General features: G+C 38.0%; 1 protein-coding gene across 2 annotated transcripts; it reads left to right on the top strand.

Annotated features, from left to right (window-relative positions):
- Positions 1-12,666: 12,666 nt before the first annotated feature.
- Positions 12,667-66,589, top strand: LOC141443336 (LIM domain only protein 3-like). Of its 2 annotated transcripts, XM_074108578.1 has the most exons (8): positions 12,670-13,108; positions 29,869-29,899; positions 49,957-50,045; positions 62,626-62,863; positions 62,997-63,122; positions 63,480-63,621; positions 64,918-65,088; positions 65,185-66,589. In XM_074108578.1, the coding sequence occupies exons 3-7, from the start codon at positions 50,000-50,002 to the stop codon at positions 65,056-65,058; spliced, it is 693 nt and encodes a 230-aa protein (XP_073964679.1). In that variant the 5' UTR covers positions 12,670-13,108; positions 29,869-29,899; positions 49,957-49,999; the 3' UTR covers positions 65,059-65,088; positions 65,185-66,589. The 2 variants fall into 2 exon arrangements, with proteins under 2 accessions (XP_073964686.1, XP_073964679.1); XM_074108585.1 differs by lacking the exon at positions 29,869-29,899 and having other exon boundaries at positions 12,667-13,108.
- Positions 66,590-72,089: the final 5,500 nt, after the last annotated feature.

Raw genomic sequence — 72,089 nt, 5'->3', positions numbered from 1 at the left:
GCGATCAAACTAAATCTAACGGATTAAGCGACAAGAACTGGATATATTATACGTTGTAATTAATCTTTAAGATTCGTTAAATAAGAGTTCCAGTTAACTGCGTGTACCAAGTAATTTGTTACTAAACATTCTAAAAATTGACATTGCCTACTCCATCCATCCATCCCAGCCTATATACGTCCCACTGCTGGGCACAGGTCTCCTCTCAGAACAAGAGGGCTTGGGCCATAGTTCCCACGCGGGCCCAGTGCGGATTGGGAACTTCACACGCACCATTGAATTGCTTACTACCAATGTTTAAAATTTCTCTTGTGATATACATATACAAGGGTGTTTTTAATTCATGCGAAAGAACTAATTCGGGAAAGCAGTATTGGTCTAATGATTTGACCTATGGCCCCTCAAGCAGAGGATCATGGATTCAAATCCGGCGCCGCATCTCTGAGTTTTGAAATTACATTTTTAATTTACTACACACTTTACGGTGAAGGATGACATCGTGAGGAAACCATGTGTGTGAAGTTCGTAATTCACCCTGGGCCCACGTGGGAATTACGGCTCAAGCTCTTTCATTCTGAAAGGAGGCATGTGCCCAGCAGTGGGACGTATATAGGCTTGGCTGTGATGATTACCAATGTTTTACACAGCAACGTGGCATTCCAATTTTCGCTTTAAACATCATCTAATTACTCTTGAAAGCTAAAACTTAAATTAATTCCTGAAGTCTGTACCCTCGCATGTAGGTTCCAATTGAAATGTGGCGTGTTCGCGGATCACAATGGCGTACAGTGGGTTTCTTGTTAACTGATTAGAGGCAGCTGAGTGGTGTCATCTCGGAACGTTCCAATTACGGCGACGGGGGTAGGGGGGCGCTCTGGGGTGCGAATGATCCATTTCGAAAACTAATTTAGAGTTGGCAACTAAACAAAGAGCACTCCTCGCAGATAATAATTAACGCTTGCGGTAAACTTCCACTTAGTCCGTGTTGGTTGAACCTCACTATTCCATCGACGTAGTTAATTAAAGGTTTTTCCGGTATGACAGCGCTGTCACGATGTGACCTGGACTGGCTACACTCGATACATAGGAAAGCCATTACCATTACCATTAGCCGTTTTCATCCTAACGTGTTTTTTCTGTGTATCGAATATGTGTAAATAAATCTCTCTCTCTCTCTCTCTCTCACACTCTCTCATTACTGTCATTAGGTACTTAGGCTTTTTTATGTACCTAATCCAAATTCTAATCATACGACGCAAGTAAATTTATGCACCGCTGGACCACTTTAGATGAAAATTGGTACGGAGATAGTTGGAGAGTTCCGCTGTAAACGAATACTTCGCTGATGGAGTCGCTGGCAACGGATAAGTTCTGTCATGGCAAACATGGCAATTGTTACGTGCATTGACTGCGTGGTGTTGCATACGAAGATATATATATGTAACTCACTCTTTCTTTCTTTCACGGTTAGCAGAGTCCCTCTTCTAAGCAAAATGAACGCAGTGTGGGGTCATTTTAGGTGGTTACTGACATAGACAGACAGACATTAAAAACTGAGATTTTGATTTTTTGGTTGAGCTACGAGTTGAGTTGAGTTGAGTTGAGGTTGAGCAAGCGCCAACAGCATTCTACAGGCAATAGCGTCAAAATTTGACTGTCCGATTCTATGTGTAGGGTTGGACAGATCAAGAGCATTGGGCAATTTAGGTAATACTTATAAAAATATATTTTGATAGTCGATAGGTAAGTACTTAAGTGTTACTAATTTAGTCTTAAGTCAATTGTTAATAACATAATATGGATTATCCGGTCTGAAATAAAGTTTTTTTTCTTATTATTTATAAGAGCTACCTTCATACCAAACTTCAAGTTTCAAGGACAACTCGGTTTCTTCGTACACAGAAATTTGGGTGGAAACACCCAACAGAAAAATAGGGGGCAGCCTAAGGTATAAAATGTACCTAAACTTAGAAGATTCCGTACACAATACAAAATCCTTAGAAAAATATTACTTGATTTTTTAAACCGTTTAGCCTGTCTGATATTTTAGGTTAAGTAAGATACAAGAAGCGTTTAAAGTAAATTCATTGATAAATTAAATCTTCTCAGTAACAAATCGGTCTTCACTATTATAAACGACACGTCAGATTTCCGCGCTAAGTCACTTAAAACTTGCCTCTCATTCTAAAAGCAAACAATTCTTAAAGGCTTTTATTAGTGAAGAGGGCAAACGCAAACAAGTAAATTTTGCCCTAAATAGATAATGTGGGTGGAGTGAGGTGGGTAAGGATTGCGTTTTGTTAAAGTCTAAGTGAATGTCTCTGTTCTTGGACTGTTTGTGCTGCCATCCGGCCCATGTCCAGATAAAAGCTTCTCCATTGCACGAAAAAGCACTCACTCCAAATATTGATTTGTTACTTCGCCGCTCCTAAAATAAGAGAGATATATGTATTGGCTTTTCGCAGCCGTGTGTTTTAAAATAATTACGTCGAACAGTAGGTATCTATACAAAATATTAGCAGCAATGTGCTAAAAAGGGTAGGGCGGAGTGTTGATTGTTTTAATAGCGCAGCTATTAATTTAATTGTTTATTTATTTAACACGGATATCCAGTTTTTTCATGTTTTATAATTTATTTTATATTCATTATAAAAGTTGTTTTTAGACTGCAATCTTCAAATGGATGACCTACACAAAATGATTACTTTCATGCAATAAAAATCGTAAAACAAGTCCGGAAGAAATTAAATTGTCACTGGTGTATTGCCGGAGAAGTAGATTTTATAGGTAATTTAACACGGTAATAATTTAGTTATGAATAAATTATTGTCAATCTCGACGGCTGATTAAACCGGTTCCAGTCTGAGTCTTATTCTTGTTCTGGCTGCGTGAGATCAAATCACATTCACATTTATACACACACAAGCTTATTTTAAGGTTAATAAAAACCAACGCTTGTTTCTTTTAAGCCAACAATAACATAGTAATATGATAATATTAATCCTCATTTATCTTTCATTTCTTTATTTATCTCACAATATAGTTAATCTGAAGCATATGGCATATGGTATGGTTTGTTTATGTTTTCATGCAATATAGTATTCCGAACTTCGAAGCACTTTATAAGACCGTGGGACATATTTTTGTGGGCTTCAAACTTGAAAACATAATATAATTTAGCAGTTCACTACATTTACGGATGATTTAATTGTTAACATAAAACAAACCGGTTAAAAGTAAGTAATTCAATACGGTTACAGGTCAGCTCCGGCCCATTTGAGCAGGGATTTCCGAATCCGCCAGCCGGCATCGCTTAAATCCTAATTAACTGCTTGATTAGAACTGGAATAAAAAGCTCGTAATCTTAATTGGTATTTTTAATCAAGGCCCGAGACAGCCCGCCACATTAAATGCAATAAAACTCTTAATCAAAATAAGTGTAATAATACAACACGCTTTAAGGGTCTTCGTCATTAAAATTGTATTGTGCGCGTAGTGAATAGTGAACGTTACTAGGAAAGATGAATAATTTCTCTATTTATGAAAGACGGGTTCTTTATCAATTATGTGGAGCACTAATTGCAGGGTAGGTAACCTTCGCGTTCGTGACGCCCCGCGTCCAGGGCCGCATTCGACCGGTCACATGCTTGTAAAGCAAACTGCCGCAGTAAAGTGTAGAAATTAAATGACGCCCTTTCTACGTTACTGCCACATTTTTTTAAGAACAATGTTTTAAAACGACAACATTTTTATATGTTAACATTAAGCTTTTTTTCATTCGTTTTCTATTATTTATCGTTCAACCCTATCAGGCGCCTTCTATTCTCGCCAATCAAACGGGCGCTCTCGCCATCCCACATGATGGGTATCTAGTTAGGTCGTCCCGGCACCTCCGCTTGGATCTGCTTCTATTACGTACTAATATCCTTCGCTAGGGACCCATTCTATGGCAACATTGGCCAAACGTTCTCAGCTCATTCGGCAGTCTCGTCCAGCCCACTCTCATTTCAATTTGGCCGTCTTTACACCCACGTCATCAACACAAGTTTTTGAGCACAGCTGAGTGTTTTTACTCCAGTTCATTTTCGGGACACCAAGGATACTTCGTTTCATTGGCAAACCTTAAATTTAGACGATCTAAAATACAAAATGCAAATATAAAATACAGCGCACCTGCCGAATCCGTCCCTGGCAGGCAATTACCGTATTACTTATTAACTTTCAGCCGCCCTTAATGGTTTCCGTATTACGGCTTAGGCTGATTGTTGCTTCGGAAATTTGCAGTTCTTTATAATTACTCGGCTACATAATAAATTAAATCTGTGAGCATGGTGAACCAGATATTGAGAAATTAATAACAATTTCGCATTTGTGGGGGAGCGTTTATTGGTTTCTTTCTTCGGGAAAAGATTAATTTAATTAAGTAGAGGATTACCAATTTGATTTAATAGCCTACATCTGCTGTACGAACGTCAAATTTAATCATCTGTCTCCACTAAATTATTCTTGCGTTCACAGAATTTGAAATTAATTTTCATTAATAACTCATTTGAGTTAAATTGTCTTGAAATTTAAACGCCGTTAATTCTTAAGTGGGTATAATTATTTTGCCTTAAATTCCCTGAGACATTTTCATGAGTATACAGTCCAGGCGATTCTTTTATGTCTTACAATAATCGGTTAGTAAATAAGAAGTGGTGTTGTAAATCAGGACGTAATATCTGCACAGGCTTGCCGCTCGAGTCGCGGGTCGTTACGAAGACCGCTTATTTATAACAAGTCCGCAGTTAGGGGCTGTGGGCACGTGCCCACGAGCACACGTCACGATATCGACTCAATTTAAATTTGAAATTTTATTACACCAACATATTTAAATAATGAAGTATTCATGGATTTCATCGTATAAAATCTTGGCAACATTTTTTAAATGTCTGTAATTTCAATGATATGACGCAAAGTTCTTGCGGGACATAAACACTACAAACTAGGAAAAGATGCATCCACTTTACTTAAGGTTCCGTACCCCAAAATAAAACAAAACGGATTCATATAAATCAGGGTCGCTTTTTGTCCTTCATTCTGTCCATTAAGTTGGGATGGCCGCAATTAAAATCTTGGGAGCCCGGTTGACCCATAATTAAAATTACCTAGTCAAGAAGTAAGTAAGGTCACATCACACCACACGCAGTATAAATAGATAAAGGAAAAAATCCTTGTTGTCTGTACAAAACCAAGTTACATTATGAGCATCGGTAGTGGAAATAATACTATTGCTACAACGCTAGTAATGTACAAGGAATGTTTGTTCAAATTATAGAACTATAAAATATGACTGACTGATATCTACTGATAATTTACTGAAAAAAAAACAACCATTACTACGTTGATTTTCTATGAGTAAGTAGTAATGCTTGTTCCCCTAGTCTAGCATGACAGTAATGCAGTAATGAGTAGATAGATAGCGCCACGAGAGTTGAAGTTAATGATTACACACACAGTTACAAAAAGAACTGATTGCACAAAAAGGAGAATGAATAAATAAATAAATATCATGGAACACTTGAGACCAATCGTCCTAGTTCCAAACTAAGCAAAGCTTGTACTATGGATACTAGGCAACGGATAATAAATAAAATATAAACATACTTATATAGATAAATACGTATTAAACATTCAAGACCCGAAAACAAACATTCGTATTATTCATACAAATATCTGCCTCGGCCGGGAATTGAACTCGGGACCTCAAGCTTCGTAGTCAGGTTCTCTAACCACTTGGCCATCCGGTCGTTAACTCCGAATGAAATAAATGATTAAATGTTAAAATCCTGCTGTCATTATACGACATGTCGTAGCTGTGTATCTAATCATTCACTTCAACTCTTGTGGCACTATCTATATCACATAAAAAAAGAGTGTTTAATAATTATATTTCCTATACGAGAATAAGAGACGTGGACATGTACGTGATGTGAAAGGGACTGGACTTTTTCAAAAGCAAAAGTCTATCTTATTTTTGACAATGTTGCAGATGTTTATGAGCGGTGGTAATCTCTTACCATCCGGAGATCCTCTTGCTCGTTTTCCATCCAGTCAAATAAAAAAAAACGTTTTGTTCGGTTCAATATATATCACGAGGAGTGCATGAGTTACATTCGCATTTGGGCGTTTTTAAAATAGCTTTTGGGGTTTCGTACAGAAAAAGTGCCTACAGAATTCTATTAGATATCATAAAGCCTCTAACCATAATCATCTATAACAGAATTTGAATCTTTGTAGGTAAATGTTTAAAAATTTCACAGGTCATCCGAAGGCATTTAAGATCCATCAACAGTGCTATAATATTAAAAAAACGAGATCGAATCCTTAAAATTTAATTATTCATGTCTAGTAAAAAGTAATGTACGATAAACGATATTAGTGACATTTGGAGTAGGTACAATACCTATTAAAAGCTGCTCTCCAAAACGGGTGTATTATCTGACATTTACTATTTATCTTTTTATGCCGTCCTCGAGCTAACAATGGCAACGCGCAGCAACTCTTGTCCCACAACTCGTTAACGCCCTAACTATTATACCTACTGCGACCAGCCCCTATTTCAGCGAGAAAACGTACAGTCAAGCACTCATAGTGTGGAAATAATAGTCTCATTATCATTAACCAAATTGGACTTAGGTACTGCGAACCCTTACTCGCACTACGCGCGTAAGTAAAAAGGAAAAGCTTAGCCAGCGATGTTATCTACGCTTGTACCAAGGATAACGTACTTATGGATATTACATTTTTTCGAGACTCCACAAAACTAACTTTTTTGATTTTGTTAAATTATTTTGCGTTATATTATTGATTTTTATCAGCAGTACAGTCAGCAGCAGAAGTAGATAGCCACCAACTGCACCACATCGCCCTCGATCAACCGACTCGATAATTTTGATCGCTTCCATAATGCTGCTAGAATATTGGTGCACACATTTGAAGCCTATAGCTAGGATTCGGGTTGGATTCCGTATGGCCGTAACCGCAAAACGTTTCGTTTAAAAAAATGTCTTTATCAGTACAAAAGACCAAGACTACCTACAGAAGAATGAGGAGAGGTTACTATTTAAATTTATAATAAGGTCAGTAGTGATGTAACGAATATTCGCATTCACATTCGTGGATATTCGCATTATTTCGCATATTTTTGGATATTCGCATTCGCATTTGCAAAATTTCTGCGAATGTTTTGCGAATATGAATATCAGGAAAAAAATACAATTATCAGATAATAGTAGGTTAATAAAATCAAAATCCATTCATCTTTTATGTTTTTTAATACAAATAAGTAACTTAAACCTCAAAATTAACTTGTTTTGTTGACGAAAAGACCGGCGCGAGCGGAATGACACTACAATCGGATGCGTTCGTATGTTGTTCGTTTATAAACTCGGTAATTCTCGGAACAAAATACAAACGGAACGCACTTCGTTTGAACGAGACTGCCATAGACAATTGGCGCCAGAACGAAAAAAAAATAGAATATTCGCATTCGCATTCGCTCATGCCAAAAAATGGCATTCGTTAAATCACTAGGTCAAAGTTAAGTCACACAATCCCAGCAATAGACAAATGAATGCATTTGATATTGTATCCACAAGACACAATTAATATGAAACTTTCTCCATCAACGAAAATGTTAGACGCTGTACCTACAAGTCGTTCGGTAGCTGCAACTCGTAAGTGGCTACAATAAAGCTCTCGCTACATTAAGCTTCCGCTAGTACGCCGTTAGCTAGATAACGAGACCCACTGCCCGGCGCGAACATAATTTATACCGTCCGAGCTCGTTAAAAACTTATAAAGACGCACATTGTTAGTGCGGCCAATATTCGCAGCCGAGGATATACGAGCGGGCTAACGACTGCCTGTTTCGCGCGAACCATTGCGCAAATGATGGCGCCCGCGCCGCGCCTTGCGGAGTTAAGAGCTGACTACAGACACGTCGGTCTGGGACTGGGACGCATCATTATGCGCATCATATTTTTATGGGCCTGTGTAACATGGCAAACCTCCGCGGTGCGTAACTGGCCGCTTACAGAAAAACAAAATTCAAAATTCCAAATTATTGAGTCTCTTTTGTTTTTTCCTGTCTTTTGCTGTACAATTTGCAAGGGTTGGAACTTGGTTGGAATTTTGAATATTGTTCTTCTGTATGCGGCCAATGCGCATCTCGGAGGTTTGCCATGTTACAACTGAATATAAACTTTACAAGTATAACCCTAAACTTGGCAAGGTGAGACAAGTGTACTGAATTCAAGCCTCGTTGGATTCTTATAGAGCTAACAAAAATAACTTTAAAAAAAAATACAAAAACATGATCTTAAATTATGTATCTTATTAGATACGCTGCCAATTTTAGAGATTACGTTTTTTGCACGGATCTGAATCCAGTATTTACCAGTGGCGTAGAGTAAAAAATTTTGGTGAACTGATGATAAAGTCGAAATCATAATATATTATATACTCAGCGACACAAAATTTGGCCACAACAAAATACAAAACATACAAAATTACCTATTACTGCATAAATTTGAGGGCCAGATTTTTTTCCACTCAGTATATTATGTATTCTATATATTCCATTTGCAATAGCTAGCTATTATTAGTGTTGGGTGAGTTGATTTTTGGTCTACATAGGTACTTATAGGTACAAACTGACTGAATGGTGAATTAAAAAATAGAATTTGCACAAAACAAGCAGCGAAACGTCGAGATAAAACGAGTTAGTGTGTTATTTCAAGTTTTAGCGCGCCCCGTTCCAATGCGCCTGACCCGTCACGCGTCACAGTAAAGAACCGCGTAGGTAATGGAAAATCCGTGTGCTGATCCAATCTGCCGCGAAGCTTTTAGGCCGTTGGCTGAGCGAGCTTCGTTTTCACTTAGCCGTTATGCGCGCAATTAGTGGCCTAAGCTTTGCACGAAATGCACCGCTGACGTGGTAGGCTTTTAACTAATTTAACGGTTGAAAATACTTTAGGGTACACGCGGGGCCTTTGAAAAATCCGTTCGATTGGACGATGGAAAATGGTGAACTTTATTAAATGTGCGTTAAACTTAAGTAGAGCAAAGATTAATAAAACCATCGCTGTCATCTTTGTCGTATCAGCCAAAGACCCACAGTCGAGGAACTAAAATCTGGACCGAAGTCCATTGGTCTCGTTACCTTCTTGTTGACGGTAACCACAAGTTAAGTCTACTTAACGAAGAGGGCATCCCAAAAAGAAGACTGGTGTGGTGTGGGTCACCTTTAGTTGACGTCAAATAAGCTTCAAAAGGTCCATAACCTCCCAGCGTTTTACATCAACAATAATGCTTCCTTCGTTATTTATTGTTAACAGCAGCATAATGAATGGTAAAGTTGTCATGAAGGCCGAGCCACATAGCGCGGCCGCGCGGGCTCGGATCATGGACTCGGCTAAACACAAATCAACACCGATTCTCCATTTGTTAGACACGGGAATGTAATTACGGCCGGAACACTTGGCGGGAGGAGCGAGGGGGGCTCCACGCGAGGTGGCTCCGCATCATTCAGGCTTTTAGTTCGAACCTCGACAACGATTGTTACTTTAGATTCATAACGTATATTAAGAAGACATCCGATGTAATGGAATTGAAATGGACAATAACAGCTTAACTTAAATTAGCTTTCAGATATTATGTCAGACAGCGAAAATCACACATTACGATTAAAGCATTTTGATTGCATCTAACTGTTCATGTAGTAGAGTTACACAGAAACATTCCAAGCAGCGAACAGCGGGCGAACTCGGGGCGGTGCCGTGACACGAGTTAAACTAAATTAATAAACTTGCTGCAGTCCGGCTTTATTAAAAAACACTCATTAAAGCAGAGGAAAAGTAGGTGAAGTCGCCGGTGGGGACAGCGCCGCTAATTGCGCCGCCTTTATTGCTTAAATAAAGTTTTAGTGGGGGAACAAGTTTTAATTAAAAATGTGAGAATAGTTTTTAATAAAGGACCGGCTCGGTGCGCGTATATTGCGAAACTTTGAGCAATACGCTTAGCTTACAGGAAGTGCTGATACTGCACTGCGCGCGGGTCTGCTTGCGGGCAGAAACCTAAGCTTGCGCACGGCATAAGGGAACATGACACTCTGACTTGCCGTGAAATCAAAATTTTAAACAAAAAACCATGAAAATAATTTTCTACCAGTCTGAAGTCGGTGCCTCAGCACGAAAAAATATTTTCATGGTTTTTCGTAGTCGGTTTTATTTTTTGATTAAATTTTTTTTTCACGCTTTGTAATGTAAATAATCTAAGATACAAAAGTTTAATGTCAACTGCTCGTCACCTTTTACGAAAAATTGTTTTTTCCGATGCAGAGACGTTCATTATTGAGGAATCCTGGTGCTTCACTTCACTTTATTAGCATTACGAGGAGCATAAATTGCATAGCAACTGTGTTAAAGTAATTGAAATTCAACCCGTGAAATACTTGTTATTGAGTAGTAACTCCGATGGTCAACTGTGGTCTTCATCATTAGTCCCAATTCATCAAATGATGATTTTCAAGAGCAAATGTACTACAAAATATATCCAATTTACCATAGGTGTCCCTACAATATTTGAAGAGTTTCCTCGATTTCCTTAAAAATTATCAATTGTCAATCATCAGATCCTGATTTGGTGCTTATGGGACCTAACTGAAGGCATTCCTAGACGAACGCAAAAAAAAAGTTTCAAATCGGTTCATAAATGACGGCGTTCTGAGGTAACAAACATAAAAAAAAACAGACAACCGAATTGATAACCTCTTCCTTTTTTGAACTCGGTTAAAAAAGAGACTCCACCAAGAATAAACAAGTAACTCTTAATGCTTAAGCAAAGAGGACTAAGGCATGCAAAGTGTAAGAGCCGTCTAGACTGGGTGATAACTACTGTAATGTGTCACAAAGTAGATGCGAAGGAATGAAAGTCAAACTAGACAACTATATTTACTTGAACTTGCTTGAACATACACTTTACAAAATCAATAACAGTGTGACAAATGGTGTAGGTAACACGGAAAACTAATAATGGTCCTGATTTACGCCCGCCCTTGTTATTACGACTCATGTGAAATGTAATTTCGGCATACTGCGTGTAGAGTCGCACACATGTAGCCGAGCGAGTGTGCAATACGTTTAATAAAGGAGGGACGAGAGTAAATCCTTCAATTTCGCCGGCACACAGCGGCGTATTCTCGTTAACCGTGGCAATAAGTTAAACGGGCGGGCTGCCCGGGCCCTGCGCCGGCCGCTCCAGGAAATTAAAAAGGTCTTGCTGTAGCCTGGAGCGCGCGCCCGGCCCGCCGCGGCTTCCGCCGCTTACAGGCGCTAGTTGCACCTGTAAGGTGCACACGATGCCTTGCAAAAGATTAAGGGTGGCACTTATCAATGAAACGTTTTAATGTACGTTAAATAATAGCAAACGATCTTTATAAGGCAAGAGATTACTGTGATTCACCAGATTATATTTTTATTACGTGGGTCTCAATCTCGTTCATAATCAAACTCAGCTGAGGCTAAATATTGTACAAACATAGATTATTCACATTTTGTAGTTATTTGTAATGTATAATGACATAGTTTAAAGTGGCACTGCAAGCGGTCGATTTTAATCAAAGTTCCTTCATTTCAAACTTAGCTCCGGAGGCAGTGCGCGGTGTAATATGGGGCGAATGTAACTCTCGAACAAAGAATACAGCTCACGTTCCCGCTTTGGCTGTACTCCTAATTAGATGTTCGATGAAAGTGTAATCAGACGTTGGTCGGATCCGGGACGTAATTAAACGGCGCAGGCGAAGAGTGATTTATTAATAGAAAAGCTCGAGCCGTAATGAAATACTGGGCGGACAATGGTGGCGAGGGCGGCCGCTTGGTGGAAATTAAATTCTCAGCGACGATGCACGGCACCGGGCGGCGTCGCGGCCGGACACTGCCGTGTCTTCGCCGCCGCTGACCGACACTTGCTAAATAATTCACGCGGCGGTGACCACCGCCGCCGCGCCCCGGCCGGCTCCTATTAGGGAGAACGTATGGAGGAGTATAAATTTGTCGGCGAGGGAATGTAAAGAAGATTGGTTTCCTGCTGGAACGGGTGCGGAGAAAAGGGGTGGAATTGAATTTAGGCCCGAATCCACTAGCTCGGTTGAGTGATATTACTTAACTATGTATGTGGTGTGGTAGTACGTGACGCTTTTACATCCGATCACGCACTTACTTTTGATTGTAGCAGTTTAAAACTGTCTGTCATACTTTCACAGTTACCCGGAAAGCATTTTTTTGAATAATTTATTGATTCACATGTTACTTTATACGTAAAGCAACCTTAAAGTAACATGTGAATCAATCTATGTCAAAGAACTACGTTGTTAAAGTATTTTATTTCCTTAAATAATATTTTACAAGCAACATTTACTACAAGAGTTATGTTAAGCGAACATGTCGGAGATTACACTTAAGTAAGGTTGCGTTCTTTGTTCGTAGCTTAGCTGTAACGCTTTTAAGCTGTGTTGTCAGAGTATACTTTTTCAATTAGAGTATTGAAGCGTTCCGACCCCGTCATTATATTAGAGTGTTGTTCCATTCCACCCCGTATTCCGGCGCCCGCCCGGGGCTGCGCAAGTGCATTCGCCGGCTCGGCCGCCGCTCGCGGAGTCGCCGGCCTTCGGCTCAGTCGGCTCACTCCGCCGCGAACCCTCCTCGAGAGTACATGTGCCGCCTGTCTGCACCTACGAGCAAACTTTACACGACCTCAGACGCCGCTCGCCGGCAACAACAACTCGCGAACGATATTCAAAACAACAAAAATTTTATACTTCGCGCGGACTCCGGACGCTTGATTTAATTGTTTATTCTTCCTTTATCTCCCGAGTTTCATTAGATCGGTATCAATAAATCTCGCTGAAAGTGGCAATTGGAGTGGACAAATACAAATAAGTGCTCCATTATCGTGACTGTGAAATTGTTCGCTGTGGATTATTGAGGCCAAGTTATCGGAGAGGACCGCTTAGTTTACAGTGTTTTCCTGATTTTCATTGAATTACCATTTAAAGAAACGTTATAAGGTATGTTATTAACAATAATGTGTATGTAAATATATATTTTATAATTTATAACTGAAATCTACAAGCCATGGTCTGCTTAATTCGTTGCTTAACTAGGTATAGATAACGTATCCAGTCAAAATTGTTTCCTGAAATTATTTTGACTAAGGAAGGAGATAATTTTTTAATTTGCATTTGAAATTCAGCACAATTTTTCACCATCTTCAATTGGTATATTTCCACAGATATAATTTCTCTCAGATACTGACTGATTAATTATATGGCGATTTCCTTTTAAAAAAATATTTTTTGAAAGAGCTTAGTTGACTTAAGGGTTCATTGATTGTAAAAGTTTAGTACATAACGTTTTCTAGTTTGTTTTGATATCTATCTAACTAATATGTCAGACTCAGAAACGTCAAAACGACATATTGTGCAGTTGTGACCTGTTTCAATTGTTTGTCCCGATATTCTACCTACGTAATTAGGTATATATACAGTACCTAATTAGACCGGTAAACCAATGTTTACTTAGAATTAAAGCAAAACTTATCTTTATAGGTACCTACCACAATTCACGTGATCTGAAATATCAGGAAATAAACTTGAGCCTGGTATGTCAAAGGTCGCCAAAAATAATGTGCACGTGTCTGTTTTCTGCTTTCTATATACCTATCTGTAACAAAACAACGGAGTTTGTAGAGTCATTTTCTGTAATTATTCAACACTTGACCAATTATGAAATCATAACTGGGACAATATGTGAACATTTGACCTATGATACTGATAGTAGTTACCGTAGCGAAATGTGAATTATTCAAAGTGACACCGAGTGTGTGCTTTGTAATAAGCACGTTGCTACCGGTATAAACAAATATTTTAGTGAAAATATCAAGTTTGATAAATTGTATTTATTTAAAAATCCTACCCTGACATAACGAAAGAAAAGTAGAAATGAGAAAAGATAGTTTAACCCCAAACATTTCAAAGAAAAAAAATAGGGGTATTTTTTAAGCTCACGTTTCTAAATCATTGATAGAGTTGAACAAGACCTATAGTAGAATCACTACTCAAAATCACCAAAAAACTTAAGTTAGGTAAGCAATAATGTTAACGAGATTAGGATATTGTCGAATAAGATTTAGTTTTTACTTTTATACAAGTATCTAATCTAGTACAGTCAAACAAACGAGACTGCAGTTACGACCCGGAAGGAATGTCTGCCTAAATATAGTGTGACGAAAATAATTTCATACTAGGAATAAGAAACACATACATAATTAAGTAACAGAATGGGAATGAAAGAATTCATGATTAAATAAAGGTTGTTATAAGAATTACTAATTTATAATTAAAATCTGGTTTTCAAGATAAGCAGTTTAAAAGTAGGCCAGCACCATTATTAAGTCGTTACCTTCATAAAAATAGTCTTATTTAAAAACGTTTTAGTTTACGTAATAACGTTTTAAATACCACTAGACCTATAAACATTTACTTTAAGTTTAAACCATCTTAATTGCGTATAATTTAATTGGAAGTCTCAGAAACAAACAAAGGTAACAATGTTTCCTTACGCGCTTCTGAGAAAGTAGTTAAAGTAGAACATTTCATTCTCAGGCCGCCAGCAACAAAAAGAGATCTGTATGCGATTAACTCTTCAACTAAGCCTGCATTCAATAAGACCTTAGAAGACATTGTTGAGATATGAGATACTTAATCTCAATACCTGTAAAGTAATGGCTTAGCATTAATTCAAAATATTCCATTACACGTGCAAGTGTAAACGTATCGCGTGTACATATTTCCTAAAAGCATCGAGTTAAGTCGCTATGATGTTTTTGAAGCATTAAACGCTACGCCGTAGCACTGAATCGAGTCAAACCAAATAAATACGCAGTTTAGTAGAATATCACATTATTATATCTACTAGGTATAGAAATAAGTTCCTGATGGATGAGGCATAACAGGAACACATCGTCATAGAAGCAACTAAGTAATGTGAATAATTAATTAACGCTAGAAACCAGTTGGATCTACCTACTTTCACCTTTGTCTTGTTCATTTAACAGCTGCGCGTTAGTTGCAGTTTTAAAGATGTCATATTTGATACACTACAAACGAAATCTAAATGAGTATTGACTTAAAAACAATCTGTTGCCTATCAATTAATTTTTGATAGCAATGTAAATACCGTAATACATTTTTAGCACGCTGTCCAAGCGGTAGAAATGCAATAAATACCTACTAAAGATATATCCTTCAAAATATATTAACAATTCACTAATATCAGATATACCTAATATTATGGGTAATAAGGTAGGTAGGTAAATAATAAAGGTTGCTTGAGGTGAGTCAGTTATTGCTAAACATTACGAGAATTTGGCTCTTGTTTGGCTTGTGTGGTAGGATGAAAATTAATTTAATGATTTTCAGTAATAGTGACATATTGTAAATCGGTATTTGCCTATTTTTTATTATTTTATAAATCAAAGGTTATCGAACGTGGTACCCTACGGAAAAGCAGTTTTTAAGCTACCTTTAAACACAAAATATGTTATGTGTATTATAATAATATATGTTGTGTTTAAAGGTGTCTAGCTTTAAAATGTTATTAAGGATTGAAATTAAAGATTAGACAGAGAAAGGAATACTAGGTACATGGACAGAAAGAAAGATAAGCACAGAGAAAAAAGTTTTTTTTTTATCTCCTTTATATTTATATAATAATCTATAGGACTTGGTAAATTCAGGAGTTGTCAAGTATCATACTTCAGCAAATAGCGACTTATTGCACATTTGTAACTAAGCCAATGACTCGTCCGTCTGACGTCGATACTACCTGATAATTACGAGTATGACCATCCCATTTGCGACACAAGGGCCGGTGCTCACGCGCGGCAAGTCCTCAAAACACGATCTGCACATGGTACGCGACGTAACGATGGCATAAGATAGTACGCGACATAACGCGGCTTAATGATGGTCGGTGGATTAGTTACGTGTCGTATGCGACCCCACGGCCCCGGCATACTGATGCGGAGATGCGCTGCCACGCCCGCCGCTTGTTATTTTAATTATTGTGTCTTAATTAAAGTTGGGCCCGGCTACCGACGCGCTTAAGCTTGGGTGATACACAATACACTAGTTAGTGCGACCGTGAGTCCCTGGCTTTGTGGTGTCGAGGTTTAGGATAAAACCGCCACGTATTATTAGGCACGTACGAGTAACTATAACGTTATCATTCGATTTATTGTTATTTGCTTAAGGCTGTCGATTGTTTTGTAGCGACTCCTAGCGCCATCTAGTGAACAACAATGGAAACTACGACCATGTTCTACATCGCGCTATCGAAGTTTCTCAACGCGGTCGCATATATACAAGTTCCGACGCTCTTCCTTCGGACTTCGGTCCCCAGGCATAACACCTGCCTGGAGAGAGATCTCTCTATTGGAGCTCCCCCACATTGGTGACCCCGACAATGGACGAAAAACGCAGCCTTCGAAGACATCCAAGACGAAGACGCAGTCTCACAGCAGGCCAGACTAACCACACCGTGCACCACTAGCATGTACCTACATATGCCTGGTGTCTACAGTGTGACAACCTCAACTCAACACAGCTCACCGCAGCTCACGCCACGCAGCTCAACACGGCTCACCCACAGCTACGCAGCTCAACGCAACTCAACTCAACGCTCGCCAACAAGGCTCCGAGCAACACACTCAAGCAACTGGCACCTGCAAGCGCCCACATGACGCACAAACTGCACCGCACTCCACACCGACCTCCGGTCTAAAAAGGGGGGCTGATGTAGCGACTCCTAGCGCCATCTAGTGAACAACAATGGAAACTACGACCATGTTCTACATCGCGCTATCGAAGTTTCTCAACGCGGTCGCATATATACAAGTTCCGACGCTCTTCCTTCGGACTTCGGTCCCAGGCATACACCTGCCTGGAGAGAGATCTCTCTATTGGAGCTCCCCCACAGTTTTGCTCTTCTACTTATTTTACTTTTAGTTTTTATTTTATATGCAACACAAGATTAGATTGTGCATAGATTTTTTACAATTTAGCAGTTGAAAAAGATTTCGTGTAATTTATTACTTAATGACGGCAACAGAACCGAAAGTTAATGTCAAATATATGTTAATAGAATTAACGGAAGTAAAAAGTCGCATACCACTTAGATAAAAATAAGACTAACCGCGCCACGCGTTCAGTATAAAAGTCAAAAGGCTAGACGTAAAATATTATTATATTCTGAACTAGCAATGGTCCGCGACTCTGCCTGTAGATAATCCGGGTATCGATATCCCTCAGGAGCTATGCAATTTCCCAGCATAAGCACCTATGCCCTTCCCAGGGCCTCTTAGGCGTAAAAAGATAACAGACCGACAACTGTCTGCAGTTACTTTCCTATTGATGACGACTGGATGGCCAAGTGGTTAGAGAATCTGACTACGAAGCTTGGTCCCGGGTTCGATTCCCAGACGGGGCAGATATTTTTATGAACAATACGAAGGTTTGTTCTCGGGTCTTGGATGTTTAATATGTATTTAAGTATGCATTTATCTATAAAGTATGTTTATCCGTTGCCTAATATCCATAGTTCAAACTTTGCTTAGTTTAGTCCAGTGTCCCGTGATTTATATTTTGCAATTAACTGCAATTAACGTATAAAATTACTAACTGCATAAAACTACGACTCAACGACTACAATGTATGTAGGATACTGAGACTACCGTTAAACACTGAAAGGTAGAGCTCACGCTATCATGTTTTTATAAGACAGTTGTTTCCCAAACATCTTTACCAATAAAAACCAACGCAACAAAGTAACCATGTATAATTCTCACGTGCTAGCTAATAAACAAGCTATTTAATACTATAGGCAATGAATACACATTAACTCATCAGAATCCAACAATACCATTGTAAATTATTCGCTTTCATCCTTGACTTTTTCACGTGGAAAGTTGTTTTTAACTTTAAAACAATTGAATATATTTCTTGCGCTGCCTTGTTGTGATGTATGGATATTACATATAAAGTTCCGATAAGCAATTTTTTTAATCAGCGCGCATGTTGCTAATTTATACAAACAGGGTGTTTTGTTTGAGACTTAATGCGTAGCTCGGTAGGCCGGTGAAGCGGCGCGGGCGCGGCGCCGGTTACCTACACTATTAGGTTGCGCGTCGACCAGTACCACTACCATGAGTTTACAGTGACCGTACTCGATAGCGACGGCGTAAATTATTTGCAGAGGCGCTGTACAATTCTCCATACACATAATTTCGATCGTCGCTATCGAGTACGGTCACTGTAAACTCATGGTGTGGTACTGGTCAGAGTCGTGCGAGGTAGCTTAACTGTGAGCGAAGAAAAGCTACCAAGCACAACTCTTGTGGATGGCAGCTTAAGAGCGTTAATACCTGCTGAGCTGCCAACGTTGCATTTTCGTTAGTGTTTCTCGATTATTCCATAAAAATTGAATGAAAATTAAAAATGTGGTCTGATAGGTTCTTAATATATAAGTTAATTTGTCTACTCTAATAATTATTCGTGATAGACTTTTATATTCTTTAAAACGAACAAATGTTTATTAACGGTTTTTAAAGAAAACAAAATCTATCACGCATAATTATTGGAGTACACACATTAACATATATATGTATTAAGACATGCGGTCGCCCAATGGCAATAAAACCAACCACTACCGAACTTCTGCGCGGATTCATATTCTCCCCAATTAGTGTAACAACAATTAATTAATTAGCGCATTGTAAAATTGATTGTCGGAATGCGAATAGGCTTCACATCGTGTCTCAATTATAATTGATTCCATTAACAAAGCTTCGCCCATAATTGAAAGTAGACAGTTTCAGCAAAAGGGAGGGTAAGGTAATTACAAGATCCAATTTAGAATTGCCAACTCTACACTTTGCTGTTAGTTTCAAACAAAAGCTTAATTAATTAAGTCGAGAACAATTAAGCTCACTGCCGTAATATTCTCAGCAATTACGTGGAATTCGACGTATTTTGTAGTCGTCCGTAATTGCCAACGAGTCTCGAATCAGATTGTATCTGACGCTAATACCGCACATGCCCATTCATTATACGCAAATACTTAATTGGAAAATCTTAAAGCTAATTATGAGAAGATAAGCAGATACATAAGCGCCGTAAATTCTCTACATAAATAAACATATCTTAGAAACACTATTATACTCGCTCACAATTTAATAGAACATTATAACTTACAACTTTTTTAATAACGCCTCGTCTCCATTGTGTGCCGGCAGGCGCATTTTTTTGTAATCTCGCGTCGCGCTTTAACAGAGGCGAGGTGACGAGAGCAATTGGGACGCGTTTGGCGCGTGTAGTTTAGGTTTCGGCTGTCAATTTGAATGTATAGGCTCTAATAAATCAGCGGCGTCGTTAGGCGGGCGCGAGCGCTAACTGGCAGGTAGGCGCGCATGTAACGAGACACATTTCCGAGCGTATCCTTTCAATTAGCGTCGGAGCGGGCGCGGGAGCGGGAGCGGGAGCGGGCGCGGGCGCGGGCGCGAGCGGCCGACACCGCCGGCTGGACACAACCGAGCCTTGCTCGTTACGAGCCCGCCTCGTTAGGGGAATTGTTTGTTCGAGTATGTAAAAATGTGTTTATTTGCACATACGCTCTGGGGTAAAAATATATGAAAAGACCCTTTTAAGACTTTTAATGATTTCCCGGCAAAGGGAAATTGGGTTAGTTATTTTCCCCGGGGTTGCCCCTCGTTAAGTTTTAATGGGGTAGCTACGACGTAATCAAATGTACTTATTTAAGTTAACGACGTTTACTCCCTAAACGTTCGTGTACTTTGTCGTCAATAGAAGTTATTAAACGGGGATAGGTTTGCGGTGCCTATGGCCATGCTGTTTCTTTGTCCTGTAGCGTATAAAAACGCAGACTAATTAAGGGGAAAGACGTGGTTTAACGATGTCCGATTTACAGTTAATTAGGCTCGGCGTGGATTTGAGTGTGTACTTTCTAAGAAGCATGGTAACATAACAAGGTAGGAGCGGGAGCTTCCGGCTCGCCCGGGGCGTGTCGCCATATACCTGCTACAACGCCTAATTAATCTCTAGTAAAATTTCGACGTCTCGTTTGTTTTTGCCAGGAACTCAGCTCATTAGACCGACGAGGCACGTTGATTACATTCTGCAGCGCTTATTAGTGCAAACTCATTAGGGGCCACTATTGTTGTAATTAAACAAGAAGCAACAACATCGAGACCGACCGCTCAGCTCTCGCCGGACGAAAAACAACCATGCTCCATCGCGATAAGGACAGGGGCGCATCGCGCCGCGGTTAGCTGAAGGTATTGTGCGAATTTAATTAACAACTCAATAGTTACACAGTCGAAGAATAGAACGAAGGGGGAGTTCTTATGCCGTCTGACACGAATCCATTGTTAGTGACTGTGCAAAAAACTGGAGGTTTGTTTAGAAGTGGTTTACGCAATTACGCGGAGGTACTCGGTTCCGGTGCTGGTGTAGTAGGTGCCGCGTCGGGCGTCAGTTTAATTGGACAGCCGCGAGGCTGGCGGCGCAGCACCGACTGCTCCCGCGCCCGCCCGGTGTTCCACCGCCTAACACATCTAATTGGCTCGCCGTCTCGTATACGAGCTTTTGTCTGAAATACCCAGTCATCGTCGCTACTTGTGCGTACTTCTATGACTTATTACTGCTACGTTGAAAGGAAGGATGCTCGAGAGAAGTATGTCAAAAACGAGCACTATCTATACGTAACTGTACGTGCACATTGCATGATTATGCCATCTCGTAATAAACCATATTTATAAAATAATTCTTTCATTGAGCTAGAAATACTCCTTTCCAGCAAAAAAATAAGATAAATGAGGAAAAGTCCTCTTAGGACGCGTGATCCGACTATAATACGATGTCCGACATATCGGACGACGAGGTACTTATATTTAACTCCTAACTGTCCGACCACCGGGATTAATTTAACCATCGAATTAAGAAGATTTTAGAAACTAACGAAGAAAATGCGGCCAGAATGATTAAAATCCGTAGTCATTATTACTTTTAAGTTAAGCAATTGACTTCTAGTCGCTGAATAAAAAAAGGAACATTGGATGAGATATCGTAGAACCGATTATGGTTACAGGAGCCGTATTATCTTCCCCTTTTTTCAATCAAAGCTGTGAATGTTAGTTTAACGAACATGTTTTTTATCGATCGTACCCCTGCATAACTTTGGACTAACGAGTTGGGCGTTCGGAACAAAATTAGTTGCTTCGGCGTTTATACAAACACAAGTAATGTTTACAATCCCCTTTTATAACATGAGTTTACACGAATATTGAAACTCACACAGTTTGAAACTTTTGTCATTTTGATCACTTACAATATAAAAAACGCAATTGAACCGACTGATCTGCCATAGTCCAAGTGTATCGAAAGATATGATGCATCTTTAGTTATTAGGTACTTAGACAAGTAACTATTGTTAGCATCAAGTTAACAGAAGACTACAGCGCCCTGTTTTTTTTAACTGTACAACGTTAAAATAATTTCTTTACCCAGAAATAAACCTTTGCGTTGTTCTATTACCAAAACACAATGCATAAACTAAACCCTGTATCTGTACAACATAATCAAAAATCCATCCAGCCATACACGATGAAATCTTGAACGTGATATAAAATTAGACCTACTATTTCATGGTCAATATAATGCAAATAAACTTATTTGTTGAAAATGGTCTAATAAAATTTAAGATGTTCATAACTTAATTGGAGACCACAAAATTAAGACCTATATTATTGTCCAGCATTAACTGAGCCTGAAATACTGGCACTGATTTTGTGAAAAAAATCTGAAATTGGTGTAATTTACTTATTTATTTATCAGGAATAATAACTAATATTGAGTAGGTAATTTATGAGTCGTTCCTCTTTAATTAGAGCTTACATGAAAAATTATTTAATTTTTATTCTCAACGTTTATAACTAAAACCGTAAAACCTCACATTTTTAATTATGAGAAACACAGGAATCACATAAAAGCACTAAAATAATAAAATGCTCATAATTTCGGTATTTCAAATATGTTAATTAATACAGTAAAGTATTTTTGTTGCATGGTTATAAAGTAGGTAATAATGCACTAATGAGAGAACACGGACTGAAATAGTAACACGAACATAAACGAGTTTTTTATTTGGTTGTATATATTTCAGGTAAACGTCAAATATATTTTTTTAATTGTTTATTTTGAAACATTGTAAAAATGTAGTAGGTTAGGTACATTTACATTTTTTTATTATTAATTTTTAGGATCTTGCTATGTAAGAAATGTCCGCTACTAGTCTGAATTTGTTATTTATAATATAACTATCAGAGAACGTTAAAAAAATCGTATCAAAATAAAATAGAATACAGTCAGAGTCAGAAGTTAGAAACATCGAAAAGAGATGCTTATCTTTGAGTTTTGACGTTGACTTTAGACGATTATTGACAATTCTTTACTTCACACAATTTTTAACTTTTTAGATTTTTGTTGTTTCAGATACTTACATAAATATCTTACAATGTCTTTTTACTTATTATAACCCTGTGAACTTTTAGATTACTTTAATTACATAAACAATTTATATAGTTCTTTATCAATCGTTAATTGGCCGTATCGCAGCAGGTCTCCATTCCAATAATTTTAATTAAGTATCACGTGTTGTTGGTTACATTTTTATTTTTATTCGATATGTTTAATTGTTTTCAATTTAGAATATGTGTGGAGTTTGGGTGGATATGTGTTTATGCGGACGTCCCTGTCTACCGCTTGATGTCTATTGGACTCAACCTAAGTGAAGAGTGAGACAATTGTCGCTGGTGTATCGCTTAGACGGGGTCGTATAAAGATCTGACTGGCGCTTCACGCAGGCGCCGCATGCGGATATGCAATGCCTATAAACAATAGTCGTTTAACCGTACATTAAGATAACGACTTCCAATTATAAAGCTCTCTTTTTATTGACACAAATCTAAGGTGCGACATGAGTCTTTACGCAAGTGTGAAAAGTAGAAGTCTGCTTTACTGTAGTTTTCTCACGATCCAAACTGCGCACGTAGTCGCATAATCTCCTTAAACCGTAAAGAAATAGTGGTGTGTTATTTTTCGAAATACGTTCCCTAAATTGATTCTGAAAATATTTAAATCATTTTTACCTACGTATATTATAACAATCATTTTTAGGGTTCCGGAACCAAAATGGCAAAAACGGAACCCTTATAGTTTCACCATGTCTGTCTGTCTGTCTGTCTGTCCGTCCGTCCGCGGCTTTGCTCAGGGACTATCAATGCTAGAAAGCTGTATTTTGCACGAATATGCATGTAAACTATGCCGACAAAATGGTACAATAAAAATAAAAATAAAAGATTTTTTTTAGTGTTCCTCCCATAGACGTAAAGTGGGGGTGATTTTTTTTCTCACCCAGCTTGTAGTGTGAGGTATCGTTGGATAGGTCTTTTAAAATAATTAGGGAATTGCTATAATGAATTTTCGATTCAGTGATTTGTTTGCAAAATATTCAACTTTAAAGTGCAAATTTTCATTAAAATCGAGCGCCCCGTCCTCTAAAATCTAAACCGGTGGTGGGTGGAAAAATTTGAAAAAAATCAGAATGGTAGTAAGTAACTTTCAAGAACTTTCAAAGAAAACTATAACGGCTAAGTTTGCTTGAGAATTATTAGTAGTTTAAGAGTAAATAGCAGCCTAAGGTATAAAATATACCTAAAAATGGAAGATTCCGTATAAAATACGAAATCCTTAGAAAAATATTACGTATTTTTTCTTAATGGCTACGGAACCCTATTTTGGGCATGTCCGATATGCTTTTGGCCGGTTTTTTCTGTAGGTTGGTATAATGTATTTCAATCCAATTTATGAAAGTGTAAACAAAGACGCCATTGACCTGACCATAGACATTTAGTGATGTGAAAATCTAGAACCTATTGTTAATTAATTAATCTGTTCAGTAAATCGATTAATTTATTAATTGAATAGATCAAAGTAATTTTAAGATTGGTTTTTTGGAATCTTTTTTGTATTTTTTTATTTCAATTCCAAATTTTTACTTTTACGGTCATACCGTAAAACCTAAATTGAAAATACAAACTGAAATATAGATGCACAGAAAAACCAGAAAAATAAGACCATCACTGGGAATCGAACATAAGAAGCTGAGATATGAGGTGCATAGGGGAAATTCATGTCGGTACCGTTGACCATCAGTGGTGTAGCGGTATAGCACGCGGTACGGAATACCGAGGACCTGGGTTCGATTCCCAGTGATGGTCTTATTTTTCTGGTTTTTCTTTGCATCTATATTTCAGTTTGTATTTTCAATCAAAGTAATTTTGTCAATTTTATTATTTACAATGCTTGATTTAATTTCAAAGACTGTTTATTCAATTATAAAAGCATTAACTATTTTTTTTATTTTAAGGTAAGTAAATGAAAATCACTTATTCAATCGAGCATTAACCGATTTTTAAAATATCACATTTTCCACAGTTAAAAAACACGTATTATAGACAAATGTGTTACTGATTCAAGTCAATGGGTGTTTAGACATGCAATTTTATGATATCGGTTAGTTTACACTTTTTATAAATTGGATAGATATAGCGTATAAGTATTTTTTGTTTTACAAACGTTTAGTTAACCTCAGTATGTTTAGGTAAGTCCGTGCCGAGCCCAGATTTCTCTTCTCTTCCCGTGGGTTTCGTAAAAGGCAACTAAGGCAACGTTACAAATTTATCCAAATAACTTGATTTGAAATGTTTGTTTGTTTTTTTTTCTAGCATAAACACCTTTATTTCAACAAACATATTAAAAGTTATAAAAAAAATCGATAACAATTAAATAGATTTAATTAATTATTGTTTGTTTTGTTAATATTTTTATTTGACTGAAGATAGCCAGGGCAAGGTAGCTCTACGTCTACTCGTATGTATCTACTCAGGTTCTCTATTTTGTAATTCCTGCAATTCATTCACCGATTTAAAGGTGTTCTTCGTTAAGATCGATTTATAAGAATAGCCAGTGAAGGGAAGTCTAGGTTTGTTGGAGCTGGCGCGGAGGCGACACTTCGACACACTTCACCCGGCGGATATGAGCGGCTATTTAATTTCCGTACTTCCAGTGATCATTCTATATTCAACTCTATATTTATTTATCAATTCTGGGCCGCTGTTAGCGACAGTTTGCATCAGGACGTGAATAAATTATAAATTTTAGAAAAATATCTGTTCTTGAATTCCAGAACAAAAAGTGGAATATGAAGTCAGTTGAAAATTAACATGTGGACAGTTAAACTGTTTATAATATGTAGTTGAATTTTTAAAAGACATTTGTGACACCAGAATTATCATTCGCTTATTTTGTTGCTAACTCTGCAAAACGAGCTGTGGTGTAGGAAGGTGGTGTGGTGTAGGTTTTGAAGGCTCAGTCGATCAAATATATAAGCGAATTTGATAGTCATGTCATTGCATCGCAGAGGAGAGTCAGATACCTAAGTATATACATATCCTTTAATTTTTAAATCAACTCCCTTGTCATTGGACTGGTGGCTACGTGACACTTTTGATTCGTTAAGTTTATACACATTTTACACTACGTTACTAAAATTACACTGAATAGCGTGAGAGTACCTTGGCTCAATAAAACATAGATATGATTTATTTCAATTCCGAATATAAGATGCATTTCTACAAGGACTTGTCTATCCTGCTTGCTGTGTCCGTAGACAAAACTTGGAGACAAAATTATACTTACTTCAAAGATCGCTTTTGAATCATTTGATTGCTGATCTACCGCAGAATCTTCTCACAGAAAGTGTCAAAATGATTTTTCTTGTCTGGCAATGTGACGTCTCTACGATGTTTATTGTGAAAAGGTTCCACGGTGAGAACCATTTGGTTGGTAGGTACGGTCAAGGACTTTAATCCATGAGCCACCATGGACCCTTTTCAAAGGAAAAGTCATTACGATTTTCCTTGTTAATTAATTCGATATCGAAAATACAAACTGAGACATGGATGCACAAAAAAAACATAAAAAGAGACCACCACTGGGAATCGAACCCAGGTCCTCAGCAATCCGTACTGCGTGCTATAACCCCTACACCATTTCTGGACAGGAATCTAGACATGAATTTTTCCTATGCATACATATCTCAGGTTGCTTATTTCTACTAGGTTACTTAAGCAGCAGCACTCGCGACATCTATGTTTCGTCGACAGACGTCACATTCTTTCGGAACTAACTGCTCACCCAGACAAGATACCTATGTCGCTACTAACCAATCAAATTATGATTGGTTTTTTTGGAGCATTTTTGTATTTTTTATTTCAACTCCAAATTTGTTACTTTTACGGGTATTTTACGGGTACGGGGGTTTTATCAGGTTTTTGTATTTTCGATATGGTTTCACGGGATACCCGTAAAAGTAACAAATTTGGAGTTGAAATAAAAAATACAAAAAGACTCCAAAACAAACCAATCATAATTAATTCGATGTCACTATGACGTTTACTGTGAACTGTTTCTATGGTGGCTCATGAATTAAAGTCCTTGACCGTACAAAAGATTATACCTAATTAACGCTACATAATTCCATAGAAACTCTACTATTCTGTGAAACCAAACCAAAAGAGACCGATGTTGTTTTAATACTCATAGAGAAAATTTAAAGATTAAGTAGTTTTGGAGTCAGTTTTTGCAAATCCTATCTAGGTTAGTGGTTACAGGAAAGAACAATATCAGTGCTGATCTTGTTAAAAGAACAATGTCAAAAGTCAGACTTTTGTAGCGTTCCTAACGAGAGCGAATGGTTATTTTTACGATAGCAGACCGCGTGTAATCGCTTGGAGACTCAAGGAAATGAAACTATGTATTTACGATGATTCTGTCGTCTGTAAATATTAGTAGTAGCCTATAAAAAAGTAATGTGACTGCCTGACTGATAGATAGACTAGCGGACATCAAATAGCCTAACCACGTAGCTTGAGACTTAAAATTTGGCAGACATGTTCCTTAAGGATCATAGAGGTGCATTAAGAAGGGACTGGTCGAAAATCGCACAGAATAGAATGCTAGTATTTTTTTTTGTAGGTACAAGATCGTTTCGAACTTGTTATAGTTTTACTGTGATAGTAATTAATAGCAATTAACATGCAATATATTGTTGTATTGAGCTGTCAATCACTCCTGAATAGCTAGGCGTTATAATTCAGAGATAATATTACAAATGGACACTCAGGTAAATCCCCCAGTTCATTAAGAAGTAATTTAAAAAATAATGCCATATCTAAGGGATTAGTACATCGGTCTAGTCATGACACGGTGTAGCCGGTTTTAATTAGACTTGCGTCAACACCGTCCTACAATTTTGGCTGTGCGTGTACGATGCCCGTACACTGTTGGTTGCACTGAATAATTAGTGGGGATCTGCATGTGCATAGATATTGATTACTTAGTCTAATCTTTATACGGGAGTCTCTGACCATGCCGCTTTAAATCCAAGGTTCGATTCTACTCGCATAAACTGAGCTACTTTTGTTCTACAACTTTTTAAAAATATGATCACTGTTAATTTAATTTTCTTCATATAGATTAAATGTAATTCCAATGTATGCGATACAATACAAAATTGACAGCACATTGATAAATGTGGTGGCGGCGCCCGTGCCCTTCGCACCGCGACACAGGAACAGCATCGCGAGTCAGCAGGTCTACTACGAAACTCGAAACTTGAAGTTCGTGTCATGTGATCCCTCTCGCTCTCGTATTAAATAGTATAAGTGTAAGAGGGACCGCACGACACGAACTTCGAGTTTCGTAGTAGCCCTGCTGATCCGTGCTCGGTTTGTGTTCGGTGCTGTGTTTGTGGTTGGGAGTCATTCGGCAGATAGTAGTAATAAACGAGCTCTCGTACTAGCGGTTGTGTTTCATTACGTATACCTACACTGGTCACTGCATTACCTTATACTTACCAATCCGTACCAAGACACAGTGATAACACCGCCATGTCCGATACACTGACTTAACGATGAAAGTTTGAGGATCGACAAATTATCTAAATTCAAGTTATTTGATAGTAATAATAAAGGTAAATAAATAATTTTTAAAATGTTTTAAGTAAAGTATTTTTTTTGCCGCGATTAGTTTCGTTTTAACTTTAATAGGTTTCTTCTATATTTTGATTTGATTTTAAAACTTTTAAACGGTTTTAGTTTTATTTGCAAATACCTTAAAACTTTACTGCCGACTACTAAGCTGACAGTAAAGTTTTCTTAATTACTTTGTTTCCAGTCGCAAATATTAGTTACTAGCCTGTTGCGCGCGACTCCGTCTGCGTAGAATTTGTTTATCGGTATTCCGCGGGAACTATGAAATTTTCCGGGATATAAACTATCCTATTACTTATGTCCTTCCCCGGGACTCAAACTATTTGTAAGTATACCGAATTCCATATAAATTAATTCAGCGGTTTAAACGTAATGAGGTAACAAACAAACAGACTTACAAACTTTTGCATTTATAATATTATAATCCTTTTCAAATAGCTTGGGTACATACGATGTCACATGTAAATGAGGAATTAAAGGGTTGTGACTATGTAAATTCGAATCGATTTTTTGCTATTTTCGATTAAATATGCTGAGGGTATGTAATCGATTTTATTAGTGATAGTTTTTAATTTTAACTAGTTTAGCGTAGCAAGTGTTTTTTGCTTGTTTATCGGGATCTCGAAAACCCTGCGGTCTTTTTAGCAATATGTATCTATATCAAAAATAATAGAAGTAAAAATATAATAAAAACAGTATAATAACAAAATTGAATAACAAAGTAACAGTTAAAAAAACAAAAAACATAAAAAAATACGAAACACTCAAAACAAAGACGCATAGAAGGCCCTACGCTCTCCTACTAATTGACAGATGACGCGAGTCAAACGATTTGACAAGATTGTAGAATTGATTCAGTCGATAGGCAGAGCCACGCTCTATTATAATTGAGTTCCGTTTAACACGATGAAACTTGACGAGATTAAAATTTATCTTTTTAGTTTTATAACAAAATAATGTATGTATGTATGTAAACTCTTCATTGTACAAAATAAGTAAACAAACACAATTGACAGACATTGAGACATACGTACGAATACGAACATATTTAATGCGATTTTTTTTTAAGTGATTAGTGTTTATTACAAAATATAATATATTTATATATATAATATACTAAATAATAAATATAAAAATATTTTCAGCTATCTGAAATATTCATGGCGTCGAATGGAAAAAAAGCAAATTATGTCACCGTACGTAGCCAAGTTATTTGAAATGGATTATAGTCGGAAGCAGGATTCATATTTATCAAAACTGTTGTTATTCCAATTTTATAAACAATACCCACATTACATCTGCAAGCGACTCCTGTCTCTTGGAAAAGTAAAACGCTTTCACTCGCTTGCGGGCACAGTAGGGCGACGGAACGCCGTCTGGCGCGGGCAAAGAGCGCCACAATTAGGGCAGGTCGGGCACGCCGGCTACTTGCACCCACGTTTATAATCGCTCTTATGCAACCTTTATACGGTCCATATCAGAGTAACATGGACTTCAGAACTATATTGTGAACGCGCTCGGCTTGCAACCGTTCGCACTTGAACTTAACGCAACTTTTTCACGATCTTTCTATCATTTCAGATTATCCATCGACGTTGCTGCTTAGCTATCGGTAAGTTTTCTATGATGATAAAACTGTCATGTTTTGATGTAATGATTACTGTTATGCTTGAGATGAAAGAATGTTACTCATTTATAGTTATTCATAAAACGATAAACGAAGCGTTGAATAGTTTGTGTTATAGATACTGTGGTTAGGTACTTGTCATCTTTCTACTCGTAACTAACTTCAACCTATTTAATTCCACTCGCATAGAATTACGCCTTTGAATAGGTAAATATACAGAAGTATATAAACCGGTGGTAGATTTTTTTTGACATTCATACCTCTATCTGCTTGTTATAGTCTAAATTGAATAAAAATATTTTGACTTCGACTTTAATATATTATACAGGGTGTATCATCATATCATCAAAAGCAAGAATCCCAGTAGGATATGAAAGTGCGCATGATTTTACGATGATTTCCGTGAAAAAATCACCTTATGTTTTTACCCAAAAACCCATACTTTTTCAAAATCGTGCCGAGAGCGCGTATTTAAGTACTCAGGTTGTTTACTTTCTTTGGGTATGCTAATTGACTTACAAGCAAGGAGATACCAAACTATGTAATAAATCATAAAAACCGCACCCTATCTAAATATAGCTTTTCATTATTAAATCTGCTATCTGCTCTGCAGCCATCAGCTAAGAGATAACGCACCCTCAAACCCGCAATGGTATTTACATTCAATTTAAATTGCGGTATGACGTGTGGCAGGATCGTGTGCAGGAAACAGAGGAAAATGCAAGGGGCCCACCCAAACTGAGTTATTGCTAGTGCTTTCTCTCTCAGAGTAGTGCAGATCGTGAAGGATAACAATATCGTCCCTTGCGATGTCGTTTGTCGCTTGCGTTAGGCGACGTGGTGTCTCGGTCTGTTCGCTGGCGATAGCACTATGTCATTACTGATATCAGTCGATCAGCTCTCGCGCAGGTTAACTCCCTATGTACGTTGCCATTTTGCAGAGGGGATGTCAAACTATTTGGTTTTACAATTTGAAAAATACATTCTAAATAGTCTAGTGTTGCATGTCAGAAAATGCAGCGAGAATGTAGTTTTCGAACCACAACTGTGCACAGAGGTAGAGGTAGAGGTAGAGGTCTTAACTTGAGATGTGGACGTCAAAAAGACAAGGACTTAAAATATAATTGTAGGTAAGTATATACAATATCTGAGCGGAAAGTTGGGTAAATTCACAAATTTCATGAATTCCTTACACCTCTTATTGCTCCATCGAACAGGGGTGTAAAGGGTTCATCTGAAATTTTATACGCTTTGGACATCGATCAATGTAAGGAAACATTTTATCAGTCTAAATATTAGTTCAACTAACCCAATCATCTACTAAAATACCTAGATATTTCGGATAAATTTTTAGACATATGGGTAATGTACAAATATGAAATTATTCAAAGTTTCAAAAATAAGTACCACCGACTCTTATTCCGACGCAATAAGGCCGTAGTAACATATTTTTGAGTGATTCGAATAGATACTTATTTTTGCTCTTGACTTTATATGCAGCTCAACAAGTAATAACGGCAAAATATATACGATACCAAACTTATCACTCGTGGAAGAGTTCTTTAGCTTGGTTACACGATATTGTATTCAAGCTTGCATAGATAGCACTCAATAAATTGAAGTTTAGATTTTCACGCCAGCAAATCAGTAGTCAGAATCTGCCTTTACTTATTTCTTGCTAAGTCTAGACAGCGGGGGATACACTATCTTAAAATGTGCATGCATACTTTTATACTTTCTTATTAAAGTTAAGGCAGCCTTATGTTTTGAGTGACAAATCCAATTTCATTCTCGACTGCCCCTCTCGGCCCGCGCCCCGCGGACCGATCAGACCTTATCCAAATTGGATCTTGAATAATAAAGAATCGGGGCGATTGGATTTTATTCCTTAAATTCAATTAGCACACGAGGGTCGCGTGTGTGACTGCAGACGAAAGATAGAGGCATATTATCGTATTAAAAGGGATCGTATGGGTTTATTTGGACGGGAAAGAGCGTATTTTAAGCTCTTATAACTAAATCAAAACACATTTCTTCTCTAATGGTTAAACTATTCTACTCTACATTGTGTGTACTTCAATTTTCTAATTATAAATTGTAACCATGGTACAGAAAATATGGTTTAGTGTGACAGTTGTTATCCCATATTGACCATGGTAGAGCACGCTATACTAGAAATGACATGTATACCTTTTTACAGAATAGGTACGTCATATTTAATTGTTTGAAAACATTTAATGAATTTAATTTACATGTAATAAATTAATAATTATTATTTAAAGTAATAACATTTTACATTTTTATACATCAAAAGTTACTTAACTTACTTAAAAAGAGAATAAATTGAACCCTATCTAGGGCGTGTCTGACACGTTCTTGGCCGGTTTTTTAAATAAACGGGTCGAAAAACTCGAGTTTATTTTTCATTGGTTTTTCTAGTGTTTGTTTGTAGCACGATAAATATTGCGATTAATTTTTAGATCGTTATATCAGTAACATGCATAAAAGTCATCATTTACCGCTAGATTTTCTATTACACATAGGTAAATAATAACCACCTGGTTGTAACCAAGTCACGGTACGACCAAGTGGCTAATTTTAAACATGATGTAGTCTGAAGTGTCCGGAGAGCATTATCTGGTGCCGTTGACAGAAGACTTTGAAGATATTAAAACGAAGTATCGTAAAATTGTATTAACATAGAATAAAGAAGCAATAAAAATAATATATTACGTTTGTGCTAATTTTAAACCAGTCTAAAATAACAAATAATGGGTAAAAATGAAGAATTATGTTGTTGCTTTTTGTGAACTTTTAAAGCATTAATGAATATTAAATCAAGATTTTGAAATTCTCGAAAATACCACACGTAAATGTCCACGCTGCTTTATTTTGCTATGTAGTATAATTTAAAGAGTCATTATTCGGACGTTTCAACCGCCTTACTTTCGTGGTCCCATTTTTTTTAATTGGCTGTACAGCCGTAGGTAAACAATATGGATCTTGCATGGTAGGGAGTACCTTATTTTGTTTACGTTCTGGTTCTGTGACGGTTAACCATACAAACCACAATCTCGGAATGATGATTGAGGTAAGTAAATATATATATTGCATATCAATAAATAATAGAAACCGGTCAAACGTGTGACGATCTTAGGGAAAAAAATTAAAATTTGAAATAAAATGAAAAACAACATACTTTTCTTGCACGGGGATGCCTTTATCTTTTATTTTTTTATTAATTTTATTATTTGTTGTTGTAGTGGCAATAAAAAATACACGTTTTGTGCTCATTTCCCTGTGACAGATAAACAGAGAGACGGAGAGCGAAGCGACAGTAAGAGGGTTCCGTTTGTCATCCTTCGGGTATAGGTAGAGTCATTTACGATGACGCGTGCCGTGGTTCTTATTACAATGTCATTAATGTCTAATTTTGACAAAATCACGCGTCTTCGTGGATGGCACTAGGTATATGTGTAACCCTAAAAAAATATCACTAGGTATACTTTATTTTGAGTCGCGCAGTGGTATACTTATATTATTTCAGAACTTGTTTTGATTTTTAGTATGGTGGTAGCGAACTTTACATACATATGTAAGAGTTTTGATTTTTCTTCTTTTTCCATTTTAGTTACACTTAGGTACTTAGTACTTAAGTGACATCTAATTTAAACTCAGTCCATTAAGTGAATGAATAACGGAATAAATTGCGATATTATCGCTGCCGTGTGTGACATAAACATCGAAATCTACTCAAAGTAATGGAAGCGATTTAAAGTAACTGAATCAGACCGATAAGCAAGCGCTTTATTAAAAGGGTCGGTGGAGATTAGAAATGGTGTATTTATAACGCAATTAAAATATTATTTACGTGTATTAAAGCTATCAAGTCATTAATATTTAATTAGCGAGCTTAAGTTTTAAGCCGCTTATCTTAAGAGCCGCATGCACGAATAGTACCTATTTAATGCCAACATTGCTTATTCCAGAGCTTGTTCATTTGTATTTCGTTTATATAATAATTTTATTGTTGTAAGCGTCTTCAATTTCCAAGCGTTTTACCTTAATAGCTAAACAGTTTCGGCTAGAAAATAAAGGGAATAAAAACCAAGCTGCGCCGACGTCGCTATATTTGAACCCTCTATCATTCCTTTAAAATTTTTGTTAAGCTTTCATATGAACTTGACAAAGGGAAATTATATAAACATGATACAACAATATTGGTTAGCAATCGGTATTTATTGCCAATTCCTTCTGTATGTAAAGCTCTATGATTGGGACGTAAATCACATGCAGTGTTTCGAAAAGTAAATTAACAGGCATATATATAGCCTTTCAGTTGTATTTTTTCTCTTGCGTAATATCTATATCTGCCGAGCATGGGAAACATAGCGCGTCATAATAACGATATAAACCGTAATTACATTAAAGTTGCATAATGTTGGTGCTAATTGAAACCGCATGCTCCGCCGGTTTAACAGGCGGTTTCAAGCGTTTTTTGTACATTAACATCACGCTATAATGAAACATATGGTGATCATTAATGTGCTGCTAAAACACGTATAACGCATTAGAGTTGTTTTGCGATATTTATTGCTACCAAGGATATAAACATTTTAAATAACCATATCCTTCGAGTTAAGAGTTAGAGAAAATGCGAACGTTGGTTATAAAACGCAAGAGCTAATTTTTTTTAATTAATCATCGGACGAATTACTTTTTGTAGCGTCTTTAAAAACACTGTCCAATCGACTACCAAAACATATTTGTATGGGTTACCTTATTCCAATTTAAAAAGATATAAAAGTAGATACAAACAGACTGGAATTCCAGGTACGTATTACAAAGGAGTTATGTAAAGTTTACCTAGTGGCAAATACAAATACAAATAATTTTAGAATATTAACAAATAACTCAATTTCATTTGACAGTGTATTTTTTTGGCTTATCTTTCGATTCCAAGCAGTATCACGTACCCATTGTCTAACTAAATGGTGGCGTCGCGAACTCGTAATTTACACGCAAATGGAAGTGTACGTGTTACCGCTTCACACTTAAATTGACTGTCCATCAAATCGCACTCCCCAGAATCGCCGCCGTCCGCTATGATTTAGTGCGCCTGATTTACAGACGCCGTCCCCTTGGAACTCGCCACACGTTCTAGGTAACCACCAACTCGCATACTTACTACCGTACCGGTTGTTCTCAGTCGTCGCGGAATCGCCTCACGCTCACGCTTCGCTCCGTTTTGCCCCAACACTGGTCACTATGCATTGCACTCGCGTGATGTTAGTTAATTAAACTTTAAGCTTAAGGGAACATTTAATTTCCGGAGCGGCTTCAAAGGATCGTGTTTCTCTCGTTTTATTTGTTGCCAAGCCCTGTTGGATGCAACTTCTTTAAGGCGTCTTTTTGTTGCTTCATGTTTCATGTACTTATCGCTGGGCTGAAATTATGTTATCGTTTAAAATAGTTTTTACGCTATCTCGAAAATGGTGTGTGACATTGAATGGGGGTTAAATCGAGAGTAGTATGTATCGTCATCAGCTTTGTAGAGCGTGTGGTTGGCGGCTTGTGGTGGATGAGCGAGTATAGCGGGCGATGGCGTGCAGCACAACCTTAAAAGCAATATCCGGAGCCGGGCGCGCCGCGCGGAAATGAACCGGAAACGGCGGTGTATTAAGCCGCAGGTACCAGCCCTTCAATTTATAAACGCTTGTGGCCGCACTCCAGCGTTCTCTGTTGCTGAGCTGCTCTCGCAGATATCCGGTGCACTTAATTTGTAACTTGCACTGCCAATCCTCTACTCTACACAGTAGCTAAGTAAAACTGCTTTATAAAATACTGTTAACAACCGTCAATATACATAAATGTTTAAAATTTGTTATACTGCTCGCATAAGTACTGTTCTGTCTTGGTCCATAGAGCATTATAATAAAAGAGATTTTGTATACACAATGACTCATAAATGAAGCTGATAGTACGAAAACCCAAAATGCATTCTCTCGGCCTGAGCTAACAGTGAAATGAAATAAAGTCCGCAAACAAAAGTTTGCAAATCCAATATGATTTGGTGCGACGGTAAACATCGGCAGCATCCCGGTGATATCGCGAACGAATAACATTAAACTTTGTATGGATTGAATGTAGAAAACCAATTTTGGTGTTCGGCGAGTGCGAGCCGGCGGGATGAGGGTGTCAGAACGCTTTGACAGCTCTCTGATTGAAAAATACGGAAGCCTGTTTATGGAGTAAGTGCTGGGTGCCGGGGTGCAGCGGCCGCGCGACCAGCTCGCGTCTCACGTCATGCGCCTGCTTTCCAAGTATTCATGTACCTTATTCGTTCAACACTTATTATATGACTTATAGCCGCATTAGGAAAATGCTTATAACTATTTTTTACATAAAATTAAAATCATTACTTACATTGGGACTAAATAACGGATCGGATATGGTAGAAACATTTGTTAAAGACAAGGCCAAGAAATTTTTGGCTTCTACAAAAAAATATGAATACATAAAAATTAAAGTATTAATGAGACAGTATCACAGAGGTCTTTCTGTAGACCACGACTTCTAGGTACTCTTATCGATACACTATTCTGCAGGAACGTTATTTTTTTCCGGGATAAAAAGCAGCCGCCTATGATAGCTTTCTAGCTGTTCTAGAGATTATCTTCTACGTACAATCTTTACCCCTGTTTATTATATGTAGAGGTAGGTAAATTACTTAAAATATTTTATATAACTTTGTGTAATCTCATGGTCATGGTACGAAACTACAAATTATGTTCACCATGGACGCCGCAAAACGATCGTTAATAACATAAGTATACCCCACAGCACTTCAGTCAAATTTTCATGTATCTGTCAAAAGCCGATAACAATTTTAACTTGGAGCAAAAATTTATTCATTAGCGCTGTGTCATTTTGGTACGAACCATTAGCGTACACTTAAAAACGTTTTTCATGTGGACACGGTAATTTGCGGGATTGTGCACTATGTAAGTTGTCTTGTTATTTAGTTATGAGTTCTTACATTGACTTCATACTTATAAGTTCTGCTTAAATATGATTTACCATTTTAGATATGATTATTTATTTACTTAACTAGCTAAGTATACCAACAATAGTACAATATAAGTTAAATCTTGTGATGTAGGTAAATGATTAAATAAGTAACATTGTGAATCTGTTTAAAAAAAATACCTCGTTGAGTTTCTTGCCGGATTCTTCTCAACACAGAGGTTTTTCCAAACTCGTGGTAGATTTTTTTGACATTCATAAGTGCTTGTTATGACCTAAATAAAGATATTTTGACTTTCGGATGTTTTTTTTTTTTATAAATTATAATGGATAAGTATTACACCATTGTACCTACAAAACATAGATTAGATTTTAAACTTTAAATAGTCTACTGTTCTCCCAAGGTTCTCCCCGACGATTTGAAGTGCTCGGCCAAATGACTTTGAAATATGCTTAAACTGCTTCTTGGCATCGATATGGCGTCAAGTGATAAATGGTTTGCGAATTATGCAAGTTATGAAATATCTCATAAACAGGCGCGCACACCAGGCGATCACGCTTCGATATATCACGATTTTGACATCAGCGCCCAGCTATTGGAATCCTGCGGATGATATTCCTTCGGAATTTATAGTAAGCGAATGGTGAAATGGTCTAAGGTATAATGGTGCGGTAAGGTCTGCGAATCATTTATGTCGACGAAATAAATATGTCTCATTATGTTTATGCAATATTGTAACTAATTAGTAATTTTCAAAAGACAAAATATCTATATTCAATTAAGGCTCTACCAAGCACAAGAATGCCAAAAAATCTACCACTAGTTTAGAAAAACCTCTGTTAAGAACAATCCGGCGAAAAAGTCAACAAGGTTTTTTTTCACAGTGTGATTTATAGACTTACACCACAAGTATTTCACTCAACTACTTTATTTAGGGCCTGTTTCACTACTTGTCGACTAACTTTAAATGACGGATATCAGTGATGCCGTCTCTGTTTGTTTTGTCCGAATAAACAAAGACGGCATTACTTTTATCTGAAACTTAAAGTTAGTTGACAAGTGGTGAAACAGGCCCTTACTATTTGAAGTAAAAGTTCACCAATATAGATCAGAATTATTTACAAATATAGTGATGATACAATGAGGGTATCTTGAGAGGCAAAATATTGTTAGATGGTGTTAGTACACAGATCTCCGTTTGATGTTGCAGACTTGCTTGCGATTGGCCCATTCAGTTATTAAACCAATCATAAACGTGACACTAACGCGATAATTGTAAAACAACCTTGCGAATTCTTACTAGTGCCAATTGTAGTGTCACAGAAACCGTCATTCTTAAACTTCTATTAACTGAACATTAGTTTGTCTTTTATGCATAAACTAGCTTTTGCCCTCAGCTTCGCCCGCGTGGAATTCGGTTAATGCGCGCTGTTCCCTCGGGAACTGTGCACTTTCCCGGGATAAAAAGTAGCCTATGTCACTCTCTGGCCCATAAACTATCTCTACCTATGTCAAAAATTACGTCGATTAGTCGCTCCGTTTCGACGACAGACAAACACACACACACTTTCGCATTTATAATATTAGTATACTAGACACAAATTAGACCATGTTTTTCTTATCACAGGTTTGTACCTGATATTTTATGAAGAGGGGGGACAGTAGTTACTTGAACCTTTTGTATTACCACATTATATTTAGTAGATACCTACTAATGAACTTTTATCTATCACAAAAACCTATTCTCATCCTAATACTCAACAATTATAATAATAGAACTAAGAGTATGATATTAACACCTCAATCACTGAATACACGCAGCTCTATGTAGGTAGGTAGGTGTGTATCTATTTACATAAAGCTTAACCTACTCACCGTTGATAACAAGTAAAATTTTTATTAAGCCGTGGTGGCCTAGTGGTTTGACCTATCGCCACTCAAGCGGAGGGTCGTGGGTTCAAACCCCGGCTCGCACCTCTGAGTTTTTCGAAATTCATGTGCTGAGTTACATTTGAAATTTACCACAAGCTTTGCGGTGAAGGAAAACATCGTGAGGAAACCTGCACAAACCTGCGAAGCAATTCAATGGTGCGTGTGAAGTACCCAATCCGCACTGGGCCCGCGTGGGAACTATGGCCCAAGCCCTCTTGTTCTGAGAGGAGGCCTCTGCCCAGCAGTGGGACGTATATAGGCTGGGATGGATTTTTTTTATCCTGACGTAATTTTGTTTGAAATTTCATCAAGATTGTTAAGATTTTTACGACAAATTTAGTTGTTGCGCTTACTACTTATGAGCACGCAAATAATATAATGTGTATGCATTTAAATAACGCTCAAATGCCGCATATGTGGCCTTAGCGCGCCCGGTGAATGCACTAGCAATGTATTAGCTTTTACGTGTAAAGTGATACCACTCCAAACCGGTAAATTCATTCTTAAAAAATCGCACATAGTTACATTCAACAGCAAATGGTATTTGCTTTCTTAACTCAAACTTAATTTTATTTACCTAACTGTCGTATTTCACACTGGTTTAGGTTAGGAGCGCATTCTAAAAAATTAATTATCCCGTATCGCGTCGTCCGATCCCCAGTGTCGTTAAGGTTATTGAAAATGTTAAAGCTGTCTCCGATTTCTTTTGAAAGTGCCTCACGAAACTCTATTGTGCTCAGTTGAATCGCATCTTAATTACAAAACGGGTGAATATTTAATTAAAAACTTTCCGCACGCGAGTAATTCCTTATTCCATGTATACGAGATTGAGTCAGCGTCGATTCCGCTGTTCTGCGGAGCCGTCGACATCCGACAAGGGTTTTTAATTGAACGTCGAACCATTGTGCTCGTTAAAGCGATTCAGAGTTAATCACCGCGTTTTTCGTTCGGCGTAATGGAAGAAAGTAATTATCAATTAACTGCTCGATAATGGATCGCGGCCGCTTATCCGCCGGCTTATCTGGACGTATCTATCTAGCTGTATTACGGCCCATTCCCTCTCCGGTTTATCTTTTTTTAATGAATTTAAATTTGTCGTCGATCATTACCAGGCTTGTGTCAACATCCGGTCTTTGGGTCGGTTTAAAACAACTTTCTAGTTAAGTACATCGAAATCTGCAACTTAGTTGATTACATGCTTACAATTAAGTATTTATCTACATAATGACTCCTAAGTAGTACGCCGAATAATAATATAATCATCATAATCCTGAATTGATTTATGTTTCTGGTGTGTCAAAATAATTTTCATGTCGCGATTTTGTACCAGCGTTTGTTGAATTTTAGGAATGTTTTTAGATTTGTGTTAGTGAGATCGGATGGCGAGCAACGGCTGCGAAACGAGAGGCATGGCGGCGTTGGCGTGACGTTGCGCCGTGAATTAGCATTGTAAATGCAATCACAGGTGTCAGCTCGCCCGCCACTCGCTCATCGAATTTATACCTACGCCTTCCGCGCCGACCGCCATCAACGCAACAATTTATTGTCTTTAAATGGCTATTAACAGAAAACACACCTTAGTAGAACAATGCAACTATAACTGTCACTTAGGACATACTACCTATCAAGTATCCTCCTCATAATTACTTTTTTATTCCGCTTTAGTACATAGTCCGTTTTTCTAAACAGACCGTTCAGTGCCAAGAATGTCCATTGACAATAAAAGCTTATAAAGTCTCACATCAATCAGAGTTATCGATGTCGAAACCGGAGTTCGTTATTGTGTGTTGCTTGATAAAAACAACCATTAAGCGGATTAAACATGTTGGAAACCAATTAAGGTCTTAAGAGCCGACATTGTAACTTACCTTTGTGCACATTTATTAGTTTTAATCAGCTTATTATTATCACTTTAATTAATCATGCATGTCTAGGTACTTAATATAAATTTAAATTAGCCGCTGCTTAGAAATTAAATTGGTTAATAAAAGGTTCATACTTACTACCTTTTATTTAGCAGTAAAACAATTAAATTACATAATAAAATAGTTTTTCGACATTTTCTTATCTAAAACCTATTTCCTTCAGCATAGCAAATAGCGTAATTCTGAGTAATAGCTAATAGCTTTTATGAAATAATTACATCCACACTGATTAAACTCAGTCAGCGAATAAACTTTCCATTTCATTAGGAGCGTTGGCTTCTTTAGCATAAAAATGGTTTATATATATTAATATATACATGCAATTAACCTGCTGTAATAGCCTAATTCGATTTTTTAATATAAAATGCAAGTTCTTAAGTCTGTTTGTTCGTTACTTCATGAAATTCGGTATGCAGACAGTTTGAGTCCCGGAAAAAGACAAAGTATAGTTTTTATCCCAGAAAATTGCAAAGTTAAACGATATACGAATTCTACGCATAGTCGCGGATAACAGGCTATAGTAAAATAAATAAATGCGAAAGTTTGCAAGTCTGTCCGTTTGTTTGCCTGTTTGTTATCTACTTCATCTCGTCTAATCCATTGAACCGATTAAGATGATATTCGGTATACAGATACTTTGAGTCCCGGAAAATGACATAGGATAGTTTTATCCAGGAAAATAGCATAGTTCCCGTGGGATAGCGATAAACGAATTCTACGCGGACGGAGTCACGTGTAACGGCTAGTGGACTATAATATTTGTACTCCAGCTGCTTTGTAGGCCGCTTCCAACCGAACCAACTCGAGGTCTAGGGGATGCCTATTGTTACAGCCTGTTTATAGTTGTCGTACTTTATTATAAATTTGTTTTTTATTTAATAAATATACTTAATGGATCGCGTGTGTTAATTAATCATACCGCCCTGGACCTATAACACTTATGTGTAACAGGGGACATCCTACGGCTAATATGATGATGATTATGATGAATATTGTACTCAATTGAATGATAAATCACAATATACTCGTAATAGGGTTTCCTACCTAAATAAGTATGTGTGGCCCTAAAAGTATTTTATTTATGTGTACGCCTGTTGTCAGTATCAGTATCATGTTGTCTTAATCGGTTACGGTAGCAGCGTATTTCGAGCCCTTATTTATTATTTACTATGCAAAACTCTGGTATGCCTGGTAAAGCGGTAACTGTGGAACTTTGGACTGAGATCTGAGTGTACTCGGCTGAGCGGCGCCGGGTCCTTCAATTATAAGCGGTGCCTTGGACGGCGACAACTTGTTTTGTTTCAGACAACTTACCCATTGTTGGTGCAATTATTTATGACAATTTCCTCGCCGCATTTATCTCAATTGATGGTGTTTATTAGACAACTGATGAGTGCGCCTTATAATCTGTACATTTTGTCGTTATAGGCTGTCTCTAATTGACATTAAACACGTCATGTTGTTGACTCATTTTTGGTTATCAAAAATGTCTGATTGGGTATACGGCTTGTATTTAAGCTTGTTTTATAAAGATATATCACGAACAAATTTTATGGTTTTTTTCAACCGTCATCCGCCCCAATTTTGCAGTGGTTACTAATGACGAAAATTACACTAAACCTACCCTGGAAGCATCTTCTGTTTCACTCACTTATAATATAGAGATTTTAACTAATTTTTTTTACTCTTGCATACAATTTTTCAAACATATTAAAAAAACTTTCTCCTGCTAGTTAAAAAACAACAAAAACAGATGCAGCGTAAGGGTTGGGATTAGCCAATATTTGTGGCAAAGCGTGAAAGGTTAGTGGTTAAACATCACAGTCTGGGGCATAGGCAACCATAAAGAAGGTCGCTCTGTGGTGTATCCGTATCCAATTACTGATCTTATAATACGAGTAAATAGGTATTGGTCAAACTGATCAAAAGTGTTAAAATGTTAATGTGAGGCCATTCTTGCCATCGTGTTAAGGATTATGATTGACCCGAATGTCTGAAGACCATTTCAAATTGCGTAATTAAATTAACATAATTTAAAATTTACGTTTAATATGGTAAATTTATTTTACATTTATGATGATTAAAGGCACGGACAGAAATGTATCGCTTAAAATATTAGCTGGAAGCATGAACCACAAATAGAAAGTTTCCATCGACTTATTTACCTATATTGCGAACATTGAATAATTCCGTGGTAATCGCAGGTAGAATCAAACCAGGCACGCGATGTCGCGAAGCAATAAAGGTAATGTAGGCAAGGTATTTGCCAATATCCTCGTGGAGTGGCCCTCCGAAATATCTTGAGATTGTATTCCCCCTACATAAAAATTGTTCCCGAATAGAGATACTACGCGGATAAATATTCAATTTCACTACGGACGAAAAAGATTTGATACCTTTTGTACCTACCTAGTAGGTTTATTGGATGATAGCCTTTGGAATGGTGTGGATAATCGTATTCATAGTTTCTTTCCAAATAAGAAATGTTGTAAATAAATAACAAGATTTAGATACAAAGTTGTTATTTCTGCCATGGAAATGTTTTGAAACATTATAGTAGCTGTATTTATAATGAAGCAGATTTCGATTTAATAAGCGATTTATGAAGTTTCGACGGCGTGTTGGAGTATGTCGTTTGTTCGCGTAAATAATCGGATGAGTGTAGAAACAGAGTGATTATAGCGGTGTTTAGTGACAGTGAGTGATAGGAAAATAATCGCTCGTACGATCGAGGCGTATCCACGAGACGCGCCTAGCCGCGCGGCGGCGGCGAGAAGAGAACGACATGTAGATGAAAAGGGCAGCTGAATCTAATACAATCGGGGGAAGCGATACTCCTTCTTTAGTAGGGCTGGCGTCGCTGTCATAAATTATAGCAATATTTTATTTAATACGCTTAATAAAACTGCCCGAACTCCCGTAAGACGTGTTTGAACACAGAAATTCAGGTAGCAGTTAAAGTGACGTAGCTTAATTAGTCGACCGTTTTCCTATTCATTATTTTTTGAGCCATTTCTTAATTAAATATTATAATAACACAGCGTTGACATTTATTTTCATTAGTTACGCCGGCGATATTGCGTTCGTATTTCATAATATCCAATCCAATGGTTTTCCTAATAAAACACCAGTGGTATTGTTATACGGTAACTATAAAATGAAACAACGAGCGATTCTATATTTATGCCCCATTTCCCATCACACGCTTATAACTATGGGGAAGTAGTTAAAGAGTAATGTAAAGTTTTATTGCGTTCCGTGATACTGGGCGCGCACAAAGTATCGCATTGTTAGCAGCCGGCTGCCGGCAGCCCTGGCCGGGCCGGGTATTGAATGAGATTGCTTCTTACTTCGGCAAATGGATCACGTAGTGGATGAGATGTCACAGTGTTTTAACTTATCCCAATTCGGCTGATCTTCAGCCCGATAGGTAGACCTTTTAGGAATGGTATTAGTGCTATTATTTTAGATAAAATCTAATGGATATTCGGTCAGTTTGTTGAAGTGTTTTAAAAATATATACTTAATATATTGGTATGTAAGTAGGTATACGCTTAAACACAGTTAACAATTTGGTTAAATTACATTTGAGCCCAAAACTATTTGGTACAGAATAACTTTTTAATTGATTTTAGTAATAACAATGACCATTAATACGTTCGGGCTGAAGATACGTTACATAATCAAATACGTTCACACCCTGTAATTGGGAAATTCCCGAGCCGGGCCGCCGCCCGCGTAGCCGCCTCGGCGGCGGGTGGGCGCTGAAAAACAATTTCACGCCAAATCTTAGCTTGTGTTTTCCTATTTCCTTTTTATTTATCTTTTCGTCTTTTCTTTTCTGGAGAATCAATTTCACGGATGAGTGTGGCGATGATCGCAGTTCAAGAAGCGAGGGTGTGAGTACGAGGTGCACGTGTGCCGTGTGCCGTGCAGCGGAGGCTGTACAGAGTAGTGGTGGTCCGGTGCCGGGCGGGCGTCCGGCACGGGCCGCCCGCCTGCCGGCCTCATTACCGGCGCGTCGGAAGAACGCGTCTCGATAATAAGCTTTCTGCTCGCTGCTCCTTGTGATTGGATGGGCGATGCGTGTGTTATCGCGTATGCGGCTTGTGATATATACGACCCAATTTTCTTTAGGACGACTCGGTAAACGCTTTTGGTAGTTTGAGTGTTATCAATTTACTGTGTAATGTGGTCGGGTATGGAAATGTAATTAAATACGAGGCGGCGGCAAAAGTCTTGTAATGTGTTGCGTGGGGGAAGGCGGGTTAAGTGGTGAATAGCAGTGATTGTTTTGGCGCCCACCCAGATGGCATCGCGTTTCGCTGACATGCAATAGATAGAAGTATCCATGCCTCGTTGTTGTGCAGTCATAGGTCTGGCTTGAAATATTATGTAACTACCATAGGTTTTTATACTTCCGGTTCATTTTTCCTGGGAGTTTGAAGCTAAGGAAAGGATGCGTAGTTCTCAATTTCTGTACGATCAGAACACGATAGCTGAATGAGAAATAGATAAAATCTGTACAATTTCAAATCTGTAAAAATACTTTGATGTCGTTTCAAACAATGAAGAATGAGCAGGCAAGAGCTCAGAGAAGCCTAACGGAGTCGTCCGACTCAAAATTGTCGGGCCCAGGCGCCGGCGTGCCCTCGGAATTGACAATTTTACGGGCGGTTTATTTCCGGACACCGAACTTCCTTGGTCAGATCCTCGCCCCCTCCCGCCCCCTCACGCACCCCTTCCGCCTTTGACTGTCGACGGTAAACCCATTCGTGACTAACAAATATTGACACTTCATCACTCCTTAAACAAGTGTGCTATTAATTTGTATTGAACAATTCTAAAATCACGACTTACAATGAGTCGAGCTTTACATTAGCCGTGGTTCGAAACAGCAGCTCGTAACTACGATCATTTGCTTCATAATTGATACCTAAACCATTACTTTCAAGCTACATAAAATTTACATTGTATGTAAGTGTCTTAAGCGAAAGCTTCCCACTTAAAAGCTCTACAAATGCACTGAAAGCTCTTTCGCGCACTAATCCCAAACCTTTTAGCTGCAATCAAAAGCCCCGGGAGCGCGCGGGCCGCGCCGCCGACGTGGTGCTTGTGGAAGCGCCTAGGAATTTAATTTACATTTTTAATTAAGTTAAATTTTGTTCGGAGAGCTTTCACGGAATAGGAGTTTTCTTGATTAGAGTTCAGCTCTGGCTGAAGTTTGAGATTGATTAGTGGAGCTTTAATTGCTCTCTGCCGGTGAATAATGAATACGATCAGTGCGGAGTCAGAAGGGAGTGTTTAACAGATTACGACGTTAATGGATCAAATTGTTCGGCTTTACTCAGCTTACGACGTATGTTATTAGCCACATTAAATTGCAAAATAAATTAGCAATTTCAGTGCAGATTGCTTAATTATTTTTCAATAACAGCATATTTTAGTTGAAGGCAGGTCCATGATATGCCACGCGCCGCGCTGAGCTCCGGCGGGCCCGTAATTGACGGCTGGGGCGAATTTTAACGTAATGCTACTTAATTGATCGCGTTGATAACGCAATCATAATGGAGATACGGATAGTCGCCACTACCCGCCCCGCCTCAATAATACCCAAATGGGTTTCCGCCGCGCACCCCAAATTACTGGAAGTGCTTGTAATGGGCGCCTCTTCTCGCTCTTTGCTGGGTTGGGACGGGTCCGGTCGTAACACCGATAATATTGTAGGTATACACAGTCAATCACATAATTGCATTGCTTTATAGCATAACATTTCCAACTTTTATTTTAAAATATAGAAGGAAAAATATGAAAAAGTGGGTTTGTATAGTATAGTCGATGAAGAAATTCCTGTCACTTATACAATAATAAGGCTTTTAATAATTCACTGACTTTGTACCTACTGCTTCAAATATCAAAGTCTTGTATGGTTGGTTCATCCAGATTGCTACAATCCTTTTTGTTGACTTCAAACCTTGCAAGTTTATTTTGATTTACTTTCAGTAGTCAGATTGCCTTGAAATTTGGTATAGTTCGGCTGACAATGCAAGTATAGTCAACTAAAAGTACAGTCAGCAAAAAAGCTCGTAAAATTATTTTTTAACAATAAAATATTAGTTAAACTAAGAAAGTAAGACAGCTGGTGAAATTACCTACACAAAGGGTAACTGCCCTGTGTCTTGTAGGCTGGTAATACGACATCTGCATTCCTCTGATGTTGTGGATGTCCTTGGGTGGTGGAATTTAATAATTACCATCAGGCGAGCCACTGCTCATTGCCTCCCTATGCCATAAAAAAATCTGATATAAAAATGATCTAAAATTCTGATGTAAAAACTGTCATAAAAATGGTAAAGCACCTACTTGACCGACTACTTATACACTCAGGAAGTTACTCAAATCTTTCACATTATAGCCAAGACCTTCTATTGGTGCCTTGTAAATCTGGTAGGGCACAAAAGAGCCGTGCACTGGCCGAGGTAAAAGCGAATAAATAAGAGACTTGTGGCAAGCACTTCTCAGAGAACAAGTCGAGAGCCAGTGACGTACGATTTGACGTAGAATATTTTATCCGGGCCTGCGACTCCGCCATCCATTCCACTTATCCCGGCTCTCTGTTGAATTTTTGACACGTCAACGGAGGATGCCCTTTTCTGTGGCTTTTTTAGTGTGACAGTGCCCTTTAAATTTGTATTATACGGGCGTGAAGCGCGCGACAATTACTCCTTTGTCGGCGACGCAGACTCCAGTCGCGGCGACGGATTATTGTAGGGACTCCACGGCGCTCTCTGACTGATTGTTCCTCAACAGAGATGACATCACGTAAGTATTGTGTGGATACGCTCTTTGACTTCTTTTATAACCACACAATGGGAGTTAAGTATCTTCAGCGCTGCTCTTTTTTATTGTCATCAACGCTGGATTACACAGAGCGAACGGGCTCGTGTGAGATTTTTAAGCCGACTTCTTTCAGATGAGATCAAATTTAGTATTCTCAAATGAGATGAAGCGTTGAGTGGATCACAGAGCCCATTACTGTGATCCGCGAGCGGGCGCCGGGCGGCGCGCAGATGTCCGCCCCCACCCGCCAATCGGACCGAATCCGGCGCATAGCAATCCATATTAGATTTGCCCGCTCTCTCATATCCATTCTGAGATGTTCATATTTTATTGGGGCCAATAAAACGGATTCATGAATATGAGAAATGCATAACGAATACCGTATTTATGGTTGGAGGCGCGCTCGCTCCGCCGCGGATATGTCGCGGGTAATTTGATAGCCGCCTTTGTAACAGGTGCTGATGGGAATTTCGATGCGGTTATAAAAGGTTTTTTTTTTCATTCACCCGATTCGTTTGAGTGTGATAGCACAGGCGTTGGATTTTTATTGGACATATAGCTGCTTTTATATTCGATTTATGAGCTTGTAATGTTTCATGAAACAACATTTGAACACTTGGGTGATATGTTTTGTTACACAAAGCTTGTGAAGAATATTATTTATTGTTTCATACACTCATAATACTTTTTGTCCTTATAAATCAAAGTATGCCACGTATTATTAGTCTAAAGTTTCAATTTCCAGCTTTGTTCGGACGTCTAAACCTTTACGAACAAATACCGCCTGAATGTGCGTCTATTATCCCACTTACTTTGAGAATAAACTCTATGTCGTACACAATAGAATAGAAAATTTTAAGAAGACAGTCATAGAATGGCTGGGTTAGGATAAGAAATTTTGTTGTGTAGAGCGCAGGGTACAGTTTAGAGAGGAGCGGGCGGGCTTGGCTTTTGCCGTTTGACAGCAGTTTGTCGGAGTAATAAGGTCTCGCGCGGAGTGGACGTAAGGAGAGAATATCGTTTATTCTAATGAGGTTTCGCTGAGACGCGTGCGCTCATATCTGCCACTCAGCTTTTAAAATCTTTATAGTACATATACATGTGTGTGTTTAACAGTTTGTGAAAAGCTCCTAAGAAGTTTAAGTTTAGAAAATAAAGTTTTAGGAATAGAGTGCACATTAAGTACTTGTTTACATTTTGCTGAATGTCGAATTTTGTTTTCTAAATTGAAATTTCCTTTCAATTGTAAGAATCAGCTCCGGAAGGAACACATATTAATTCTTTTATCGTAGTATTATTGAGGCTATGGTTGGTTCCTTAAATACTAGACTTATTTGCTTGAAAGATTTCCGGATTATATATGTCGGCGGCCGATCGTAAATCCGGCAGATCACGAAATTCCTAGGCATATCGTGAAATGCCGCCATTTCATGAATTGGCTAAGGGACATCCGCCATATCGTTCATAACTCACCGTTTAGCGATTTGCCTAGTGACGTTTAGGCAGATCATAAAATTCCTAGGCATATCATGAAACGCCGCCATATCGGTTCTGGCACTTCGCCGGCCGCTGCCGCGGCACGCTCGCTTCGCTCGCTCGGCTCGTGCGTCGTGATCACAATTAATACTAACCACTCCTCGCTTCGCTCGTCGTACCTAAATTTTTCTATATAAATAAATAACAACTAGTGAATACTTTATTTACCAACAAAATACTAACCTCTAAAATACGGGCAGACGCCCATGCTTTTTTCACATTGTGCACAGAATCCGTTTGATTCACATAAAAAGAACGGAGCTGATGTTCAAAAGCTTCTTTTGCACTTCTATTTTGAATTCAATCACTATTTTCGGTTTAAAGATCATTTTGTTGTGACGCCGACATTTTTCACGCGCAAAACAAACACGACCGGTCAGCTGGTCACGGCCGCCATTGCATACGCAGCGCCACCAGTGGCCAAATAAGAAACTATTTTACGATGTGCCCGGTATAGAGCTAGGAATATCGACGAATGCGTTGCTCTAATCGATCTGCCGTATTATTTCTCAGGCACATCGTGATATGCCTGGCCAACGTTTAGGCATATCATGAAATGGCGGCGTTTCACGATATGCCTAGGAATTTCGTGATCTGGCGGATTTTACGATCGGCCGCCGACATATACACGTAGATTTCGCATCTATCCAGGATGAGTCTACTTTTGTCCGCCGGGGCGTAAGACGTGTTCATGCCAATTCAAGAACGACCTGTCATTAGAGCCCACAACTTGAAATAAGTGAGCCCTTATTTAGGTGTTATAATTAATGTAATTGTTTCAGGTTACTCTATAGTGCCGTGTGATGCGCAAGTGACAGCAGCACCATGATTCGCGATCCCCCGGCCATGCACAAACCTGACAGCGCAAGCAGTGAGTACATTACATTAGATTCAGGGGCTGTTTCACCATCCATTGATTAGTGTTAACTGGCGGTTAGGTGTGATGCCGTCTCTATTTGTTTTGTTCGAATAGACGGAGACGGCATCACATTTAACCGTCGGTTAACGCTAATCAATGGATGGTGAATCAGCCCCTCAATGTTAATGCAATCATAGACTAAACATTTTAATGGGGCGCACAATGTGCCTATATGACGGTAACAATTGTTTATGACGTGAGACATTATCCCTGAAGTTTCATTGTAATCAAATCTCACCCTTATCGACGGGACGTTATGCGTATTATTCTCTGACAGCGTCTCGTTGAATCCTACGATTCGGGAATCGCAATCTGTAGACCGGCAACACTCGTCTACCATTTCGTCTAGCATTGCCATACTTATAAGATCATATCTGTTATTTCTTGAAAGGTAAAATTGCAGTATTGTAAATCACGGCAGTACCTAAATAATAAAGAAAATTAGAACATAACGAGCGTTGGAAATTAAATAGGTACCTATATTATAATTATAACTAAAAGTTAAAATTAAATTTAGATCAGCCTTAAAAAATAATTAAACTCAGTCGAGAAAACTTTAAAAAATAATTAAACTCTCTTAACACGAGTAATTAATTTAAATTGTTTACGGGTTATAATCATGTAATATATTTTTTAAATTACCACGATACCGTTGTGTATCGGTTTGATAAGGTGCCGGTCTTAGAGCAACGCGGGCTTCCTACGGAAGGGAGTAGTCATTCGCCGCGTTCCCCTCTGTCAAAGTAGAAGCCCAACTGGGCATACTAATTTTATAAAACTAGGCGCGCTCGGATTTCAAACTAGACCGAATCGAGTTGCGCGAGTGAACGCTACAGTGCTAAAAATGCCGAATTGTTCAGTTTTCTGCTGTAAAAAGAGATCTGGGACATCAAGCTTGCAAAAAGTGGTGTTACATTTGACATGTAAGTAATTCGTTATCGTATTATTGCTATTTATTTACTAAACAACAAAGTCGTAAATTTTATCACAATATTATTGTCGGATTCGTTTACCAACATCGAGTCCGCTCTCCCGTACAAATTTCGGATCGGTCAAGCGATAAATCCGACTTCTCGCCGATGAACAACTTATAAATGTGTGAGTTTTGAGTCATCTGTTAACGAATTATTAGTGTATTGTTGGATTATTTATGTGTTTACATCACACAGTCAGGTGGCAGTTTTGTTTTTGCATGTATGTTTGCGAAACTGCACTTGTGTGCACATTTCCCCCCGCAACAAACGCCAGAACTATTTAAAGGTAATCTACCGCTAAGGCTACTCCCTTCCGATAGGAAGCCCGCGTTGCTCTAAGGGTGCTGGTAGAAATTCAACAACCAAATGCGGGTAATTCAAATAATTTGCGCGCTTAGACGAACGTGATATCTACATACTTTAAAAACACGTTACCTTTTCATGATTAAGACCGAAAAGTAATAAAAATTACTTCTGTTGTGAGTGAAAATCGCGGAAGGTTATACCTAAAAAGACTACCCAATTGTTAGTTTTTTTATTTCCAATACTGTTGTACTCTGTAAGATTGCTAATTATTAATCAGACTAGCAAGATAAGTTATCAAAACAACTCAACCGGACTTCCTTGCATTACCTATTTTATTTACGAGTACGGACGTAAATCAGCAAGTAATATGCGTACAAAAACATATAGGTGCACAGAGCGACATTTCCGTTTTGCTGACGTCAATTTTTCATATTAGGACAAACAGGTCGCGAATAAAACGCGGGAAGGGTTGTGCCATAAACCGCCCGGCAGCGTCCGTTGCGATATTAAAAAGGGGACGAATGATATTGCAATATCACATTTATGCGAAATGTATGTCGGACACATACAGATTGTATTGATAAAAATAAGCGATTTTTTATTGTGCCCCACAATGTAATCGCAAGGAGCACGTTTTACTATTGCTAGTTCTGGGTTAATATCACAATTTCGCTTTATTAGAGAGTCGTAACCATATGTTTTCTAGCTATGTTACGGCTGGTCCATGGATGGAAGGGGGGTGCGGTAAATTGACTCGCGGTGCTCTAAACAACTGGCGCAGCCACTCGCGTCGCACAACCCTTATCGTAATCAAATCGTATTTTACGCTGCTCGCGTTATACGGCATGCCAATATTCTGCGATATACAGAATCGGAAAGCGAATGAAGCTAAATGCAAAACTGTAGGAAACTCAGCTTTTCTCAAAAAATTATTAAGACCTACATTATATATTTGCTCTAAATTGGTCAATCTATCATGCAGCTTCCTTTTTAAAAAATAATTGTCAATAGACAATATTTATGCAACCACCTTTTTTATTTTTTCAAATACATCTAAATTTTTGACTGAATTGTAGAAGAATATTTATAATTGGGTTGTCGTTTGTGGGTTGTATATCTCAAAAAATACGTAGACATGAAAGTTTTCAATTGTCAATTAGAGAAATCCGACAGGAAATATGACGTAATATACCTAAAACGACGAATTAATTATTACGTAAGGTCAACTGGGGCTAATGCGTCACAATACTTTAAACAGCATATTTAACAGATTATAACAGACACATTTTAGTGCCATTTTATGGTCTAATTGATCTTGTTTCTTATAGACGCATTAGCCCCTTCCAAGATTCCAGAGGTACCAAACAATTTTATCTCCTAATAGGTTCGAGTGTTTTTTTTTACATCTCTTAGCCGAAAATTTACATTGAATCAACAAATAAACAAAATAATTATATTACGTAATATAAATCATAAATAAATAATTAAATATCATGGGACACCTGACAACAATTGACCTAGTCTCAAACTAAGCAAAGCTTGTACTATGGGTACTAGGCAACGGATAAACTTACTTATTTATACATATTAAACATCCAAGACCCGAGAACAAGCATTCGCATTATTCATACAAATATCTGCCCGGCCGGGAATCGAACCCGGGACCTCAAGCTTCGTAGTCAGGTTTTCTAACCTTCCGGTCGATAACATAAATCATAAATATAATAATAATATTGGAATCAAACCATCACTTAAAAATCAAATATCACGTATAAAATATAACGTTCGGGTAAAATTACACACGGTGCTGCTCGTCAGTTCTGTTAGCATCAACTTGGCTTGACACGTTGCCGCGTGTCTAGATTCAACCCCTCTAAAAATATGCCCACTTTACAGGAGGAATTTTCCCACATTAAAAATTATCCATCGAAATCCGTTCATTGGATTAGTTTTAACGTGATGCTGATAAAAACAAAACGACAAACAGACATTAATTCTAAACAGCAATTTTTGGGTTCTTTTTTTTTAACAAACTAAGTTTTCTAGATATGTAAGTATTGTAGGTACAAATTACAAATTTATTCCTTTACAGTTAGATTTTAGGTTAGATTTACAGTTATAATATTATTCTAAAATAAAAGGCTTCCGACCTGAGAAAATGGAGCTATTGCGTTACAATAGTTACATGCAAATCTTAAGCTAATTACATAAAATAATCAAAACAACATGTATTTCAATGAATTAACAAAAGTACTAAGGTTCAGAAACATCGATTCACTTAAAGACATTGAGATTTTGTTAGGTACAAATGCACGTGTTGGCACACAATAACAGTCGAAATGAAATTACTCATTAAAGATGGCGGATTACTTAAAAAACCGGCCAAGAGCGTGTCGGACACGCCCAAAATAGGGTTCCGTAGCCATTACGAAAAAATTAAGTTATTCTTCTAAGGATTTCGTATTTTATACGGAATCTTCCAAGTTTAGGTATATTTTATACCTTAGGCTGCTATTTAAGAGTAAAACTACTAATAATTCTCAAAAAAACTTAATCGTTATAGTTTTCCTTGAAAGTTTGATATACTTACTACCATCCTGAATTTTCTAAAAATTTTCCACCCACCGGTTTAGATTTTAGGATTTTAGAGGGGGGGGGGGGTGACGCTCGATTTTAATGAAAATTTGCACTTTAAACTATTTCGCAAAAAATCAATGAATCGAAAAATCCTCTCAGCAACCCCTAATGATTTTAAAAGACCTATCCAACGATACCCAACACTATAGGATTGGATGAGAGAGAAAAAACACCCACACTTTACGTCTATGGGAGGTACCCTAAAAAAAATTTTTTTTAGTTTTTTATTGTACCATTTTGTCGGCATAGTTTACATATATATCCGTGCAAAATTACAGCTTTTTAACATTGATAGTCCCTGAGCAAAGCCGCGGACGGACGGACAGACAGAGACAGACAGACATGGCGAAACTATAAGGGTTCCGTTTTTGCCTTTTTGGCTCCGGAACCCTAAAAAGAGCTCGGCCATGACATCTAGTGATCATTTTTTGTACTTTTAGTGCCAAAGCCTTTAAAAAAATGGCGTGTTCTAAAGGATGATTTTCTTATGATAATTGGAATGGACGCATTAGCCCCGTAGACGACACAGCCCCGGTTGACCTTATATAAATCTTATTTAACAACGAACATTGTTGTTTTTTATGTCATTTTATTTTGTTTCCACTTTTGTATCATGTAAATTATTTATGAGATAATTTATGTTTATTCCCTTTTCATGAACAGAGGTAGACGTCTCTTGGCGTCACTTTTGTTTAAGACAAATACTTAGACGCTCGATTTCATTAAATAATATTATCAAATGATGTAATAAATAGTAGGAAAGTATTTTTGAGCAGCAGTGCATGAGCAGTAGCGGAAAATTGTTTGAACAAAGTGGAGATGACGTGGTGCAAGAAGACGGCGCGGCGCGGCGCCCGCGCCGAGCGGCCGCTCCGCGCTGCTCTGGGCGGCCCTGATAAAATTTATGGCCACTTCCCCTTTAAAACAATATTGAGGGCTCAGTTGGGATTTATGTCTCGCCGCCGCTGCAGCGACTCAATTTATTCTTCAATTTTTCATACAATAACTCACACACGTATTACAAGTGATGGATGAAAAGGACTAACTTTCGGGCTTTAATAAGAGCCTCCAGATGCGAATCTCCAAATTGGATGAAGTTTATTGCCCACTTATGTCAGGCTTAAGTTTCTCTCGGAGTCTTCTCAGAGAAAATAATTTATAGCACAGATTGTCTCGACTCTGTGCATGCTTGACGCCGGTGAAACAATGAAGTGCTTAAATGCGCTTCTAATGATTTAAAAGTGATGGATAAATAAGACTGCACACGAGAAGGACCATTTATCCAATTCAATAATTTTAAGGAATAATTTGTACGCAAACAAAAGACAAAACACAACATAATTAAGAGTGTCTCAACCAAAACGGATGGATTGATTGATTTTGATCATCAATCTAGACATGGCAGTTTGGTGTAGTTTCTATTAATTAGGACTACTAACTACGTAGGAGAGGAACGTATGCTTCTTGAAAGAGCGTTCCGATGTAACAGATAATTGGAAGGCGCACAATATCCATTTTAGCCTATGATTTGAACTTTAGTTTGGGGTATCGTTGGATAGGTCTTTTAATAACCATAGGGGGTTGCTAAAACAATTTTTCGATTCAGTGATTTGTTTGCAAAATATTCAACTTTAAAGTGCAAATTCTCATTAAAATCGAGTGTCCCCCCTCTAAAATCTAAAGCGGAGGGTGGAAAAATTTGAAAAAAATCACGATGGTAGTAAGAAAATTACAAGGAAAACTATAACCGTTAAGTTTTCTTGACAATCATTAAAAGTTTAAGAGTAAATAGCAGCCTAAGGTATAAAATATACTTTAACTTGGAATATTCCGTACAAAATACGAAATCAATAGAAAAATATTACTTAATTTTTTCGTAATGGCTACGGAACCCTATTTCGAGCGTGTCCGACACGCTCTTGGCCGGTTTTTAACTATTCCCTCGTAAGAGATTGTTATATACAATAATAATTCATACTTGGAAAGAGAAATATAACATTTGACAGTCCTTTGTAAATGACGTCGACGAAACATTCTCGCTACGATAATCTTATTAATACCCGCAATTAATAACGATCTTCGTCATCTCGGATATGAAAAGCAATTACGATACAATTTTGCGCCGTCCGATAAATTAAATTTTATATTTGCTCAAACGGAAAACTCTTTCCTTGGAAATCGTTTACCACTGCTATTAGGCTTAATTCAAAAATTAATTTAAACTTTTACAAGGTTGGCAAGCGAGCTCCGCCGTAAAGGCAATATCAATTTCATAATTTTAATTAAAAAAAAACTAACTTCTCTGATGACAAAGTCTCGTACTTTTTTAATAACGGAAATGTTAACGTTCAGGGGGCGCGGGAGGGGCCAGAGGGCCCGCGCCCGCGCGCACCTTGCGCTCTCACGCCCTATCACTGCACAGACATCAACCACACCACATACACATGTGTCCAAAGAAAGTTACAACAACATAATCTAAAAAACAAAAGGTTTCTTTACTACTTAATTAAGAATAATTAGTAAAATTTTGTACATGTTAATGCTTTGTATAAAACAGCAATTACAACATTAGCGAGCAGGCAGGTATTCTGCTCGTTACGTTTTTACACGCACGCAGTTATTAATGCAAAACCCGCATTTGGTTAAATCTAATTACTGCCCGCATAATGGAATATCGCAACAACGCAATCAGCATCGTTGTTTAATGAGTGACCGACGACTAAAACTAAATAAATTGTACGAACATTTAGAACAGCTGCAACCGCAATCATTATACAAATCCATTACTATCGCACTTTAGATACCCCGCACGATATTACGTTTCCGTAATGAATTTGGACACGCGGATTCTGTTTTTAATTTGCGTTATTTTGAGTGGTTCAGCTTTGGTAATCCAAGTCTGGTGTAATTAAATTAAAATATTTCACGGGATATGGCTTATTAATTAAATGATACAATTTTATTACGCTGTTAGTGTCCTACTTGTGAAGAGGGTACGAAATCACACTTCTTGGGGAAATGGTATTGATAAGGTAATTGAAAACAAATGACAATGGCAAGCTCAGCTGAATGAATGGCAAAATTGGTTGGGTGGCAAAATTAATATAATGATGGCGTTTCGTACATACACATAAATTTGATAGACATATATTTATTTCTTTTTGGAGTAATGCGTTATAAGCAATCGTTGGGTAATTACAAGAAATTCACAAAAGCATCACCAAAAAATGTACCTACACAAGTAAAATAATGTACTTAGGTATAACACTAACCTAACTATAATTAAATGTCAGCCAAAAATAAAATTGCAATACCAAATATTATAATAAAAATATTACAATACAATAATGAAAAGTAAACACATGCAAAGACGACCGGATAGCCCACTGGTTAGAGAACCTGACTACGAAGCTTGAGGTTCCGGGTTCGATCCCCGGTCGGGGCAGACATAAGACATTTGTATGAATAATACGAGTGTTTGTTCTCGAGTCTTGGGTGTTTACTATGTATTTAAGTATATATTTTTCTATATAAGTATGTTTTATCCGTTGCCTACCCGCATAGTGCAAGCTTTGCTTAGTTTGGGACTAGGTCAATTGGTGTAAATTATATTATCCCATGATATTTCTTTATTATTATTATTATTTTAATGTAAAAAAATATTTATTCTATACACATAAAAATACATAATAGCAATAACATAATCATATACAAAAATAAAACATTAATCATAATTATAATAAAAAAAAACAGTTATACAATATTATACGAGTATTATTAATTAATTATATAATATGATAAGTATCATCTTCAGTGTCCAATATTACCATTATGACGGGTCTGTAGAAGACTTATGAAGTGACTTAGCGGTCACATAACCGACGACGCTTATAATTAACTAAATGCACATAAATATAAGTACACAAGAAAAGCAATATATCGTTAATTATATACATAGACAGCACAACAAGTACGAGATACCAAGTTAATTGCAATACACAATGAACGATTGTAAATTGCACGGAATGATTGCGGGGCGGTCGTGATGCGGGCCCATTACAATAACCTGACATTTAATTGAATACAAGGAATGTTTACCTACAGGCGAGACACGCATGGCTTCTCGCCGGTACGCATACCTAAAGGTGCTGACTACATTTTGCTGATTTATGTGTGATTGTTTTGCATAGTAGGTACCTTACCTATAGGTACAAATATATAAAATCGCAAATGTCAGAGTAACAGATTTTAACAAATTGCATATGAAAGTATATGCGACGCGTTACTTATAAGAAAACAGCGATTTTTTGCCTGCCTGTCTTTTTGTTTGTCATTCGTTTGCCAACGTCCAGCCGTTTTAGGGTGAACCAGTAACAAACATACTCACAAACTTACGCATTATAATGTTAGTAGGATGAATCTAATAGAAGTCTGAGAGCTCGTGAGAATACCTTTATAGATTTTATTTTGCTTAGAAACATGTAATTCATACTCTTACGCGAAATTAGGAAATTAATTTAAAATTTGTAGTCGCGGTGTATGGCGCGAGTTAGTGCGAGTGGACCACGTCGCCGCCCGCGCCGCCGAATAGCAATAATATTATGCTCGCAGGGTACCTACGCACTCATAACCGGACCTGCTATTTCGAAGCCCAAATTGATTCGAAATAATAGCAAAGTAAATTACACATTGCAGGTGGTAGGACCTTGTGCAAGGTCCGCCCGGATTGCTACCACCATCTTGCTCGCTAATCCTGCAGTGAAGCAGCTCAGTGCTTGCACTGTTGTGTTCGCCGTGGAGAGTAAGACAGCCGGTGAAATTACTGGCACTTGAGGTATCCCATCTTAGGCCTCTATATATGGCAAACGAGCAAATGGGTCTTCTGATGTTAAGAGATCACCACCGCCCATATACACCTGTAAAACCAGGGGTATTGCAGATGTGTTGCCAACCTAGAGGCCTAAGATGGGATACCTCAAGTGCCAGTTATTTCACCGGCTGTCTTACTCCACGCCGAAACACAACAGTGCAAGCACGCTGCTTCACGGCAGGATTAGCGAGCAAGATGGTGGTAGCAATCCGGGCGGACCTTGCACAAGGTTTACCACCTGCCGCCTGATATACGTGTAAATACACGAGAAACAGGATCGGTATTTCCAAGTCGGTCAAATCTGGGCGGGTAAAGAGTGGCACCCATGCTCGCGCTATTGTCGCTCTTCTCACGCCAAAATAAATTACTTTTCATCCATTTCCTGGTTTCTTTTCATTTCGGCGCCTTAATACGTTGGCGCCGGCGGCCGGTCGGCTGTGTTGGCGAAATTAATACTGGCGGGGCAGTTCGGTGGCCAAGTCTCTATCAAATTCTCGGCCCGGCGGTAATAAAACGAAAATAATACGAAGCGCCTTCCCCACCGACGGATATTTATGTGCCATCCACATATTAACTCACCTTTTATTGCTTTACTGTGTAGGTCGGTAGTTGAGGTACCGCGGCAATTTGTCCGCTGCCATACAAAACTACGACGGCAATTACATAGGTATTTTGATTAACAAATTTAGGCCCGCACTACTGTTTGCTTTTAGGCGTTGTAAAAATTATCCGCAAACAAAGAAAAAATAGTCCTGTTATACAAATGTTAATATGTTTGAGCTGATAAATATGGTAATTGGCGTAACTGGATCTATAATGTAGATCCAGCTATTAGAAAAACGCGCGGTCGCGCCATAATTACAGCATTACACCTGAAATGGGCATAACACGCCGCCGCAAGCCTCGCGTCGCCGGCATTCTTCGCTAAACAGTGGTTTTTCTCCACCAGGTAAAACCACCGTCAGTCTTGCATGTGTTCCAAGAATATTAAGGGAAACCGCAGTTTTTTTCAATACCTCGCGTCGATAAAATTGAACACGTTTTATAAAGAATGTTTTGTTTCGCAACGATAACGATTATTGCTATAGCATCCTGTAAATGACACTTTGATCGTATCATTAAAATATTATAATAAGAACAAGCCTTGAAACCGGCTAGAAGTTATTATTATTAAGACAAAATTCATGTTAATAACCTACACAGGCTAAAGTATAGCCTATAAAAACTAAATTCTACGTATCTGACATTAGATTATACTACACTTAATTCGCATTATGAGAGTGCTTAAGTTTACATATTTGCCCTTACCTAAACACATTAGGTTTTATGCGACGATTAACCGAACCGATCGATATATTCTGTTTTTTATCGCGACAGGTATCTTGCTAGTTTTTGTCGTTAGGAACTAGAATTACTCAAGTCTAGTTTGAACAGGACAGTCAACGTATCAGATTTGTTTAAGGCATGGTATTAAATGTGAAGTCAAGATAGGTAATGAATAATTGGATAATAGCTGCGACGAGAATTGTCAAAGTGGGCAGAGATAATTTGTTTGTTGCAGCGTTTACATAGATTGCCTGTGAAACTCCTTTGTAGCAATTTGAGATTGTAATCATTTTATATCGTTAGCTAGTTAGAGCTCGCCGGCGTAACTTTAAACCTGGAGCTGCGGCAGCCGTCCCGTTACGCGCGGAGGCCGGCCGCGTTGGATCCCCGATCCCCGCAGCGCACTAATTACGACACCCGGAGGCCGTACGTCATCTTTATTATTTTATTATTAACGAGACGTCATTAATATAGTCCAATTAACTTTATTGTCGTTACGTCGGCTTCAATAAACGAGATGTATCGGGCTCGGGCGGACGCGGCGGGCGGCCGATACGCACGTGATCGATTGAGATGAGTTATGTCCACCTAGTTACCCCTTCAATTGGATCCTTGATTGGTTTGACGTACGCACTATTATGTGGACGCCGTGCCGATAAATTGGAACTGATTGTTTACTTTAGACGACACATTGATTTATTTATTATAAGACCCATGGTACAGAAAAACACTGCGGAAAATTTATAGGTAAAGCTATTATACTACGTCGATAGGTTTTTAACTAAGGCGTAGGACTATTAATTACACGTTTACTCATGCAAGCAATCAATAAACAGTTTTGCATTTTTCATGTACAATGTAATAATTATTAGATTCTACGCTGCTTTTGCGTAGCGTTGGTATTATTGTGTTTTGTAGCATAAAAGTTACAATGTAGTATTAATTGCAACGTTTCTTATGGGAGTAGGTATGCGTGCGCGCATTATTGACGTCAATAGCTCGACTGTGTCATGCGGCGCGCTTCTGCTCGAATTAATTGGCGCAATTACATAGCAGAAAACAATCCAGCCGGCTTACCGCCGTAATGAGGGGGGTATTACACACAATTACGCTCTTGTGTGCAACGAAAGAGAATTCGTTACGTGCAAGCTTTAATATAAATGGTCCTTGAAAGTCTTAATTAAATTGTTATCCTTCGTTCAAGATTATTTTACGGCGGTCAAATAGTCCGTAAATCCATTCATATTGTTTACAAAAAGTATTTACCAATGTAACCAGTTTATCCATGTCAGAATAAAGTATTTATGATTTTATTTACTAGATATTATACATTAATAAAAGTACTGAAATTCGTAGAAGAACTTAATTCTCCAACATAAATAGCTCCAAGAATATGTAAGGTGAAGTGGCAATGGGCGGGCTACGATTCAGAATATCCTATTCATTTCCCAAAACATCCGTTCCAAAATAACAGGTTATTTAAATGACTTTATGCTCTAATACCAGTTTCTCATAGCATCCGTATATCAAAACGCCCATTTCGTAGCATCTGGATGTCATTATTCGATAATGATGAAATGATTCGGTTAAATATTTTAGCGAGGAATACTGACCGGTTTGCTAGCTGATTTTCTTGTAAAAACGTCAAAGCGCAACTGACAAAAACAAATCATGAGTGTAGAGTTAGAAATTAAGTAGAATTACTGAATTAGCAAAACACCAATGTCTTTTAAAATGATGAAGATATACAAAAATAAATTCATTTAACTTAAGTAGGTACTTAAAATGAAAAAATATTTTTGGGTTGTCTGAGGTTTTCAATTATTTAATTAACACCTTGAAATGCAATGTATATCGGGAAACCGAATGTTAAAGAAACCGTTATAATAACGACGGATGTTTTGGGAACGGGTGTTTTAGAAAACGGATATCATGTTCTAAAATTGATTAATTCCAATTTTACTTTTACACAATACCGCTTTATCGCTCATGTTGACTTGATAAAGCTCTGCAATGAGATTGAATCTATTGACCGCCACTACTAGACATGATTCTGAGATTCCAGTTACTTCAGCTACATCAAGCCAAGAATAAACTGCTGTTCAGATAATACTTGTATATTTCGCTCTACGTTTCATTGGCTGCAGGCTCCGATCGCGTGATATCCGGCGATTTACTTAATTGTCCATGCTCAATTTATTCTCAAACCTGATCTCAATAAAAGTGAAACTATAAAAAACTCAATCAATAATACGTACCAAACCATAATACATCGGAACCGTAATTGCCTGTTAATAGTAAATTAATTTTTCACAGCCAAGTTCAAAGAAAACATAAATAAATGATTATGTGTCCGTTAAATACAACTTATTATTGTCCAAGTTTCTCAGCATCAATTAACCTGAGCTTTTTGTTACAGGTCAACAAGATGAGAACAAATATGCTCTTAGCAGTAGCGTGGCGAGCAACACCGGCGGCGCGCGCCTGTGCGCGCAGTGCGGCAAAGTCATCACAGAAAGGTTCCTCCTCAAAGCGATGGAACGATTCTGGCACGAGGACTGCCTCAAATGCGGCTGCTGCGACTGCCGGCTGGGAGAAGTCGGCTCCAAACTCTACTACAAAGCCGACCTCATGCTGTGCAAAAGGGATTATCTTAGGTAACCTCACTTCTAACCTTACCAAGACCCATAACCCAATCGCTTTTAAAATACAGTTGCGTGCGTAGCAAGTGCTCTTAATCTGTAAAAGTCGTATTTTAAAGTTTATAACCAATTATTACTCTTTTTATAGGTTATTTGGAGCCACAGGCAACTGTGTAGCGTGCAACAAAGTCATTCCCGCCTTCGAAATGGTAATGCGAGCCAAGAGTTTCGTTTACCACTTAGAATGTTTTGCCTGTCAGCAGTGCAATCATAGGTGAGCATTCAGAGTCAAATGCTTTAGAGTAATTTTACCTTGACTATATTAGCTGTCGAGTCAAGTTGGACTCGTTTCTCAATAAGAGTGGCTTTTAAAGCGGAGCAGAGACGTGCAGAATTGACCAATCATATCATCTGAAATGTACGTCACATTCTGATCTGATTAGTCGAATTATGTATGAGCGTCTCCGCTCCACTTTGTTTCAATAGAATTACATCCTAATAGGTTAAAATTTGCAAAATATAATAGTAAAGACATTTTGCGCGATAATAGGAAACAATTATATGTTTTTGAAGCAGTCTTCTTTTTTTATTTCTCGAAATAATACTTAGATAAATTTTTGAATTTGTTCAGGTTCTGCGTAGGAGACAGATTCTATCTGTGCGATAACAAAATCCTGTGCGAGTACGACTACGAGGAGCGGCTGGTGTTCGCGAGCATGGCCGCCAACCCCAGCGGGCTCGCGCACATCCGCCGGCAAGTCAGCGGGCTGCAGGTTCCTACTTATACAATAAATTCATATTTTAGTCTAGACCGAACTAGATTGCCAGTCTGGACGAGAACGACTATGAATAACGGCATCGATTGCCCTCTTTACGGCTCTATTTCTATAATTGTTAGGGCGTAGATTATTTATTTACAGTTTAGCATGGGCCCGGTATGTAATTATTGTCAGGTCGGCACAGCGTGTTCTCACGAGACGTGGCCACGTCGCGTGCGGACGCTGACGTGGGCCAATGCTGTCTGTGGGACTGCGAACCTGTTCCCGCCAGCCTTGCCCCGCGTATTAAATTATGGTTAACTTAATAGCCGCAAACCAGCGTCATTACCTCAGCACAGAGCGACTTCCCTCGTCGTTATCGATTTAATACGGACTCTACCATTATGCACGCTTGTTTGCAGTTTATAAAGCATCGCATTAAATTTGTCCGAAACGTCCCTTACTTATGGAAATTCGTAATTGCATGCACCCACCCACTTACGATTTTCATCTCTTTATAAGGAAAAGGTTTGTTTTTCAAATGGCCCCATCACGAATAAAGGGCACGTGAAAAAGTCGGCTCGGCGAAGTAAATAACTCCCACAAGGACACTGTTAGTGGGAGATTCTATCTCCACTTTATTATGTTTCTTTTGTATAAGATCATTAATCTTTCTCGTACGAACGCTTGTCGGAATGCGAATGTGGGGGAATCTATTTCATTTTATGAGTCGCGCGAGTGGAGGGAGCCCATTCAGCTGCGCGACATTTCTAATCGACTTTTTGATTGCGCTCACGGGCTATCGAGAACTTGACAAGTGAATAGTATAATTCAAATTTGAATGGTATTGGGCTATATACCTAGGTTTAGATCTGGATCCATATGACGTCGCACTATGCGCCAATCAGCAGCTTAGATAGAGCTTCAAACACCATCATCACCTAATTGCAAGATGACAACCACAGCTAGGAAATTTATACGCGACATAAATACATCGTGCTACTGCCCCCAAACAGCAGTTTCTATGCGACACAAAGCACCGTTCTATCGAGTTTGATCTCACTCTTATGCTATTGTTATACGAGTTTGTGCATATTTATTAAACGATATTGCAGCGATAGCCCCCGTCATTATGTAAGAAGAAAACTGTGCTAAGCAGGCGGTGGGACCTATTATGTAAAGGCTGGATGGTCTTTAGTTTCAAAAGCCTTACTATTTTTTTTTATTATGAGACGAGCATACGGGTCATTTGATGGGAAATGATCAAAAGTCTAATAACTAACTAACTGTACTTAATTGTTTGTTCGGCAGTCTCCTAGTGCGGGGTACGTAGGCGGCGCATGCGCGGCGGGCGCGGCGGACAAGGACGGGGGCGGCTGCGCCGGCGCTGACGACGCGTCGTCGGGCTACGGCAGCCCGCCCGACCCCGACGTCTGCGATGCCGCGCGATGACCGCAGATGCCGCGCCGACTTCTCGCCTCGGTAACTTTTACCTTCCACTGTGTTCGCTGCATACATTACTTTTATATTTCTTTTCAGTGACGATCAATACTAATTATAATTTTGTTGGTGGTTCAGGTGAAACCCCACTAGTGTTGGCGGGACGCATCGGCCGCTGCAGCAAGGTCCCGTCGTCATCGTCGGGCCGTATCGCCTGCTGCGGCTCGGGCAAGTCTCGAGAGCACACAAATAGCTACTAGCGTGACAATCAGATACTTCTACTTCATTATAAACTAACCATCACCAATCGACAAATAGAATAAATTATTTTATTTTCATGTCATTTACGATAAAGCTAACTTGTAAAATTGATTTTAAAATTCAGAGAATAGTTGCTGTGATTAGCGACCAAGTACAAAGATATCGGCCAAGTGTGACTTCTCACGGCGTCTCGGCGGGCATATTTTATAAACGTCGTGCGAGATTACATTAGTCTAGATGGCGCTATGGAAATGTGGCCACTTTACAAAATGTCCGGGATGAGCCGCGATAGCGTTGTCAGAACACGATATTTCCATTATGTATACGATTTGAGCACTTGTTTACATGTTAAGATAGCAGCGCTGCGCTCGCCCCGCGTGGGCCGCGCGGCGCCGCCGCTCGCTTGTACGAATCGTGCCACCTCTTGCGCTTAGCTATGCCCACATGCCGCTTCTATATACTTAATACAATAGCTATTAATAAAGTCAACCAGTTAACGCAAAACACAACGCCCTTCAATATTGCATAATTAGTCAAATAATAATTAGTTAAAGCATCATAGTTGTAACAGCATCATTATACAACGATTCAGGTCCAGGCACGTATTAATCGGATATGTATTACCTATTTGTTAAAATCGATCTCATTGTTATGGAAATGTTTGTACTTTAGTAAACCTAAATATTGTTATCATACAAGGTATGAACTTTTATTGACGATAATTAATTTGATTATGTTTATTTTCCCTGATTTGGTTAAGTAGGTATATTGATGTTATTTTACCAAAGACAAGTTTCCGTTCATAGAATTTAATAAGCGAGTATCCATAAAGAGATAACGAGCTGTTTATAGATTGAATAATAGTGATATAAATTATACTCTGAAGTGGTGCAATGGTTAGTTAAGTACATACTGTATTAATATAAAAATACCTGTTTAAGACGTTTTCATCCTTTGTGTTTACTTCCCGCCGCTTCGGTGACTGTTGTCCGCGCATTACATACATTACACGTTCTTTCATTGTTGCTAAAGTTGTGTTCAATAATGCAAAATCGAGAAATAAATAATTATTTAGGAAAAAAGATGAAATTTTCTAAGATTTGGAATATCGTAACAGAGATTTTTACGATAAAAGATGTATTTATGTAAAAAAAATCGAACTGTCATTAGTTAGAAAATATTGGCTAGATTACTACATGTTTCGAACTTTCGTAAACATCGACAGAATAATTGCTTCATTTCACAGTTACTATGTAAATAAATATATTTATTTAAAGATTCAGTCAAAGTGTTTTATTGTTAACTGTATTTACCTGCTACACCTTTAACTCTAATATTATCAAATATCGATTTAAACTATCAATCGTATGTATGACGATTTATGTAATCCAAAGCTACTCAAGAACATAATGCAGGCGTTAAGAGGAATCAAAATCTAAATAACATACCATCTAAATCTTGAGAAGAAGAAATCTGTGTTGAATTTGAAGTAAAAAAAGAGTACCTAGTAGTTAACCACAGCTCTATTTTATTTTATCTAGTAGATATAAATTTTAATTGAACACAGATGGTTACCACTTTCGAATAGTAGGTTCCTACTTTCAAAAATTGGTCACCTCCGTTGCCAATTCGAGTGGCGATAATGTTGTTTGGCAGGAGTTGATTACTGCGGCACTCCAGGCATTCGAGTCTAATAGCTACTGATTATTTCAAAACTAATATCTATAAATTCATCTTAATAATCATCAATTGTCAATCTCTGATCATCTCTTCATCTGACATTAACAGTCACTTAAAATCTTAGAAGCCGTATGCGCTTAGTCTACAAGGTGATTGTATCAATAAAGCAAGTCAAACGGATAAGTCCGCCTTTGTACAACCTCTTTCTCTTGTTATCTGTTAATTTTATGTGTTTTTTGTACAATAAAGAGTAATACAACACAATACAAAGTAACTACAAAATAATTATTTCTGATTAAAACTATAAAATTAGTGTAGGTAAAGGCAGAAATTCGTATATGCACTAAGACCTTGACATACATATTTTTGACATTATTATTTGACATTATGTGCGGTAATGACCGATTCATTTTTAATTATTATGGTAAGTCCTTCTTTAATTTCTTTTTTTGTGTTGTAATGTTTTAGACAAGGCTGGAATGTTAATAAAGATGTCTGTGGCCAGACGCATTAACGAGCATCGTTTAGTTGTTTGCTGTTTAAATAAGAGCTGTAATGTAATTTTAATGAGCTCACAAAAATGTTTACGCGGTTGGAGTAGGTAGGTACCTACCTATCAGCGACTGCCGAATTCGTTCACTAGATGCCTTCCTTTATCTCTACACACCCATTTTCCTACTACGTTATACCTAAATATCCATTCTACAGTCACAAAATATGATAAACAAATTTAATTGAATTTAAAATGATTCATTCAAAGTGACATCGCGCATCACAGATTCGCCCAATTAATGGAAAGTGAACGAGCATCAGGTTAATTTCTTCTAAATTGCTTTAAAATTACTGCGCGTGCCCCGAATTTATTGAATTAAAACTTATCGAAATTATGTAGACATGGATAATTACGGTTCATGGGTGCCCTCAAAAGAATTTGGTTACATTAAAGAAAGAAATTAGCCTGAGTTATTGGGAGACACGACGCGCACGCTCGCCCGTGAAAACTCACTTAAACTTTTTTAATTAAATTTCTGATTTTTCTCCTTGCGCCGTGAGGAGCTTTATTCAAAACGTTATATTAATTAGTCTGCGTACTGGAAACTAATGACCACCGTAATCGGATTTCACGCTGTCATGCTCTTAACTCGCAATTAAAGTTTTAATGGATTATGCACCTATAGACCGGCACCTTTCAACACGTTAAGCAGTCTGCCGACCAGCTGGGGCGACATGGTATCCAATATCATAACCTGAACTAAAGAAAAATAAACATATATTATAGACATTATACCTAGTGAGCTAAATACCTACACAAGTGTCAATTTACATAATTAGGTACAAGTCTTTTGATAATGTCCACATTTGCTTGTAATTTTTTAGTTTAACTGCCTGTGTCGCTTGAAAATATTTAGTTAAGTTAAAATTGACAAGATTTATTACACAAATAACATTGCGAATCCGGGTCACAGAGACAGGAGTAAATGCTTGCAAGATCAGCGTCGGCGGCAAATAGCGGTAAGTGGTAGCGAATCCCCGCTAATGTGTTTGATCATAACGAAGTGGAAGGCAGCCGTCTTTGTTTGCGTTTAATTAACGAAAACGCGCCGCAGTCGGTCATTAAGACGACCGATGGGGTTACGACGATGATCCGAGGTCGTCGGCTCCGTGCCGAATTATTTGACACTGTTACTGACATGCCTAAGAACACATATTTAGTGAGTATTTTTCTTAATATAGGACATGTTCACTCAACACACTCAACGACTTAGGTAAGTGAAAAGCACAAGCAAAGTCTTGAAACTTTCAATAGGTATCTACGTACTAACTTATTCAAGAAATATTTACTTAAACTGTTTACTTACTTCCGAACAATTTTAGGTGCCTAACCTACAGAGTTTTTTCCGTATTTTCATCAAGTACCTATTTTAGGAAAAATATCAGAAACTGAAATACAAAACAAATGGCCGTGCCGTAGAGGCGTGGATAGGCGCTGTGATGAATCAGCCGTACTTAATTGAACATTTATTGAACACGCGATCGATCACGTAAAATAATTGGCTACGATACGAAGCTATCAAGCGAGACGCAAATTTAAACTTATGTCAACACAATTTACATGATGTAAACAAGTCACCGAATTTAATTACATATATTTATAATTAAAAATAAATATTCAACGTTTCGGATGTGATATTTACCTTAAAAGGCAATTAGCCTTGGAAAGATTAAAACAAATTGAAAAACAATATGTGTAAAATGCGGCGGCAAATACTTTCAGCCTTCGGTTGTCAGTCGTGAATGGGCCATTAACCCTTGATTTATTTAAAAAGTGAACCCGGTACGATGAGGCGCAAGAAGTTTCCGTCGAATCATTTAAATAAACGAACTCGCATCATTATATCAGATCTAAGGATCGAACAAATTGCCAATTAGCGGCGCTGGCGCTGGGCGCGAGCGCGTAAGGCGGCGCCCGCGCCACGAGGCCCCGGCGACGGCGACGCGGAGTGGCCCAAACTACGGGAGACTATGCGGGTACTTTGCAAATGCTTGCTTGTCAAATGTTGATTTAGTACGCTGAACAAAGTATCTGTACGAAATTAATCGGATATAAGTCGATCAGCAATGTCATATTTCGGTAGTACCTATACCTAGTAGGTACCTACCTACTGATTTTTAATGAGATTAGGTATACCTAATGAAATTTAAAGGATTGAATTAACGAACTAATTTTAGTTGATGAAAGATAATATCAATTTAATTATTTAAATTATTTGTACGCTAAAGATAGAAAAAAACGGTTAAATGCGAGACAGACACGCGTACCAAGGGTTCCGTAGGTAGGTATAATTTTTTAGGTCAAACTATGTACAAAATGAAATATAAAAAAATATATACTTAATATAATTGTATTAAAAATTTAAAATTTATTTGGATATGCCGAATGGAATTGGAACCCGAACTTCCAGGCCAAAAATAAATAAAAGTAAACTGTTTATTTCAATAAAAATTATGCATATTAACTTTATTAACCTTAGCTTCTAATCTTAAAGTAAAAAGATTTTTTGAGTAAAAGAGTCTCTAAAATTTGTTTATGCTATATAATAATAATTTGATAATTCTAACATTAAAGTAATCACCACATTGTATTGCAATCGCTCCCGCTGCGCTTTTCAGTTGAACCGCGGCCGAAGCTCGCTCTTAGTCACAGCGGCCATTAATGCTTTAATTTTCTTGAAAGCAGTTTTAAAAGACTTTTCCGTTCTAAAAGTTGCACATGAAAGACGGTGACAAAAGAACAATGCTGTATGTAGAGACGATCCAGGGCAAAAGTTAGGTCAGTTAGCCCAGTATACTATAGCTGGAAAAAAATGTCTAAAATACAGTAAGTATAATAAATGTTCATTAAAATTTTCATTTTGAATACAAGACATTCTGGGTGGCACCCCAATGGATTCCAGGGAACATTATCATTAAGTCGCCCGCTGTCCATCATATAGGCTTCATCTTCTAAACTGCTTCTTAGTTTTAATAAAGTACCTAAGTATATAAGGCCTCTAGATAGTAAAAAACCGGCCAAGAGCGTGTCAGACACGCCCAAAATAGGGTTCCGTAGCCATTACCAAAAAATTAAGTAATGTTTTTCTAAGGATTTCGTATTTTATACGGAATATTCCAAGTTTAGGTATTTTTTATGCCTTAGCCTGCTATTTACTCTTAAACTACTAATAATTCTCAAGAAAACTTAACCGTTATAGTTTTCCTTGTAAGTTTGATATACTTAGTACCATCCTGAATTTTATCAAATTTTTCCACCCACCGGTTTAGATTTAGGGGACGTTCGATTTTAATGAAAATTGGCACTTACTGAATCGAAAAATCGTTTTAGCAACCCTGTGACGGTTTAAAAAGACCTATCCAACGATACCCCACACTACAAGATTGGATGTGAAAAAAAATCCCCCCCCCCACTTTACGTCTATGGGAGGTACTCTGAAAAAATATTTTTTATTGTACCATTTTGTCGGCATAGTTTACATATATATTCGTGCAAAATTACAGCTTTCTAGCATTGATAGTCCCTGAGCAAAGCCGCGGACTGACAAACAGACAGACAGACAGACATGGCAAAACTATAAGGGTTCCGTTTTTGCCATTTTGGCTACGGAACCCTAAAAACAATTTCAAGTTAATGGGCATTAGCGTAGAGTAAACTAAGGCGTGTAATATTTGGCCCTACAAACTACATACCTACTATCGAAAATTGCAAGTTAATTACCCAAAAGCATGTTAAAAAGAGTAGGAACATTTCCTAACGATTGTTATTATACTCGCCTTATTTAATGTTATGGCATCTTAATGGTAGTAGTTACGCTTAGCTTAGGTAAGGTACCTACATCAAGAAGTAGTGGATAGAAAAAAGCCCGTTTAACAACCCAACACGCAACTCCAAAATCCATTAGGCATTTCTAAACTGACTCAGGGCAAAAAGACTGAGAGCTTTTTCACATTAATGTTTGTACAAAATCAAAGTCTAAACACGACTCCACCGCAAATCGTGTGCCACCCCGAGGCCGGGGCGGCGTCCGAGAGCGCTCAGTATTCAGAGTATCGCAAATGTAACTTTCGGTTCTTTTCATGGCTAAAGTATGTTGGCGGCAATCCATAATGGGATCGCCATTATTCTTGCCATTAATTCGCGTGGCCCGGCTTCCGTGCATTAGCGGGCAGCGGCGACGCTGCCAATCCACGAGAAAGGGTCGCCATCCGAACAATGTACCCCCACTGCCGCGATACACACACTAACACCGCGCTGCGTACGACACAAGAACGCGGTTTAATTCAATTATGAACTGACTAAATATAACTGAACTGCTTATATTCATTTAAGTCGTCGTAGCCTAGTTTGACCAATGGCTTTTGAAGTAGAGAGTCGTAGGTTCGAACCCAGACCAGTACCTGTGACCTTTTCAGAATTTTTGTGCGAAATAACACTCGGAATTATATTTTATTTGCGTCTCAGTTCAACGGTGTGTATGAAATTCTCAATTCTCATTCGGTCCGCATGGGAACAATAGGCCAAGCTCTCTTAATTTGTGGGACCTCTG

Source organism: Choristoneura fumiferana, chromosome 2, assembly GCF_025370935.1.
Source record: "Choristoneura fumiferana chromosome 2, NRCan_CFum_1, whole genome shotgun sequence".
Classification (NCBI taxonomy): domain Eukaryota; kingdom Metazoa; phylum Arthropoda; class Insecta; order Lepidoptera; family Tortricidae; genus Choristoneura; species Choristoneura fumiferana.
Note: the sequence above shows the minus strand (reverse complement) of the source record. Positions and strands in the feature narration are given on the sequence as shown.

What these genes read in the sequence shown, in the direction of transcription:
- LOC141443336 (XM_074108585.1), top strand. Translation starts at nt 50,000, where the DNA reads ATGATTCGCGATCCCCCGGCCATGCACAAACCTGACAGCGCAAGCA. An exon ending in CAAACCTGACAGCGCAAGCA is followed by an intron (nt 50,046 to 62,625) that starts GTGAGTACATTA and finishes TTTTTGTTACAG; the next exon opens with GTCAACAAGATGAGAACAAA. An exon ending in TGTCAGCAGTGCAATCATAG is followed by an intron (nt 63,123 to 63,479) that starts GTGAGCATTCAG and finishes GAATTTGTTCAG; the next exon opens with GTTCTGCGTAGGAGACAGAT.